The sequence below is a fragment of the Phaseolus vulgaris genome, chromosome 1 (assembly GCF_000499845.2).
Source record: "Phaseolus vulgaris cultivar G19833 chromosome 1, P. vulgaris v2.0, whole genome shotgun sequence".
NCBI lineage: Eukaryota > Viridiplantae > Streptophyta > Magnoliopsida > Fabales > Fabaceae > Phaseolus > Phaseolus vulgaris.
Window position 1 is genome coordinate 15,311,951 of NC_023759.2, and position 72,089 is coordinate 15,384,039.

General features: G+C 37.3%; 3 protein-coding genes, 1 long non-coding RNA gene and 1 pseudogene across 5 annotated transcripts; 3 read left to right on the forward strand and 2 right to left on the reverse strand.

The window, feature by feature from the left end:
* The first annotated feature begins 10,595 nt into the window (after nucleotides 1–10,595).
* Nucleotides 10,596–12,242, forward strand: LOC137813667 (NAC domain-containing protein 83-like). Its single transcript, XM_068616043.1, has 3 exons — nucleotides 10,596–10,954; nucleotides 11,334–11,590; nucleotides 11,866–12,242. The coding sequence occupies exons 1-3, from the start codon at nucleotides 10,771–10,773 to the stop codon at nucleotides 12,046–12,048; spliced, it is 624 nt and encodes a 207-aa protein (XP_068472144.1). The 5' UTR covers nucleotides 10,596–10,770; the 3' UTR covers nucleotides 12,049–12,242.
* Nucleotides 12,243–17,320: 5,078 nt separating this feature from the next.
* On the reverse strand, nucleotides 17,321–22,471 carry LOC137813668 (uncharacterized). 2 transcript variants are annotated; one of them, XR_011081474.1, is made up of 3 exons: nucleotides 22,166–22,470; nucleotides 19,673–19,765; nucleotides 17,321–17,941 (listed from the first exon to the last, which is right to left on the reverse strand). It is a non-coding gene; the product is annotated as an uncharacterized lncRNA (long non-coding RNA). The 2 variants fall into 2 exon arrangements; XR_011081475.1 differs by lacking the exon at nucleotides 19,673–19,765 and having other exon boundaries at nucleotides 22,244–22,471.
* A 12,511-nt stretch (nucleotides 22,472–34,982) lies between these two features.
* LOC137815581 (uncharacterized) lies at nucleotides 34,983–35,621 on the forward strand. Its single transcript, XM_068618696.1, has 2 exons — nucleotides 34,983–35,180; nucleotides 35,250–35,621. Exons 1-2 carry the CDS (start codon nucleotides 34,983–34,985, stop codon nucleotides 35,619–35,621), a joined length of 570 nt encoding a protein of 189 aa, XP_068474797.1.
* A 7,068-nt stretch (nucleotides 35,622–42,689) lies between these two features.
* LOC137816796 (small nucleolar RNA R71) lies at nucleotides 42,690–42,795 on the reverse strand (annotated as a pseudogene).
* A 362-nt stretch (nucleotides 42,796–43,157) lies between these two features.
* Nucleotides 43,158–44,391, forward strand: LOC137815582 (uncharacterized). The gene is made up of 2 exons (XM_068618697.1): nucleotides 43,158–43,455; nucleotides 43,610–44,391. Exons 1-2 carry the CDS (start codon nucleotides 43,158–43,160, stop codon nucleotides 44,389–44,391), a joined length of 1,080 nt encoding a protein of 359 aa, XP_068474798.1.
* Nucleotides 44,392–72,089: the final 27,698 nt, after the last annotated feature.

Consider the following 72,089-nt stretch of genomic DNA (forward strand, 5'->3'; position numbering starts at 1 on the left):
TCATAGGAAGGAACACTTGTTGAAGCTCTAACGACTTCATCAAGGACCTAGGATGGTAAAGGAATATTTTGAGGATTTAGAAACAACTTTTACTAAAATTAATATGCCTAATAGTGATGAGTCAAAGATAACTATGTTTGTGAGTGGTTTGAGGCGAGAAATTTGAGATGTTGTATAAGTATATGAGTACTCTTCTTTAAAGAAATTGGTTCACCTAGCCATCAAGGTCATAGTGATGACTTCTACAAATCTTCAAGGAAGGATGCAAACAAAATTTATACAAAAACTTCTCTTTCTCATTCTTCAAAAGAAATCACTACACACCAAAAAGTTTCTAAAGACCACCTTTTCACCTCTACCACTCAGTCACCAACCAAAACCTCAAATATGAAATGTTTTAAGTGTTTAGATTTTGGGCACATCGCTGCCAACTGTCCAACTAAAAGCACCAAGTTGGCAACTAACGAACAAATACAAATAAAAACAAAAGGAGAAAATGAAAAAGCCGAGGAAGTAAAAAGGGTTTCATCTTGTTAGACCTCCCAAAAATAACTGCGCCTTCATGGTATACTTTTTCCTTCTCTTTTTTATTCCCAAAGGTTTCTACTTATTTACCATATTTCTTAAAGAATTTTAGGGATGATTTTCAAACACCTTCTAAAGGTTTTCACCTTTTAAGAGGATTTTCATAACAAAGATTTGTCATTCCCAGACATTCTTTCAAAACTTGGTCTGTAAATAGAACCACGCCTTATGCACTCCCAACACTTAAAGAACATAAGTTGAGTTCACATCCCAATCATTGCACTATCTTATATGTGAACAAACTAACTATGTTATCTGCAGGAGTTCTGAATTCGAGGTCGAATTCTCTTGAACTTGGAGATGACTAGGAAGCGAAAGACAAAGCACATGGTGAACTGTCATCTCAGCGACCAACTCATAAACCCACCAAGGATCACATGGACCTCACCAGAGGAGCTAAGCATAAACCATCACACCAACTATTCTTCCTTTTGGTCTTCTTATAAGATACAAATATGTTGTAAATAATTGGGCTCACTTTAGGGGTCCAAATAGCAAATATACGCTAGAATAAGGTACCTTTAGCATAATATGGGGTGTGGGTAGTATTTTAGCTTGTTCCTAGCCCTTTTGGAAAACATTTTGACCTAGTTTCTAGAAGGACAAGCCTAGGATGCGGGTTTGACTTAGTCAAACCCTAAGGCTACCCATTTTTTTCCCTTTTCCATCCTACCCCTTTAGCTTGTTCTCCAAGGCTCCTTCACCTATAAATAGGAGGCCTACCTAGTGTATTTTACAAGTTGAAACTAATAGAAGAAGAGTTACTCTGCACAAATTGTGAGAGGTTTTAGTGAGATTTGAATTCTTCTTAGCATTTAGGTCTTATCTTGTGAGTATTGAGAGCTTTCAAGTGGCAGCTATCTTCACTTATCTTGGAGGCCAATCACACTCCAAGTGGCATGTACCACTTCTCAAATCTATCACATAAGCTTTCTCCTTCATCTATTCTTTCATTGTCATTCCATTTTCACTCTTTGTATCACGTTCTTGTTTGGTTTTCCTTGTTTCCATTCGGAAATTTTATTTTGGTTTCTTTTCCTTGTTCTTTAATTTCGCACCTTCTAGCATCATTTTCATCTTATAATTGTCTTTTCCTTTTGCCTTTGTGAAATGAACCTTCATATCTACTTAACCACTTGGTTAAGTTAATGTTCAGTGGGGATTTTCCTAAGGTCTTTACTCTTAAATTCCTAAAATCTCAATCTAAATAAAGTGTCACACCATAAAATGAACAATCCTAAAATCAACTCACATCATAGGCGCACTGCATTTGTAAACAATAAGGCTTGGTAAGACATCCTAGCCTGGAGTGAATAGAGTCATTCGAGCATAGACGCTTTGTGGAGGTAAGGTTATTGGAATTCTTACATGGTAAGTCGACTTAGCTCGATGTCAGTACAACTACCCGAATATAGGTGCCCTATGCGTGAAATGCTTATCTAGTGTCATGGTAAGACGGCTTAGCTCGACATCAGAACAACCACTCGAGTATAGGCGCCTTGTGGATAAACCTGTGGTAGATAAGGTACTTGGCATGGTAAGACGACCTAGCTCGGTGTCAGTATGACTACATGAGTACAGGCGCTCTATAGTTTAATTTGTTATGGTTAAGTTTTTTGATTTGAGGCAAGGTAAGACGACCTAACTTGGCGTAAGAACGAGTTATAGGCTCTTTGCAAGCAGATGTCATGGTTCAGTTGTTTCGATGCATGGTAAGTCGGGCTATCTCTGTGAGTGAATGGTCAGATGATCAATCGAGTAGGCGCTCTACGAAACAAAGCTTGGTGAGATCAAGATATATGGCCCCGTGCCAAGTTTGCGAGATACACCTCTGCAAGTCAAGAGTGAGCATAGGCTTGTTGTAGTTATGGGTGTATAGTTCATCAAAAGGTTAATCCTTTGTTAGTTAAGGACTCCACGTTTTTTCATGCTTAGATTTTGCCTTAGTTGCATTCTTGTTATCTTTATTACTTTATGCTTAAGAGGCAAATATGGGTTAGTATAAGTAATAGAGTGTTTGCATGTGTGTGATAGTAGTTATTATCTTGAGCTAGTTGAAGTTTGCTATATGATAAGTTAAGTAGCGACCACCCGTGAGTAAAGGTGCACGAGACTTTCTTCTGTTGTTGGCACTGTGAATAAAGGTGCCCGTAGGCATAATATTTTTTTATTATATATGTTTTCAATTGAGATTATATTCTCGTAAGCCTTTTCATCCAGTCAAATTCGGCTCGAGCTTGGGGGGCTTGTGTACTGGACAGGAATGCTCGGGACCTCGGTCCAAGCATTTGGTTGTGGTTAACTCAGTGTTTGGGCCCAAGAGGTGGGTCGTGAGCTCGGCCTAGATGTTGGTCAGCCTAGAAAAGGTAATTAAGATAAAAGATTAAGAGATATTTTATATGTTGTAATATTATTTTGAAGATGAAAGATATCATTTTTATTGTTTAAATCTATTATCATATTATTCTGAAGATAAAGAGAAATTTTATCTCTTGTGATAATATGCAAGTTAGTTACATATTAATTAATAGTTGTTGAGAATAAAAGAGAAACACCTGAGAATAATGGTGCACATGTTAAACAAAATGTTTTTTGCTGTTAGCACATGAAGATAATTGGTGTCTGTTAGCAGGTGGTTTTTCTGTTATGATTAAATGCTCTTCTGTTGAGATTATATTATTGATAGAAAAAGTTGTTGGCGGGAAATCTATAAAAGGGGCTTGAGACCCCCGATAGAGATACGTTGTTTCTGAATACTAAGACTGAAACTGAGTTGATATCTCTAGTGTTCTCACTAACTTGATTGTCGGAGTGTAATTAACAGGTAGAGCCCCCTTTGTCCAATGGAGTCAAGTGCCAGACTTGCCAGAAAAGACAAATCATAAGCGAAGCCCTATATCCAGTCCACCCGAGATCAACCGACAAGAACAATATTATTAATATAAATATTTTTATTATCATTATTAATAATATTAATATTTATATTTATATTATTATTATTATTATAATGTTAAAAATATTAATAATATTAATAATATTAACAATACTAATAATATTGACAATATTAATAATATTAAAAATATAAATAAAGTTAATAATATGAATAATAAAATCATAATAATTATATGCGTAATATCAATAATATTATTATAATATGAATAATTATAAATAATAATAATAACTAATATTCACAAATAATAATTATAAATAATAAGCATAAATAATAAGAAAAAATAAAAAATAATAATAAAATATTTAAAGAAAGAAATGCAAGATTACATTCGGATTTATCCACTGAAGTGGGTTGGTATTATCTACGAACTCAAGTTAGTGAATATTACCTACAGACTCAAGTTAGTGGTTATCTACAAATCCCAATTGGTAGGTAATACCTACACACTGAAGTTGGTGGTATTACTTACGAACTAGATTTAATAATTATTACCTATGAACTAGAGTAGGTAGGTATGCATACTAATAACATTATAAAATTAATAATATTAATAAGAAAGATATGCAAGATTACTTTCAAATTTACCCACGGATTGAAGTTGGTGGATATTACCTACGGACTAGAGTTTGTAGGTATGCATACTATTAACATTATAAAATTAATAATATTAATAGTATGAATAATACTGATAATATTTATAATAATAATATTATTATTAATGGTATTAATAGCATTAATATTAATAATATAAATAATAATATTATAATTAATGGTATTAATAATATTAATTTTAAGATTTAATTACTTTATTCGTCCCTACATTTTGGGTCAATATTCAATTTAGTACCGTGGTTTTTAAAAAAATCAATTTAGTCCTTATATTTTTTAAAACGTATCCAAATTGATCAGTTCCACCTAACGGCGTCATATGTCTCTTATGTGGCAGAGAGAATGTTTGTGTGACAGTGAAAGTGTGTTTATGTGGAAGAGAGTGTATTTATGTGGAGAGAGAGAGAGAGGTGAGATTGAGAGTTATTATTATTATTATTTATATTATTATTGTTATTATTATTATTTCTACTACGGTTACTATTATTATTATTACTATTATTATTGTTATTATTTTTATTATTATTATTATTAATATTATTTTTATTAATATTCATATTATTATTACTATTATTATTATTATTAATATTATTTTCTTAATATTAATATTATTATTATTATTCTTAATATTAATATTATTTTTCTTAATACTAATATTATTATCATTACTATTTTTAATAAAAATAAAATAATAATAACATAGTAATAATAATAATAATAATAATAATAATAATAATAATAATAATAATAATAAAAGCAGTAATAATAATTATTATTATTATAATAATAGTAATAAAAGTAATAATAACAGTAATAATAGTAATAATAGTTCTCAATCTGATCTCTTTGTCTCCCCATAAACACACTCTCTCCCACATAAACCCTCTATCTGCCACATAGACATTCTCTCTGTCACATAGACATTCTCTCTCTGCCACATAGACATCTGCCACGTAAGCAATATCTGACGCTATTGGAGGGACTTAACGAAAAGGACCAATTTGGATAAATTTTAAAAAACATATGGACCAAATTGATTTTTTAAAAAACCACGGTACTAAATTGAATATTGACATCAAATATAGGGACGGATAAGGTAATTAAATCTAATTTTAATAATATTAATAGTATTAATAATATTAATATTAATAATATTAATGATATTAATTATATTAATGATATTAATGGTGTTAATTATATTAATGATATTAATGGTATTAATAATATTAATGATATTAATAATATTGTTAGTATTAATGGTATTGATAATATTAATAGTATTAATAATATTAGTAATAATAATATTTAAAATATTAATAATATTGGTAATATTAATGATATTAATACTTTTATTAATATTAATAATAATATTAATAATATTATTAATAGTATTTATAAAGTTAATAATATTAATAATAAAATTTATCTGAAGTAATGGTTAAAGTTTATTAGATCACTTAACTTTCGAGTCTCTCCGTGCAATTTATTTTTTACATTAATAATAATTGTAAGTAATAATAAAAAATTAAAAAATTAAAAATAAAATTTATAGGATTACCTACAAATTTATCCATGTGATATTCCCTACGATTTTTCTTATATATGAATTCTTACTAATATCACAAAGTTAAAAAAAAAATATTACAAATTATTATCTTCTCATTTTTATAATAATATTTACATAATTATTATTTGCACTTTTATTAAGTAATAACAACGTTTTATTAAATAATTATTAAACTGATATATAATCTCGGTTTACAAATAATATAAAATAACTATTTATTGAAATAAAAGTTAAAATTATTTAAAAATTGAATTTAAATTATTGAAAGTATTATTAAAAAGGAAAATTTAATAAAAGATTATTAATATATCTTTTAACTTGTTGATATTTGTAAGAAATAAAAAAGTATTATTATTATTATTATTATTATTATTATTATTATTATTATTATTATTAATATTACTACTAGCAATATTATTATATTCTATTGAATACATTTTTATAACAAATAATAAAACTGAGATAATAATTAAGAAGAGAAAAGTTAATACAATTTTTTTAATATATTAATTTTAACTTTTGTACTTGTTGAAATTTGTTAGAAATAAAATTTTATTATTTTTTATTAGAAATCACGTGTACAGATTTTAATTTTATATATATATATATATATATATATATATATATATATATATATATATATATATTAATGTGTGTTTATTACTTCATAAATTTAAAATCATATGTTAAATGGTCAATAATACAATGTTAATACTATTGTATTTATTATTTATTTCAAACAAGGAAAGGTGAAAAGAAAATATTAATGAACTCATAATTTACATTATTAGGATTAACAGTTTTTTAAGGAAAAAATTTAAAATTTAAAATTTATTAAATAAAAAAGTGATGAATAATAATAAAATAAAATGATACTTTATAAATGAGAAAACTAATTTTTTATTAATAAATATTTTTAACAAATAATAAAAAGTTTAACTTCAACTAAACAAAGAAAACAATTTTTTAATATTATATTTAATATTTTACTTCAAATGTCGTTATACTTTTAATACTATTACTACAATGCATACATAAATACTTAATTAAATTAAAATAATAATAAAAATAAAAATAATAAATCAATGTACTTGATCCATAAAAATTGAGTTAGGGCAAAATGATACTAATAAAACAGTGTTAATATATTTGATCCACCCGGCATAACTATAGGTTTCCAGGCCTACACGTTGGCCTTCCAATTTTTTAAAAGAAATAAAAAATAATTAACAAAATTATTGGTAATTTTTAATCCAAAATTTGACTATATTGTAGAAATTAGAATTCTTTGACTGTATAACAATTATAAGAAAAAATAAATATTATTTATTTATTATTTATTACAAGTAAACAATAACTATTAGAAAAAAAATTTATTAAAAGTGGATGGTGAATTGAAATTTAAATTTGTAATTATAAATAATATATATATATATATATATATATATGAAATAATGAATGAAACTATTTAGTTATATTTAACATTATTATTTTTCAAATTATAATAATAATTATTATAATTATCGTTAATATGAATAAAATATTTATGTGTAAGAAATTATGTGTTCATGGATAGAAGATTAACAGATGATTTAGAATTGTCTGATGAAGATGAAGATAAGAGATTGACCATAGTTTTATAGGATGAACCCACAAATTTTAAATATTTTCATAAATAAGAATATTTTTATAAATTATGTTTGTTTTAATATTTTCATGTTTATTTTAAATAAAAATATATTAATTTTTATAATTTCAAGACAATGATATTTCAACAAATGAATTAATTATAAAATTAATTTTTTTATATTTTAATTATATCATCTACAAACTTTTCACTTAAATTCAACTTATTTTCTTTGCATCTAAAAGAACAACTTTCCACTTTAATTCTCATCTTTTTTCTACATTTTCCATTTTTACCCTCAACCATATATTTGAATTGAAAAGAAGATTTGTGTAGAGGGGAAGAAGTGGATTTGTGAAGAGGGGAAGAAGTAGATTTGTGAGGATTAGAGAAAACCTGTAAAGATGTGTGGGGTTTTTTGGATTGAGGGATGATATACTATATTTGTGTTGTGAGGATGAATTATTGAAATTTGTGAGTGATATAGTTGGAGGGAATTTAGAAATTATTTTAAAGGTGTAAAATGTAAGTTTACAAATTTATCCTTGTTATTAAAAAATATTTGAATAATGAATTATTATATATTTTTTTATAGGTTTGATTTAATTAAATTGTTCTAATATATAATATCCATAATTACTTGTATTTTTAATAAAAAATTAAAAAATAATTTTGTGTTAAATTGAAATAAATTTATTAATTCCAAACACAAATGAAGAGATTTGTGTTAATTGCATGTAGGATTATCAAAATTTATCCAAATACCCTTATACATGCATTTATTATTATAATATACAATATACAAAATTAAATATTAAATAAATTTATTTAATAATTCAAAAATATTTAATTATACTACTAATAAAAAAATAATTATAAATAAAAAAATAAAAAAAATAAAATTATAATATCAACAACAAATTATATAAAATAACAAACATATAATAATAAATATTATTCTTATAGTTTTTAATATATTTAATACATTTATTTCAATTTAACACAAAATATTTTTTATTTTATTTTTCATTTTTTATTGACAAATACAAGTAATTGTGAATATTATATATTATAAAAATTTAATTAATTCAAATCTAAAAAAAAATATATCATAATTCATTATTCAAATATTTTTTAATAACAATGATGAATTTGTAAACTTACATTTTACATCTTTAAAATAATTTCCAAATTCTCTTCTAATTATCACATTACTCACAAATTTCAATAAATCATCCTTGCAAATCTACTCTATTATCTCTCAATCAAAAACAATCTCACATATCTTCACACATCCTCCCTAATCCTCACAAATCCTCTCTCTCGCCCCCACAAATCCCTTCTTTGGTTCAAACGCAACCTTAAACCATAAGAAACACTAACCACTATTTCTTTCTTATTATAAATATGTGAAAAGAAACACAATATAAATCCGAATTAATCCTCATCATTGGAGAGTCTAATTATATATAAAGAAAAATGAATTTTTAATTTAGGCTCTGTTTGGATTAAAGAGGGAATGTGTGAGGATTTGAGGGAGTGGATGTGTGAAGAAAATGAAAGTGTTTGGATTGGGGTATGTTAGGGTGGATGTGTGAGGAAAGTTTATGGGAGTTTATGAGTGATGTGATGGTTGTGAGAGAATTTTAATTTGTTTTAAATGTGTGAAATGTTACTTTACAGATTTACCATTGCCTATTACAAAAATTAATAATAAAATGAGTTGTTTTTGTTTAAAAATGAACAACTTTCACATATTTCGTAGATTTAAAAATTATAAATAGAAAAAGTATGTTAAATATAAATATGTATAACATAAACATTATAATTAGAAAAAAAATATGTATTCAATAAATTAAATAAAAACAGAACTTCAAGTAATTTCTTTAAAATATTAAACATGTGATATAAAATTGAAAAATAAATCAAATCTTATATAAATAAAAAATATTACTTTTTAATATTAAAAATTCTGTAGTAATAAAAAATACTAAAAAAATATAACGTAATTAACAATAGAAAAAAAATCATAAAAAAATATAATAAATAAATTATAACTCATAAACATAATAATTATACATAAAAATATATTAATATAAACACAACAACAAATTAAATAAAAACATAACTTCAAATAATTTCTTTAAATATTAAACATATATTATAAAATTAGAAAATAAATCACATTTTATATAAATAGAAAATTACTATTTTTTAATATTTAAAAACCTCACAATAAAGCAATCTAAAAAATACTACATCAACAAAAATATAACTTAATTAACTATAGAAAAAAATTTCATAACAAATTATAATAAAAAATAAGGATAAAATAAAATAAAATAAAAAATGTTTAAGTATTGGTGATGCCCATGATTCAATGTTAATTAGATATAGTATATTCTTTTCTTTAAACAAAACTAAAGTCAACCATATTTAATAAAATATCTTATTAGAACTTGAAAAATAGGTATAACTTGATTTACTCTAATAACTAATATAAAAATAGAAGATTTTATTTAACTATATTTTTTTTTACACTGGTTTATCATTATTTATATAATTTATATTTTATAAAATAATAAAAAAACTTAAAACTTCCTTAAAATTTATGATGACTTGTTTCTTCATTTTAAATATTACATATATATATTTTAAACATTGTACAATAAAAAATTTTAAATACTAATACATTCAAATGAAGCACTGTGACACATTTAAATGAGGGTAAATTTGGAAATAAAGGATGCTGACATGACTTTTCCTCTACATCTCTTTATTTTGAAAAGAGAGAATATTTATTATTCACAGGTATATTCTCTCTCTTCCTCCACACAACCTTATATCCAAATAGCTGATATCCTTTCATTTCTTTATCTACATACGGGGATTAGGATGACGAGACTTGAGTTTGATCTCTAGTCTAGTCATAGCCAATTAGAGTAATTCATAAATTGCCATTGATTAAAAGAAACTGCCCTTGTCAAAGGTGTCACACATTTTGAGCAGTGTAACGGGTCCATGGTCAAATGACTGAAAGCAAAAGAAAGTTATTCATTCACGTCACCTACAGTCCAGTACTACATTAGTTGTAATTTGTACAGAGTCTATCTTTCTAAAAAATAATTAATACTAAATCCAAACTAATTTAATTTCCTCTACTGGTTTAATACTTACTAAGTGCATCATAATTCATCTTGAAAAAAAAGTACATAGGAAAATGGTCCATTTCTCCCAAAGTCAAATAGAAGCCAAAGATTTGTAACCATGAATGTGGTTTCATATGTTTTTCTCTCTCCACATCTTGTGTCTCTCTCTTAGTCAAACACATCCACCGCACTGCATGTCTTCACATCTATAAATTGATTTCTTTCAAGACAAGTCCCTTCATCTCTCCAAAGGCAAAAGGTCTTTGGTGTGGCGACACTCATGGAAGTGTTAAACCCAGTTGAAGGCAAGACCTATAGGCTCCCAGTTGGGTACAGGTTCGACCCCACTGATGAAATTCTTGCAGGCTACTACCTCAGGAAGAGGATCATGGCACAGCCACTCCCTAATGACCTCATCCAAGACTGTGATGTTCACCAGACTGAGCCTTGGGCTCTCCCAGGAGGTTGGTCTGAAACACATAAACACAACTCCTCCCTTTCCATCCTCCGTTCTTTGTTTGGTGTTTTAATCTACGTTTTCTTGGCTTTCTGATGGACCCCAAAGATATACCTATTAATTTCAGTCTGAATTTTTTTTTCAATTCTCTTTTTAGATTTGCTTTGCAGAAATTAAATTCAGGTTTTTTCAGAAGGTTAGCGTGTGTTGTTAACCGAGTGACAGGTTTGGAATTTTCTGATTCTTTTGTGAGTGGACAATGTGTCTGAAAATGATCCAATTTTTCCAAGCCCGGACTGAACTAACAATGGGATCAAAATGGTGTTTTGGGTATTCTGAGTTTATTTGTTTCCAAAATGTGTGCTTGTTTTTGTTGTTTTTTGTAGGTGGGAAGTATATGAATTGGCATAGGTTTTTCTTCTATGATGTGAGGACCCATGTCTTTGAAAACCCTGAAAAGAGAGATGCTGGGAAAGGCCAATGGGAAGTAGTGGAGAAAGATCAAGAGGTTGAGTTTCCTGACGAACTAGTCATTGCAAAAAAGAGCGTTCTGGTTTACTGGAAAGCCAAGGGCAACTCTCTTGCCAAAACAAATTGGGTGATGCATGAGTTTCGTCTTGCCCTAAAGTCACATCCATCCAAGGTAAACAATACAATAGTGTCCATTCACCACCTTTGTTACATACACTCAATTTCTTTTTCATATAGCTTTTAATCGTTTTTATTTTTTAATCGGTTATTCATTTATTATTTTCTCTCTCTATATGTTTTTTTCCTGACTTTGTTTCATCTTTTTACCCCCAAAATAAGGTGAACATTTATGAACACTAAAAAAAGTTGTTTTCTTCCTATCTCACGTTCAAATGCTTATATCTTTGGTTTGGTGGTTTTGTTATTGAATTTTGAAGTCTAATGTAGATGACAGGTATGGCTGTGTGCCGCATATTCGAAACAAAGCGGGGAAAGAAGGCAAAAGGGTCTGAAGGGGTGACCTCTAACAGGAGCAATGTTGAAGAGGCTATGGATGTGACACCCACTGTCATTGATTTCACAGTGGAGTGTGGCACTGAGACTGGTCCTCCCCCTCCTGGGACCCCCTGAGGCAGTCAAACTGCCTAGTTAGTTAGATTTTAAGTTGCTCAAAATCTTTTGTAAGATGTCAATTGTGAAGCCCCATAGGCATCAAAACAACTTTTATCAAATCTTTTCTGGTGTGCATGATCTGTGTATATGGGAGTTTGTTTTGTGTATGGGCTCATAAATTAACTTAATAAGATGCAACTGTTTATTATTCATTGGTACTAGCTAGCTACTCTTCGCTAACGTGCCTTATTTTATTTCATTTTGTCAAATTGAGAATACTTATCATGCTCCATCCCGAATAACGTTGACTGTTGCTTAGGATTATCAAAAGGGAAATGATTTTTAAGACAAAAACACGATCCAAAGTATGATAACAATAATCCAAGAATACATACAAAAGGGGCATCCAATCAAAGTAGGAAAGAGGTTCTCTATTATCTAATCACAATCTTTATGAAAAAATAAGCGATTCCCTATGTATGGGTAAGCATATATACAAGCCTCACAACAAGGATGGTAGTGCCTAAGTTTTTGAAGCATCAGCACATGGATTTGATTCGCATCCTTCTTTCTATAGAACTCAATGCTCCATTTATGAAATTCTTCCTTTCACGTTAAGGAGGACAAAATTATTCTTCTTGGTGAAAGTGATAAGGAAAATCGATATTTGAACATCTTGGAGTATATATGGTTCAAGGAATAAAAGTAGATTTTAATTATTGTACCAAAAGTAAAATTTATACCAATTGCATCTTATTGTTGTCTTAATAGTTTACTTAAAATGCATGTTAGTTATAATGATTGATAGCCCCTTTAGTCCTCGAAAAATTAATTAAAATCTGTCCATGTCTGTTTATAGCTTGCCTATATAGTTTGTCCTTGATGCATATGATAAGTATTCTACAGGATGAGAATATTTGAATCATAAACTTGGCGTTGGTGAGTTAGTGAAGCGAACAAGGCACTAAAGGGAAAACTTGGTGTTGGTCAATTAGGTGAAGGGGTGAAGGCACAAAATATTCTTATATGATTCTCCCGCAAGCTCAGATAACGCAACCCCTGCATTGAGAATAAGATTCTTCCCAATAATGCCCACTGTTGACGATTTTTAAATATTGTTTTTGCGTACATGAAACTTGAAACCATCTACTATGAAAATCGTATTCGTACCGATATAAATATGTAAACTTACTAAGAAAATATTTATTATAAGATACATTATTAGATATCGGAATATTATAGGCCAAAAAAACTGGAAATCCCATAAACTTCTTTCACATTGAATCCCATTCCCCCTGCAAGTAGTTCTGGACCACATTCATTTTCTTAGATAGTTGTCCCAAATTATTTCTTATCTTTTATGAAAATTTAATAACCCTCTCATAGGTATTTGATAAATGAGGTGCATAATACTACAACTTATTGATCGTACTAGAGTATCTTGAGATTCTATGATCCAATTAAGTTAAAACATTGACACTTTTAACAAATATTTTTTTCATGTATACTATTTAGGAATTAAACTCCTGGTCACATCATTAAAAGATATTGATATCCATGAACCATATCCCACTGTATATATTGATTACAAAATGCTCAAATATTATGTTATAAGAAAAACACTAATAATAATAATAATAATAAATTTTATGAGTCTCGGATTTTCTTTACATTTTTCGATCTACTTTTACTAATATTCAAAAGTAAGTTAAAATATGAAATACTTGAAGAGAAAACTTTAACGCGCATATATAGTATAATTTGTTGAGTTAAAGTAGGATCCTTTATAATATAGATGATCCAAAAAACAGGTTTTGCTAACACTCCTCTTTTGTTATGAGGAGTATACATGATAGACACATTTCATTAGAAATAGTAAAGTAGGGATACTTTGGACATGGTGTTAAGACATTGGATTCAACAAGCGTGTGTGGTATCTCTCAAATTGTGTAAAGAAAAGAGCCATGTTGAAAAGTAACTGAGTGAGAACTGCCGACCAAAGTTTCTTGCCGCTACGGTAGTAGAATCTTTTGATATAGGGATTTTTGTGCATCACTTGTAAAATTCCTCACGTCACTGACATCATGCACAGTAATGTGAGGTTGCGTAGTATTTGCTGACTTTCCGGGACAAAATTGTCAAATGAAACAGACCTACATACTGGACCATATCTACAAAAGTTTCTTTACTATCGTAGTCAAGATTTTATGAACAGCGAAAAAATTGGGAGGTGCTGATAACGACGCCTTTCTTCATCTTTTTTCCTCATTTCTCCTTCTAAATTTTGTATAATCATGCACACAAATTCACACTACAGTTTGTCTAAATTGAAGTTTCTCAAGTTTTTTTGTAAAGGGTCATCACAGATTCACTCTCTCCCGCCAAAGTTTTTGTATATTCAATAATGAAGATAGCATTCAATCCAAGCTATTATTACCATATAGAATCAAATCCACGTACTATAAGGTGTTCTGTGCTTGTGCAGCTTTAACATTTAATGGAGCTGCCAAACATGAAGTTATTGTAATGTGAATTATGGATGTGTTTGTTTAACTGAAAAATGTATTTTTGATTTCTATCATCAAATTTTTCCCAAAATCAGGGCAGAGAGAGAATATCACAAGCAAAAGAGAAATACTGATCGTCATATTTTTTTTCAACAAGAACAAGCATCGTGACATTCAATATAGGAAATGTAACATCATTCACAATATGATACTTAACAATTGCACCAATCAAGCTAGACAAGAACAGGGCATGCTGCTCATTTGCACTAACATGCTATATGGCAACATAAAAAATCTTGAGCAAGAAAAAACATAGTTATAATAATAAATGAAGTATGGAACTGAATGCATGCTTTCTTTTCGAGTGGCGAAGTAAATGAATATACAAGCAGGTTAATTTCTGACATTGTACCCCAATACGTAAAGCATTACATTTCGAAACTTAGCCAAATTTTCAATTTCAACAACCTCCATAAATTTTGAACATAAGCTTTAAAAACAGCTTCATTCACTAAACCCATACATGGAAGATTTTGATTAGAATAATGAAGTAGGAAGAGTAAATAGAGAGAAAATTTTTCTTTGTTGTCTTTACCTAATTATAACACACTTTCCTCGTGATATACTAACATTCATCAATTATACATTGGCTTATTAATGATAATCTACCATCCAATTTTAGTATGCCATCAGTTCCAGATTTACTTGAGATGCTGATTTCTCCACCCAGTTAGTTAGTTGATCTTAGGACACCCAGATAATAACTCCAGGTCATCCATTAAGAATAACCTAACTCTTTGCTTGTTTGATTCGGTGGAAAAAAACAGAATATAAATAAGTTGATTGAAGAGAAATAGGCAAGAAATAAATTAAATGCTTAGTTGTTTGGTAAATAGAAATGAGTGAAAATAGAATAAGAGATGTTTTAAAAGTTGTGAATTGATTGATTTATTAATAGATAATAACGTACAAAATTACCATTTTACCCTCATATAGTGATTGTTGAATATGCAGTGACATGAAGTACAGCATTGTCATTTTAAATTTAAAACATATACACTAAAATACTTCTCAAATGTTCTTCAGTCTCACATCCAATATAGTTTCTTTGAAATTATATTCGTTATCTTCCAAACCAATAAGAGTGTTTGTGTACACACAAACAGGTCCATCATTTGTATTTGTATTCCCCATATTTTAAATGTTTTTTTTTAATATTTTATGCAGATTGTAGACTGTGAGGATACAGAAAGTGGTAAATTTATGTTATGGAAATGAGTGGGACTAATGCAGAACTTAACGAGGTAATGTTTCACCTACTTTGGTACTCTTACTGAACTTGGTTAATTTCCAACCATGCGGGAGTAAAGATGAATGCTCTTACTGCAACCAGCATAAGGGCAACAGTACCAATTACACCAATCTTTGTTATCTACGGAGAAAACTAGTCAATACTTTCAAAGGACAACATTAATGCATGAAGGAACATTTCTTACTTGTTTATATTTAATGGATTTTAAAACATTATGACAATTATTAGGGATGCACAGTGTAAACAAAAAGTATGATTATCAAGAATCAAAATGTTGCATCTATTCAATCCAATCTTATAGTTGAGCAAACTATCACTTGCGTTAGTCATATTAATAATTAAACAAGTACAAGAAGAAACACAAAATTAAGGATAGAGAATAAATATAAAGTAACAATACAGGTGAATTTATGCCCTCACCGTTTTTCTCAAAATGAAGAACATAACAAATCTAGAAAGGAAGTAATTTCTATATTTTAATTACCAAGAAAAAATGAAATGGAGGATAGACAAAATTAAACTCGTAAGTTACTATTCTTACACTCACTCTCTTTGAATTTGAGCATGGCCAACATACATTTTGGGGGTGGGGGTAGTGGTGTTCTGTCATTGATCACCACCAAGATCTGTACCATTCCCATCATTATCACCACTACCCTACCACCATCACTCAACACACTTTGTTAACACCCTCATCACTACTGTAAAGGTCCTTACCACATCCTACCAGCATTTTGGTAGAATGCTTAATATCTTTGAATTCAGAATGCAATCAGACTTTCATTGTACAAAGTTGAGAATAAGTAGCATCAATAATAAGCATCACCAAAATAAAATAATACAAATTTATTTCCAAATTAATAGCTTTCGGTTCAACTTCCTGGATCATTGCCCCAAAGCAATGGGGGATTAAGACTTCTCTTAATATGATATGATAATTGATATATTAGAATAGTGATGGTAATCTATCTACTTTCACTGAATTGTGTCCTTCCCTTTTAGAAAAGCTTAATTATCAAGACAAAGAATGCCATCAATCATTGAAGGGGCTAAGGAGATTGTTTTCCTAATTAATACAACATATTTTAATTCGGAAAAGAGTAAAGGAACAAGCACAAGTAGGATATATAACTTCAAAATATAAAAAATAAAGAATATAGCATAAGTTAATGTTATTTTTCCCTGAAATGGAAGGGAGACAAAGATAAGAAAACAGTTACAATAGTTACTTTTATTACGAAAACGATATTAAGCAGTCCAATGCAACATGGCAAACTAGCAAATGTACATTATCACTGCGAGTTATCAAATTGAAATTTAAAGTATTTCTTCCTTCAGCCAGCTACATCATTTAGTTTACTCTTATTACCATATGTAGTACTATAAATTCAGTTGAATGTCTTAAGTTCACGTTTATATTAGTTCATTTTGGTTAAACAACCAATTTTTGTCACTTTTCTGAGAGAGACACTGACCAATAAGCGATTACATTTAAAAAATAAGTGGTAGCTTAACATACCATAATTACATGACCAACCAAGCTAACATACAATTCTATGATTGAAGCTGCAAATTTTCTTTCACGATTGAGCAAACTCACAACTACTATAATGTACACGACATTAAGCAACTACACTAGAAATACTGAATCAAAATACGTGTGCCATTCAGAACTAGCTGTCACATTGCGTGGGAGAATTGTCATATGGCCTCATGCAGTAGCTGCATACTTCCGCAAAAGATCAAGCAGCTGATTTTTTCACTAAGATTCTTGTACTTACTCCGTTCACTAAGGCTCTCTTACTCACTCCTTTCAGCAAACTCCATACCAGGCTCGGTGTGGTTGATATTCACCAACCACCCGCTTGAGGGCAAGTAAGATGTGTATTTATTCACATTTCACAGCTAGCTGTGCGTGTGTTTTTTCACAGCCATGTGGTCTCATGGAGTTGATACAGCAGCACTGCTATTTCCCTTTTGCAGCTTTATTCTTGTATGTAAATACTCTTGAGTTCACATCAATAAAAATTAATGAGAATGGTTTGTTCATATTCACTTAATTTCTTATGAAGCACTTCCACAGTGTTCCATGCTGCCACAAGAAAGGGGAAACACTCTGTTCAGACTTCCAAACTATTTAAATTTTAGGCACCAAATAAAGATCATCAAGATATTGCCATTTCTTTTATAAATCATGCATTAACCATCATAATTGCAACATCAAAGTCTTTCTTTGAAGCCAAAACCAGAAATCTAAGTTGTTTGGAGAACAAGATATTCAATTTTTGGTCTCTCATGTACTAAATTCATAGTTGACAGCATCAAGAATTTGAGGAAAGTTATAGTTTTTTTTACTTAATTAAGTTTCAAATCTTTCATAAATTTGGGTATTTTTAATTGAGTCTCTATTAAAAAATTTTGGACTATTGAGTACTAAAAAAATTTATAACTTGTTTAATTTTTTTGTTGACAATGACATGGTTGTTATTTTGTCGTGTTATCTTGCTAACTTGTCTCCATGTGTTAAAAAATTGAAGGTTTTGTACTTATTATAAAACAATATTGCAGCTAAAGAAAAAATGACAGGTAACTTTCATTGTTTTCATTGAAAACATGTTCAAGGGACTTCGTAGTCACCACAGTCCCTTGGTCGCTCTAGGTGTGACGTGGAAGCCATTGAGGAGCATGATAATCTTGTTATCCAATACATTTTCAATAAAAGCAATCAAAGTCACTTGTCATTAACGACAATATCATTTTAAATTAACTTCTAAACCTCATATTTCTTAACATATGGAGACAAGTAATGATGGACAAAATAACAGTAATGTCACCCAATTAATGGAAAAATTAAAAGGCACGGACTCAATTCAAAAATATAAAAAAGATTGTACTCAATTAAATAAAAAAGTTTAATAGGGACTCAATTGAAAATACCCAAATTTATGAGGAACTTAAAACTTAATTAAACATTTTTTCTTTAAAAGTTTTACCCTAGAAAACATCATAATGAAACCTTGACATCCCAACTAGACTGACACATCACAACTCCATCAATAATGTCTGTGAAAAATCAAGTCAAAACACACAAGGTAGAGTTGAATTCACAAATATCTCTGATGATATGCAATAATACGATAGTTTTAAACATGAAAGACGATTTGTCAAAAACTTTCAAAACTAAGTTCAGAAACTTCTTAGGGTAGTGCAATTTAGTAACATGCAATTTTAACATGATAAGGAATGAAGAAATTAATCAGAGATTTTTGTATTGTTTCGTCTAATAGTTTAGACTACATTTAATTCTTAATCAACAAATTAAGTTGCACTATGCAAACTAACGTTGCAAGTTACAACACCAATATTTTTTTGGCTCGCAACCACTCCTAGATAACCCGTTAAGTATTGTTTCAAAATGTAACCATTCCTAGCTAACTTGTTATGTATTGTTTAAACACTTAGCCACTTATGACTAAAAACCCGAGTTTTGTTTTGGATTGTATAACAAATAGTCACTCCTGGCTACGACAATATTTGTGTAAGATGTGATAAAAAAATATCACAAAGGGTTCGCTCATTGGAGAGGGTGACATCTTTCAATGTATACAAAGTTCAAGCTCTCTTTTCTAGTTTGCTAATGAACAGAAAAGTGTTCACCTAAAGCTTTTAAGGCATATACATTTTAACAACATTTTGGCACTCTGCAAATCATAACTCTTATGCTTTTCTTCTTGAAGGATAACTTTATATAGGCATTGAAGAAAAGAGTTGTTGCAAATCTTTTTCTAACCATTGAGCAGCTTCAGCTTTTATGAATGTTTACCTTATGTCTGGGAAGCTTGAACATAGAGGATGCATTGAATGCACTCCATGCATGCATTAAATCTCTTCTCATCTTGAAGCAACATCCCAATAGCTGGAAGAATTTATCATTCTTTGGTCAAAGTGCCTTAACTCGAAATTGTGTAAAGCACTAACAATAGCTGACTCGAAACTGGACAGGCTAGATAGTCTTTTTAGTGTTAACAAAGCAAGCATTAGGGAGTTATTAAAGCACAACAACTTTAGCTCATGTTTCAAGAAATTGTTGATATAACATAAGCTTTTATGAATCTTCTTGATAGACAAATGAAGCGAACATTCTCTGCAAAATAAAATAAGCATAAACAAAATGTTACTAGATTAACTTATAATATTTTAATTGGGCCGGTATGACATTGCCCAATTTAATTGAGGGTTTTCTACAGTTATTAGGTTTAGTCACAACAATTGGTTGTTGTTATTGGATTAGATTGTAGCATTTTATTTGGACCAGGTATGATATGGCCCAATTCTTCTTAGATTTTTGTTGTTGCAATTTTTGGTTTTTAGCCGACCATAAGCCATGTTGCCAGTTGTATGGATTATTGTTAATATTTTAATTGGGTCAGGTATTATGTGGCCAATTCATTTTAGGTCAGCTATGTTATTGTTAGTGTTCCTCACTCACACACAACATCACTGTCGTCGCCGCACACACCGGTACTACGCACCACTGCCGCAAATTGTCATCGAAACTGTGTCGTCGTTGTTCACTCTCATCAGACCTTGCGCCGCCGCAACAAGCCTCATTCTTTCCGCCTTTTTCGCTATCTCCGTTCACCGTTAGCATCTGGTGATGCAAAAAGCGGCCATCATGGGCCGCCATGAAAAACCCACATCGCCACCGCCACGTTGTGACAATGACTAGAAAGTCCTCCACCGCTTTCCACCATGGCGATGCCATAACCAATTATTGATAACACTGATTGTAAAGCAAAACATTTCGTCTTACAAACGAAGTCTAGTCATGTTTTATACTTTGTTGTTTAATAGCACTTAATCAAAATCTGGATTGTTGGATTTTTCTTTAACAATGTGACACCAAAGTAAAAAATGCATTGGAAAACAAAAGAGAGAAAACATAATACATGAAATCATGGGGGGTCAAACCAAACTCATATATGGGACAAACAAGCCTAATCAAACAAATATATATTTCTGAAACCCAAACCGATCTCTAGAAAAAATAATGTCTAATACAATCGGGCATCCTATATCATACCTAATAAAATCACTTTTGGAGTCTATCCCTAAACTAGAAAGTCTATCAACACATTTATCTCCTTCTCTAAAGATGTGTGACACCTTAAAGTTAATAACTTTGTTCATAGCAGCGCAGCAAGTCCATCTAACTCTAAAGGACCACAACACAATAGAGGTGTTCTTCAAAGCAGCAACCACAAGAGTGGAATCATATTCCAACTATAAAGAAGTCCAACCTCTAGCAACCACAATCTTATTAGCAATAATAGCACCCATCAATTTGGCTTCCTAAACCATAACTATACCAATTAAGGAAGCAAAAACATCAATGTATTTCACTTGCATGTCACAAAAAATATCACTACAAGCAGCAAGACCAAGAGCCCCTTTAGCTACATCATCAATGTTGCATTTAACGTAACCCACAACAGACCTTTCCAGAACATTGCTATAATTTTTGGAACTTTCGTGGTATGACCACCAATATTAAAGTATCTCAATATAGTAAGATCGTCCACACAATTGTGCATGACATATTTTGATATACAACCAACTAAACCACAACAAGCAATATTCATACTTGTGGGGAAAGTTATATTTACACCTACTTGCATCTTGGTACCAATTTTCTGAAGAAGACAAATGAATGAGAGATAATAACTTCAAATCTATCTTTAGAAACTAGGATTAGGTACGTTAAAAACCAAGGTAGATAAGCATTTATTCTTAGAAATTATGGTTCCTCTGGATACAAGGATTAAAAGAAAGGTTGGGAGAAAACAATAGATTTCGCAATCATCATGATTACATATTTTTTATATTCTTTATCATGACAAAGGTATAAGTAATTTAAATAAACCAACAAAACTTTGGCTCTTCCATTCAGATTTTAACTTCCCAGATATTTCAAGGCTACTTTTTAAAATATTTCCTATTTCTTGGTAGGACGGCAGCAGAATAGAGCAATCCCCTCATTCCAACATGTGCTAAAATCCCACATCTTTCTTCCTCTCATTTTCAATCCCTATCTAACAAGTAGTGCAAAATCAAGACACAATTATCAAAGAGTGAAGAAAAGTGAGCACACTACAAAATCAACATCAATTAGACTCAAAACAACTAGCTCAAGTTGTTCACCACAAAATACTACGTTCTAGAGTGCAACGCTTCAACAGCACAAAGACTCTAAGAACACAGCTACCAAAAATTGAAAATGACAACCCCAATTTTTAACTAATAACAAAATCAAAACCTTTTTGGTGGGTCATGTTTATTTTGACCCAAAGTTGTCGTCTTTGGCAATCACTGAGACGGAGAAGAGAAGGGTTACCAAACAAAGATGAAGAAGCCATTTGTCGGCATTGACTGAGAAAATTGGTTGTGCTTCAAATTGCAATGTTGAAGAGTACAAAGCTTTGAGCTTAAACGTGCCAGTGCACCATCAACATCGTCACTGTTTGTCTCCCAAAGGCGTTTGCTCAATCACCATCACGCCCTACCCACCTCAAGGAACCTCGCCACGTCCCTTCCGTGTCATTGAAAAAAGAAATTGAAGTCTAACGCAAACTACTCAATTTTTACTTATATTCGACCTACCATTTTATAAACTATTATTTTATTATAATATTTATTTTTATTATGAAAAACAATTGAAGTAAATATAAATAAAGACAATAGCGTCAATGATTTTTTTTTCCATATTTTTAAATGAATATAGAGTGATTTGCTGGCTGTGCAATAAACAGTGAAAAAATACACTAATAAACCATTAATTTTTCTATAATGAACCAAAACTTAAATAAAAATACCTAGATGACACCCTATTCGCCTTATTAACAAAAATGAAATTTTATGCTGTTTATTAAAGAAAATCTTGCTGTAGGACGAGTTCTTAACTACAAAAACGGATACGTGAGTTGATTTTCTTCTGGCTTTGTATTTTTCTTATATTTAATTAGTTTAATATAATGTATAAATAAAATTTTAAAAATTAAATATATTTAATTAATCAACTTTTAGAATTATTATTTTGTATATAATGTAATAATATATAAATATATAAATACTATTCAAAATTATATTTGATATTTTTTTAAAATTTAGAAAACATGTATAAGTTTAAGAATATTAAAAATCACTTTTACTTTGAAAATATTTTGAATTTATAAATAATATTAAAAAATATAAAATGTCTATTAAGACGAAGCTCCAACTTGCACCTCTAAGGTGTCCTTCTTCCTTATCTTTTTCATTACCAAAGGTTCCTAGTTACACACCATCTTGGTTAAAGAATGTTAGGAATGATTTTTACACACCTCCTAAAGGTTTTCATCTTCTAAGAGGACTTTCTCCAAAAAGCATTATCATTCTCAAACAATCTTTCAGAACATGGTCTCTCTATAGGACCCCATCTTTTGAACTCCCCAAGCTTCAGGAACCTAAGTCACGTTTGCATCTCTATTCTTGCTCTCTCTTATATCTCAGCAAACTGATTGTGTTATCTGCAGGAGTTCTAAATCCGAGCTCGAATTCTCTCCAACCTGGGGGGCATGATGCAAACCAAGCCCACAAGAAGATGACCAAGGATGCGAAAGTACACAAAGGGAAGTCATTTCAAAGTAAAGACCTCATTAGAGGGAGAATTGGACAAGGACCAGAGCACCTAAAGTTCTTTCTGCTAGTCTTTTTAATGTTTAGAATATTTTGTAAATAAGTTGGGCTCACATGATGGGTCCAAATAGTAGAATAAACAAAAGTAGGCCTATATAGCATAAATAGGAGGTGAAGATATAATAATGGCCCATGAGAAGTCCATTAGGGTAGGAAGGAAACCCTAGCTTCTAGAATGATGCATAAGGTGCGGTTTTGACTAAAGTTCACCCTAGGAGCCGCACCATATTTGCTTCTTCCTCTTCTACCCTCATTCCTTGTTTTCCAAGGCTCCTCACTCTATAAATAGGAGGCCTCCCCCTTTGTAAACACAAGTTGAAATTATAATAAAGAAATTCTGCTCAATTTTTTGTGTGAGTTGTGAGTGAGTGTTCTCCTCCTAAATTGGTCTTATCTTGTGAGATATGAAGCTCTCAAGTGGCAACCTCCTTTCACTCCTCTTGGTGATTCCACCCCATCAAATGGCCTGATTCCTCCTAGCTTCACCATTCCTAAGTTCTTCTTTCATCATCTCCTCCATTATTCCATTCCAATTATGTTTGTGTCAATTCGGTTTTCCTATTCTTGTTCTTATATTTGTTTCTTTGTTTTACAATTCGGTCCATCCTTTTGTTCTTGTATTGCTTGTTCATGTTCTGCCCATATTTGTCATCATAATCACCTTTCAATTGTGTTTTTATCTTTGCCTTATGGAAATGAACTTTCACATCTACTTAACCACTTGGTTAAGTTAATGTCCAGTGAGAATTTTCCTTAGGTTATCACCTATACTTGTCTAAATTTCAAATCTAACTAAAGTGTCAACATAAAAATGATCAATCCTAAAATCAAGTCACATAAGAGTGTGTGGTAGGCTTTGCAACAAAAGATGAAGAGGAGAAAAATGCACCGAATGGATTTGTGAATTGGTGAAGGATTTGTGGAGGTGCTCTATGTTTTCAAGGAGATGTTTGGCCAACTTCTTAAGGTGCTCTAAGTCTAGGTTCTCTAGGAACTTTAGCAAAGAAGAGATTGGGATTTAAGAGAGAATTAATTCTGAAATGCAGAAGATTCATTGAATATTTTCCAAATTTGAATTACATTGGTCGTAGATGCTTATTTATAAGCTAGATGGGGAAAGGGTAGTGTCTGGAGTAAGCTACAACAAGTTAAGGTTATGGTTAGGAGACCCTAGGTAAGTCATGCATTACTTCTAGGAACCCTTGCTTGAGTTCTCAAGTGAAATTTTCTAGAAGGTGGTCATACTTTCTCTAGCTTGTATCTTATTCTATTATAAATGTTGCCCAAAATTACAAGGCATGAGTTGAACTTATTCTAGTTTATACAAATTTATTTAGATTTCTACAAACTAAGAAATAATGTCTTGTGTAGATCTTCATGGGTGTCTTTGATCTTAGTTGTAGATGTCGTGGCTGGAATGTGAGGATGGTCCTCCATCAGAACATAACTCTTTCTACTTATGTGCATAATAGTCCAAGCGCCACAATTTGATTGTGATTTGGCCCACTTAACCTACGCCATAGGACAATTGATGCCACAACAACATAGTTTTTCCTCCTTTGTCTCTTTTTCATATTCTATGTTATTACCATCCAAACTAACTCAAGAAGGATAGCTAATGGATAGAACTTAGTACAATGTTTTATTAAATATTTTTAAGCTAAAAATATGATATGCACCTGCATCGATTAGTCTAACGCTAAAACTATGATATAATCACTTGTTAAAGTAAACATAAATACATATTAACTAAAGTGATTTAGCTAAGCTAAAAAAATTGTGTCTAGCATGACCCTACTGAGCTAGAAAAGATAAGCTCAAAATAAGTTTTTTTTGACTATTTCATTTTGATTATATTTGTTATGTTTTATTCTTAAAAAAAACATTTACCTTCATCATACGAAAACTATTGAAATGTGTTTGTAAAAGTATCTCGCTTTAAGTTTGGCCTTCTTAATGAAACCTTCACTAGTCAAATAGCATAAGTACTATTTGTTAGACAAAAAATTACAGTCATATTTAGTCTAAAGGAATAAAAAATATCTACACGAATGATTATGAGAAGTCGGTCAATACAAGAAAATCATGAAATAGAAACCAATTTTAGAGACAAAAAATAATTAGTTGCTATAGTGACTAAATTATATAACATTTTATGGATTAAATAAATTTTTGGTTTCTAAATTAGTTTCTATTATTGTTAAATAGTTTCTAAATTGGTATCTAATTAGCAACCAAAGTTTTTGCTACCAAATTTATAATCTAAATAATTGGTAGTTAAAACATTGGTAGCTAATTAGATACCAATTTAGAAACTATTTAACAATAATAAAAACTAATTGAGAAACCATTTTTTTTTAGTTTCTAAAATATCTCTAATCTAGTTACTATTGCAAATAATTATTTTGGTCTTTACAAATTGGTTTCTATTTGATGATTTTCTTGTAGTGGATGAAGTGTGTCTAACATGAGACATGAGACATAAGAAAAGTAGTATTTTAGTCTATGTAGTTCACAAATCAAATCTAATGAATATGACACATATAACGAAAGTAGTATTTTAGTAACAAACCAAATCATCTTCTTTACCAAATAATAATTTTAAAAAGTGTTTTAAGATAATTAAATCACAATTCAACATCCGTTACAATAAAAATATTAAACATTGTGAATATAAAATTAATAAAAGTATTTAAAATATTAAACGTTATTATTAGTAATATTTAAATTTAACTTTTTATAGTTATTAAAAATGTTATGAAATATAATTATAATTAACAATAATTAATAATTATTTTACTGCTAACATAAAAGTCATAATAATAATTAATGTGAATATAAACCAAATAATATTTGAATTATTTTCTTAGTATTATTAAAATTGTTATAAAATATAATTATAAATAATAATAATTAATAATTATTTTAATGCTAACTTAAAATGAAAAAATAATATTTATAATTAATGTGAATAAAAAATTAGTTTAATGTAAAATATTAAACGTTATAATTAATGATAATTAATATTTAAATTAAAAAAGTTCATAGTATTAAAAATGTTATAAAATATAACTATTAGAATAAAATTAATTAATAATTATTTTATTATTAAAAAATAGCACGGATAATTAATTTGAATATGAAATTATTTTGAATATAAAATATTAATATTAAGATAAATTTAATAACTTTTATTATAAAAAAAATATTTTAAAAACAATAATTTAATTATGATTAATTGAAAAAATGTAATTGAATATTATTATCTATTATCGCCGGTTGACCTCGGTCGGACTAGATGGTTAACTCCGCTTGATTTGTCTTCAATGAACATCTCGAGATGCTATTGCTTTGTGACAGAAGAGGGCTTTACTTGTTAATCACACTCCGACGATCATGACCGTGAGAACATTCAAACTATAAAATATGTTTTAGTACAAAGTATTTAGAAAAGAGTGTACCTTTACCCGGGGTCTTAAACCCCTTTTATAGATATTCCTTCAACAATTTTCATCAATCAGAATATTATTTCAATAACAAGAATATAATATTAACAATATAAGTCAACAACAAGAGCATTTTGTTACGTGCACCTTTATTTTCAGGTGCAATGCCACATCATTCCCAACAACTTTTATTTATATTAAAATATATGCAGACTTTAACTAATTCAATTATTCCTTCTATTGTTTTCTCTATAATTATCTTTCTCGTATACACTACCAAATATCTAGGCCGACCTCGTAACATATCATTGGGCCTATACCTGCCCAAGGCCGAGTTGAGTATAACTTGTCTAACCGAGCTTACTACACTTAAGTGCTTGGGTCGAGGACACGATAACATCCAGCTAGTACACAAGCCCCCAGCCTCGAGCCGAGCTTGACAAGGCAAATAGGCTTTCCAGTACTGGCGGCTGACATGATGTTTTCTCAGGGGTTAGTTGAGGCGCGATTACTGAAGCACCTTGTGAAAAGATGTCTCACCTTACTAAACATGGAGCGTACACGTGGCCGCCTTCTGCTAGACTTTTATGGTAATTACCTCTCCCTCATCAGAAGGAAATCTCATCCTCATATGGGTTGTCGAGGCTACTACTCTCAACCTGTTCAAGGATGCTAAACCTAAAAGCAAGTTGTAAGTAGAACACACGTTAACAACAATATAATTGATGGCAATGACCCTGGTCGCATTTTCATCAGCGAAGGTCGTCCTCAGTTCAACGTACCCTCATACTTCTATTTGATCTCCCACAAAGCCGACCAAACATCCATCGTATGGCCTCAACTGGTCAACCTTGGCTTTTTCGTTTGCTTCTTGGAGGGCTCTCATGGTCTCTATGTGATGTGAGTTGATTTTTAGATGTTTTCATTTATGGTGACACTTTTACTTAAGATTGGGATTTTAACAATTAATAGTGAGGACCTAAGGAAGATTCCACTGGACACGAACTTAACCAAGTGTTAAGTAAGTGTGAAGGTTCACTTCACAGAGGCAAAGATGAAAAACAAGATATGGTGAGAATGAGATGCAATTGCAAAATTGAAAATGGGCACAAGGTAACATCAATGGTGGTCATGGCCTCCCAAATGATGAACCATACTCATTTATGAGTGAAATCCAAGAGCAACAAAGAAGATAAACTAAGAGACAAACACATAAAATGGAATGGAGAAAATGGAAGGAAAATGGAATGAGAAAACTTATGATTGTGGGTGAGAAATTTCATGCCACTTGGAGGGTGATGTGCTCCAAGATGAGTGTGTTGGCCACCACTGGAGAGCTTCCCAATCACTCAAGATAAGACCTCAAACCTAAGAGGACATAAGCCTCACTAAGAGCTAACACAATTTGTGCAGAGTTTCTTTACTTCATTCAAATTCAACTTGTAAAATTCAATGGGTAGGCCTCCTATTTATAGGTGAAGGAGCCTTGGAACACAAGCAAGAGGGTAGGATGGGAAAAGGGAAAAATGGGAAGCCTTAGGGTTTGACTAAGTCAAACCCACACCTTAGGCTTGTCATTCTAGAAACTAGGTCAAATTACCTTCCTAAAGGGCTAGGAACAAGCTAAAATAATACCTACACCCCTATTATGCTAAAGGCACCTTCTTCTAGCCTATCTTTTCTATTTGGACCCCTAAAGTGAGCCCAAATTATTTATAACATATTCTATTCTATTGAAATTAACAATAATGAAACCCACTGATGCTCAACACCCAAAGCCTGTGCTCTGCTCCTCGTGATCCTCTAGGGCAAACTAGGTGTTGAGGTAGTGATTGGAGAATCTTGGCTTGAGACATGCTTCTAGTCTTCCTCCTTAGAGGTTGGGCCTGGTCCATAGGCACACTCCCTCCTGGGTCCTCATCATGATCTCCGGGTGGGAGGGAATTCGTCCACGCATTTTGAAGACTGGCAAAGAAAGGAGTCAGATCATTGATATTGAAAGAATTACTACCTAAATATGTATCAGGTAAATACAACTCATATGCATTGTCATTGATCCTCTTAATGACCTGAAAAGGGCCATCACCACGAGGTAGAAGTTTGGTCTTCCTTTGAGTAGGGAAGCGATCCTTCCTCAAGTGAAGCCAAACCCAATCTCCATGTTCAAAGATTAATGCCTTACACCCCTTTTTGGCATGCTCGACATACTTGCTTACCTTCCTTTCAATTTGAGGCTTGATTTAGTGGTGCAAGTCTTTAATAAAGGAAGCTTTTTCAAAATCATCTTTGCACAACACCTCATCAAGTATGGGAATAGGAAGGAGGTCAAGGGGTGTGAGGGGATTGAAACCATACACAACCTCAAAAGGAGTGTGGGAAGTAGTAGAATTTACTACTCTATTATAAGCAAACTCAATATGAGGTATCAAGTTTTCCCACACCCATGGGTTCTCGGAAATAAGGCACCTCAACATTTGACCCAAAGTCCTATTAACAACTGCTGTCTGACCATCAGTTTGGGGATGGCAAGTAGTAGAAAACAAGAGTTTAGTTCCAAGTTTTCCCCAAAAGGTCCTCCAGAAGTGATTTAAGAACTTAGAATCTTTTTCTAATACAATACTTTTAGGAAGCCCATGCAATCTAACTACTTCCTTGAAAAAGAGATTTGCAATAAAACAAGCATCATCTACTTTGTGGCATGGAATGAAGTGAGCCATTCTAGAAAACCGGTCCACTACCACAAAGATAGAGTCCATACCCTTTAATGTCTTGGGAAGACCTAGAATGAAATCCATGGAAATGTCTACCCAAGGCATGTTCGGGATGGGGAAATGGGTATATAAACCATGGGGTTGTACTTTAGACTTAGCCTTCCTACATGTTATGCACTTATCACAAAAGCTATGTACGAATTTGCGCATGTGAAGCCAAAAGAAATGCTCATGCAATGTGTCTAATGTCTTAGCTACCCCAAAGTGTCCCATAAGACCACCCTCATGTGCCTCTCTAACAAGAGATTGCCTCAAAGACTCTTGGGGAACACAAAGTATTTTCTCTTTAAAGAGAAAACCATCATGTATAAAAAAAGTCTTTTTGTCCTCCCTTTCAACACTCTTGATAGATGTGAGAGAAATTAAGGTCATCCTTATAGATTTCCTTTATGTGATCAAATCCTAAAAGTTGAGTATCCAAAACATTTAACAAGGTTTGTCTTCTTGAAAGAGCATCGACAACCACATTAGCTTTACCTTGCTTATGTTTGATCACATAAGGAAATTGCTCAATGAACTCTACCCATTTGGCACGTCTCTTGTTGAGCTTGATTTGGCCTTTCAAATACTTAAGGGACTCATGATCACTATGGATCACAAATCCCTTTGGAAAAAGGTAGTGTTGCCAATTTTACAAGGCTCTCACAAGAGCATAAAGCTTCTTGTCATAGGTAGAGTAATTGAGATGACTCCCCTTGAGTTTCTCACTAAAATAAGCTGTGGGGTGACCCTCTTGAAGGAGGACAACCCCAATGCCTATGTTGGAGGCATCACATTCTCTTTCAAATGTCTTAGTAAAGTTAGGGAGTGCTAAAATGGGTGCCTCAGTCAATTTATCTTTCAAAGTTTCAAAAGCTTTCACATGTTTTTGGCCCCATTAAACACCACATCCTTCTTTACTATGGCATTTAGAGGTGCGACAATGGTATTAAAGTCTTTCACAAACCACCTATAGAAACTAGCAAGGCCATGAAAACTTCGTACCTCACTAACATTGGTGGGTGTGGGCCAATGTCTAATTGCTGCAACCTTTTCCTCATCCACATGCACCCCTTTATAACTCACAACAAACCCTAGAAAGACTATATGGTCTATTGGAACATTTGGCTGGATTAGCATACAATCTTTCTTCCTAAGGGTTTCCAACACTTGCCTAACATGCTCCTTATGGTCCTCTAAAGACAAGTGTCCCGACTAGTCCTCGGTCATTGACTCTAGTGACTGACCTCAAACATCGCACACCGGTGCCTGATAGTGGAGGTGGGCCACGCAAGGTGGGCCCCAAACACACCTATCAAGGGATTGGTCAATCTTCGGACATCGGTACCATAAACCTCGCCGTCAGAAGGAGTGATCAAACCTCGCCAACAGAGGGAGAGAATAGACATCAACGGTCTGAACGTTTGTATTGGGCCACATAAGGTGGGCCCCAGAATTATACTAAGTTATCAGTTAAAACATCATATATGAGAAAAGCCCAAGTCACGAGGGATCCATGCATGTGGTGTGTATAGCGCATTCAGGTGCGACACGAGTAAGTCATCTTTGGAGGCGCTAAGGCCCATTAGGGTTAGGGTTTCCAAGGGAAGTTGCATGCATGACATGTGAATACTTAAGGCACCCGCAAAACAGATGGCGCTAGAGATTAGATGTACAGGTTGGTACCCAAGCGACCACTCTGTTAGTCGTTGCACTCCAGTTAACGGAAGTCCCATGTGCTAGATTACGCTGATATTATGTAATAGCTGCGCATGGGCATTCTCCAAGGAACCCTAGACACGGGAAAGGAAACAAAGGTAAATCCTAGTTTCAACCTATATAAAGGGTGCTAAGAACCTTAACAAGGTACACAGTTTTTAAAACTGAAACTACTTATACACTTGGTGTTTCTTTGCCCTTATACTGACTTGAGCGTCGGAGTGCAAAAGGCCGTCAAGACGCCCTTTGTCTTTGCAGGTGAGCGATTCTTTGATTAAGGAGGTACGATTCTCAGACGGAGATAGGAGGGCCAAAGGCTACCGTTCGAGTCAACCGACGAAGCGAGTCAATCGGCGAGAACATTTGGCGCCCACCGTGGGGCCCGATAAAACAAGGTCCCACTCATAATCATTTTAAAAGTTTTTACCAACGATATGAGGAGTACGAGGCAAGGATCTGTTGTAGCCGCAGGTGTTGCGCCGCCTGGAGGAGACAACGTTACCACGCAACAACTCTTGGAGACCATGCGCGCCCTCCAAGAGGCGGTGGCAGCATCTAGGGTTGAGATTGCCGCATCACGTGCGGACAATGAAGAGCTGCACATAACCAATGAGGAACTGTACAGAGATTTGCAACAAGCGGGTGAGCGCACGGTGGATGAACGTGCCCCACCCGTACCACTTAGGGCACGTCCCATGCCGTTCTCTCAGGCGATCATGGATACAGCGTTGCCAACCACATCTTTGGGCCCGAAGGTCACCTTCACAGATGTAGAGGACCCAAAGGCTCATCTCACGATGTTCCTCACCCAGATGATGCTCACAGGGGGATCTGACCCTGTGTACTACAAGCTGTTAATGAGCACGTTGGCAGGCGCGACGTTGGAGTGGTTCGTCAGATGGACACATCACTACCTTCAACCAGTTCGCGATGCTGTTCAAAGAACAATACCTTGTTAACAGGGCCCGCACTTGAATCTCTTATGATGTCTTTAACATTAAGCAGTACTAGGGAGAGTCCTTAAAGGAGTTCTTGAAAAGGTTTGGGGTCCAGGTAGTAAGGTTGAAACCCACAAATAAGGCCATGATGGTGCACGCCTTCGTTAAGAGAATGCTGTCAGGACCCTTCAGTGAATCACTCCTAAGATTCTACCCAAAGACGTTCAACGATATCAGACGTTGGGCTTTGGCGCACATCGTTGCGGACGATCAAGTCACAGAGAAACGTGGTCTCGTCGGTCCTGTCCGACCTCGAGCAGTAGGTTGACCTCAGCCCATGAGGTGCACGAGGTGAACATAGAGAAGAAGGGCGCGGGGAAACCCTACGAACAGTCCCAGGCGAGGACGCGCACGCGAAGGGACCCGCCCACGAAACATAATTTTCGTGTAGAGCTCAAGGAGCTGATCGTTATTCCTAACATAGCGACAAGATTGAAGATACCCCTCAGACAGAAAGAAAGATGGGCCCAACAAGAACGCTTGGTGTGAATTCCACCAAGCATATGACCACGCCATACACAATTGCTTAGCCCTGCGCACCAACTGGATGAGCTCGTGAAAAGCCGCTTCTTGAAGGACTACCTCCAAGAGCCGCAGTGGTAACCACAGGGGCAGATCAGGGGCATGAAGTGCCCATTTATGGTGAGATCAACACCATCTCTGGACGATTTTCTGGAGGGGGATGCATTGCCTCCCAGCGGAAGAAGTACGCACGAAAGGTAATGGCAGTTGAGGTACAAGAGACAGATCAAACTCTCAATGTCGACCTCGTCTTCACCAAGGCCGAAGACCAGGATGTCATACCACATGACAATGACCAGGTGGTAATTTCGGTAGTTACAACAGGGAGAAGGGTGCATCGCGTCCTCATAGACCCAGGAAGTTCAACTGATGTGATGTTCTGGCCGACCTTCAACAAGTTGCAGCTGTCTCCAGACCAGTTGAGACCTTATACCGATTGCTTGTACGGTTTCGCTAGAGACCAGGTGGAGGTACGTAGGCATATAGAGCTGAGGACGACCTTCACAGATGGCACAACTTCATGCACTGCCACATCAGGTATCTTGTTGTTAACGCCCCATCAGCCTACCATATGTTGTTAAGTAGACCTGCTTTGAATAGGATTGGAGCGATTGCCTCTACGAGGCATATGAAGATGAAGCTACCTTCCCTCGAGGGTATGGTGATCACCACCAAGTCTGATCAAAAAGAGGCTAAGAAGTGTTACGAAAATAGCCTCAAGACGAAGAGAGGGGTGTTCGCTGTTACCACTCAGCCTCCAAGGGAAGAAGGGGTCACCTGCGCACAGATCGCTCAGGAGAGACGGCCCGAACCCGCCAGAGACATGCTAGGGCGAGAGATAGGTGGGAAGGTGTTGAAACTTGGCAAATCTTTGGGCCAAGAGACACGGGATCAGATTGTCGAGGTCATAGCACAACACCTTGATGCTTTTGCGTGGTCTGCCTCTGACATGCCTGGCATAGATCCTGACTTCCTGTGTCATCGTCTCACCATGGACCCCCAGGTCTGACCTATTCGCCAAAGAAACCGAAAGTTCAATGAGGAGAGGCGTCATGTCATTCGCGAAGAGAGAGAAACTGCTGAAGGTTGGCCACATTAGGGAGATACAATACCCTGAATGGCTGGCTTATGTGGTGCTAGTGAAGAAGGCCAGCGGGAAATGGAGGATGTGCATTGACTTCACAGACCTCAACAAGGCATGTCCGAAGGACTCCTACCCGCTGCCCAGTATCGATGCTTTGGTAGACAGTGCGTCTGGCTGCAGACTGCTCAGCTTCTTGGATGCCTTTTCTGGTTACAACCAGATCATGATGCACCCCAAGGACGAGTGCAAGACAGCGTTCATGACAGAGTTGTCTTGTTATTGTTATAAGGTGATGCCCTTTGGGCTTAAAAATGTAGGGGTTACATACCAAAGGCTGATGGACAGAGTGTTAACGCCCATGCTAGGATGGAATGTCCAAGCGTATGTAGATGACATGGTGGTCACCTCCCAACAGAGGGAGCAACACGTAGCAGACCTGGAGGACCTATTCACCACAATAGATAAGTACAGGCTAAAGCTGAACCCGAAGAAATGTGTGTTCGGGGTGGAGGCAAGCAAGTTCTTGGGGTTCCTACTCACTGAACGTGGGATAGAGGTAATTCCTGAGAAGTGCGCTGCGATAATAGCAATGAGGAGCCCGATCTCAGTTAAGGAGGTACAACAATTGACAGGGCACATGGCCGCTCTGTCCAGATTCGTATCAGTAGGAGGAGATAAGGGGCATCCTTACTTCCAGTGCTTGAAGAGAAACATCAGGTTCATATGGACTAGAGAGTGCGAAGAGGAGTTCTTAAAATTGAAGGAGTACTTGGGCAGTCCACCAGTGTTGTGCAAGCCAGAACTAGGCACTCCCCTCCGCCTATACTTCGTAGTTACAGAGAAGCCGATTAGTTCGGTTCTGCTATAAGAGCAGGACCAGATGCAAAAGCTGATCTACTTTGTTAGCAAAGTGCTGCAGGGGCCAGAGGTGAGATACCAGGCCTTAGAGAAAGCAGCCATGACAGTAGTGTTCTCAGCGCGAAGACTTCGCCACTACTTCCAGAGCTTTACCGTGATAGTGATGACAGACCTTCTAATTCACAAGGTCTTACAGAAGCTAGATGTGGCAGGAAGGATGGTGCGATGGACGGTAGAGCTATCAGAGTTCGATGTGCAGTATGAACCTAGTGGCCCCATTAAAGGCTAGGTTTACACTGACTTTGTAGTAGAGCTCTCCTCGACAGCCATACACCAAGAAGGAGTAGGTTTCAGATGGGTAGTCTCTATAGATGGTTCCTCCAACCAACAAGGTAGTGGGGCTGGTGTCATCTTGGAAGGACTAGATGGGTTGCTAATTGAGCAAGCCCTACGGTTCGCTTTCAAGGCCAATAACAACCAGACAGAGTATGAGGCCCTGATCGCCGAAATGCTGTTGGCTAAGGAGATGGGAACAAAAGGTTTGCTGGCGAAGAGTGACTCCTTGTTAGTCACAAGTCAGGTCACGGGGGAGTACCAAGCTAAGGACCCTCAAATGGCCGCATACCTAGAGTACGTCCTGGTTCTGAAGGAAACGTTTTAGGTGTTTGAGTTAGTCCACGTTCCCAGAGAATAAAATGCCCTAGCAGACTTGCTTGCAAAGCTCGCTAGTTCGGGTAAGGGGGGCAGGCAGAGGATAGTAATTCAGGAGACCTTGAGGACACCTCGAACTACCGCAAACAATATGGCAGAAGTCCAGAAGATCAACACATCGGAGGGAGTGAGGAGGAGTCATCGGTCGTTAACGCATGAGACGTTGGAAACGCCCACAATAAGCGTGTACCCGGTTGCTGGGGAGATGTTGTCGCAGGTTTACCAAGTTGAAACAGGAGAAACTTGGATGACACCCTACCAACGCTATTTGGCTGATGAGATACTTCTGCTAGAGCCCACAGAGGCTAGAAAAATAAAGGAAAATTCGAGCAAGTAGACCTTCATCGATGGAAAGTTATTCAGGCATGGGTTCACCCACCCTATCCTGGTGTGTGTAAGTGTAGAGCAGTGCACGCGCATTATGGCAGAACTGCATGAGGGAATATGCCGTAGCCACATCGGCGAAGGCCATTCGCGCGAGATATTATTGGCCAACCATGAGGGAAGATTGCAAGAGGTATGCACAGCGGTGCAAACAGTGCCAACAACATACCGACTGACATAAGGTGCCTCCAGAAGAGCTTAGGTCGATCTACAGCCCATGGCCATTTCATACGTGGGGGATCGACATTCTGGGGCCCTTCCCTTTGGTAGTGCGGAAGATGAAGTACCTCGTGGTTGCCATAGAGTACTTCACAAAGTGGATAGAGGTTGAGCCAGTAGGGCAGATCACAACCCATAAGATCCAACACTTTGTGTGGAAGAATATAGTGTGCCGCTTTGGAATCCCAAAGAGGTTGGTTTCTGATAATGGTACCTAGTTTGCAAGCCAACAATTGGGCAAGTTATGTACAGAGCTGGGAGTAAAGCAAGTGTTCACATCAGTTGAACACCCCCAGACGAACGGGCAGGTCGAGTCTGCCAACCGAGTTCTGCTCAGAGGTCTGAAGAGAAGGCTAGAAAAAGCCAAAGGGACCTGGAAAGAAGAAGTTCCTAGAATTGTGTGGGCTTACCACACTACTCCCCAGTCCACAACCAGAGAAACACCCTTTAACTTGGTGTACGATTCAGACACAATGATTCCAGTAGAAATCCAGGAGAACTCACCACGTTTCCAGAACTTCGTGGTCGAAGAGTCCAATGAAGAGAGAAAGGTGAACCTGGACCTGCTGGACAAAGTAAGGGAGGAAGCGAGGATTAAGGCTGAAGCCTTGAAGAGGAGGGTGAAGTACAAGTACAACTCCAAGCTGAGACCTCGGCAGTTCCAGGTCGCCGACTTGGTGATGCGAAAGGCCCACCCGTACTAACTAGAAAACAAGTTGCCCCCCAAATGGACTGGTCCTTTCAGAGTGACAGAGGCCCTTGGGAATTACAGGCTCGAGACGTTAGAAGGTGGTGCGGTCCCTCGTACTTGGAACGCGACCAACCTTAAGTTTAGTTTAGTTAAGATGTTTTGCATTGTACACGATTTAGTGGGACACTCTTTTTCCCTTATAAGGGTTTTTTAACGAGGTCACTGAATAAAATTTCAGTTATTTAGTTAAGAAATATGTGTACAGTGCAGTTAATGAACCTCTCCCTTAAAGTGATACACCAAGAGCGAAGGTAGTATGGTTCCCCAGTGAGCCCCCTCTTGAGTGAGTTCACCATGGCGAAGAATAGTATGGTTCGCCAGTTAATGAACCTCTCCCTTGAAGTGATACACCAAGAGCGGAGGTAGTATGGTTCCCCAGTGAGCCCCCTCTTGAGTGAGTTCACCAAGGCGAAGAATAGTATGGTTCGCCAGTTAATGAACCTCTTCCTCGAAGTGATACACCAAGATCAGAGGTAGTGTGGTTCCCCAGTAAGCCCCCTCTTATGTGAGTTCACCAAGGCGAAGAATAGTATGGTTCGCCAGTTGAAACCTGTTCCTTGACTTTTTTACAGCAAGGTTGCGGTTAGTTATTTAAACTTGTCCCTTGACTTTTTACAGCAAGGTAGCGGGTCAGACATTAAAAACCTATCCCTTGACTTTTTATAGCGAGGTTGCGGTCAGTGATTAAGATATGTCCCTTGACTTTTTATAGCAAGGTTGCGGTCAGTGATTCGGACCCGTCCCTTCACTTCATATAGCAAGGTAGCGGTCAGTTATTAAGAACCTGTCCCTTGACTTCGTACAACAAGGACGAGGTCAGACAAGAACCGTTCACTTGGGTTAGAAACACCAAGGTTGGGAATAGTATGGTTCCTTAGTGAGCCTCCCTATTGCGTGGGAACGCCAAGGTCGGACAATATGGTTTGATAGTTACATCCTCTCCTACCCCATGGGCAAGGACAAGGTCAGTTACGGACCATTCACCTGGGTTAGAAATGCCAAGGCTAGGAATAGTATGGTTCCTGAGTGAGCCTCCCTCTTATGCGGGAACGCCAGGGTCGAAAAGTATGGTTCACCAGTTAAATTCACCCTTACCCTCGTAACGTAGGGTCGAGATAGGAAGGATACACTTCTCCCTTGTTTGTAAGTCAAGGTCGAGAGCGGTGTGGTTCACCAGTGTTACCAGCAGGGCATTCTCGTTGACCTGAAGAGGGTAGGGATGAGATCGACAGGGAGACCTTTCCCGTATCTTGCAAGAGGAAAATCAAAGCAGCATGAGGAGTTTTCCTTATCCTCGTAGGACAAATATTAGGCTGAGGGTTTACGCAGGTATCACCAGGGCATTGAAGACAATAAGGGTCAAGAGAAGCCAAAGTAAGTGAGTGAAGCGCGCTACCTAAGAGGTAAATCTATGTCGAAGACGTTGTTAGTCAAAGTTAATACGAGATAAACCTATGCCGAAGACGCTGTTAGTCGAAGTTAATACAAAGAAAAGCAACTCAGGCAAAGAGATTAAAGAAAGAGCAGATGCTCATAAATATATATACACATACAAGGTACGAGTCGTCAAGAAGATTAAAATTTCAAAGAAGGCTACTCTCTGGGTACGAGTTGCCCATCAACAACCCACTTCGACTCTGCGAAAGGGGAAAGATCCACCTCAGGATGCACGCAGGCAAATTGAGCCATGGCATCTTGGAACCCCTTGCCATAAGCATCGGCAGTGTTATTGTTGAGTTCCTTTTCTGTCTTCTTGAAGAGCTCGACCTTCTCATCCAGCTCCCCCTCCACCTGCCCCAACTGAACTTCGCGTTGGGTGGCCCTCTCCTCCAGCTTGGCCATTTGGGCCTGCATCCCCTTGATCTTCTCCTCCAGTTTGACCACCTTATTGCGGATGTTAGAATTATAGGGTTAAAACAAGAAGGGGGTGAATTGTTTTTGAAAGATTTTCGCAAGTATTGAAGGTAGAGTGAAAGGCTATAAAGAATTAATCAATGGAAAAACTGTTTTACACTTGATGCATATATTCAACCTATTGTTTTTATTTGCAATTTTATCAAAACAGATTTAAAGCAATTTAAAGAGTGTAAGATAGAGAGATTCACACAGAATGCTTATACTGGTTCACTCAACACCTAAGCTACATCCAGTCCTTAGAAACCACTGAGAATTCACTATGTAATCAATCACAGATTACAAATTACACAACCACAAAGAGGTGACTTTGAATCCCACAAAGCCCACTCACCCTCTTTATAACACCACACACCCCAAGCCAGAATCCCACTGACTTTACAGGATTTCACACTCCAAGAATGTTGATCTTGATCCCCTCAAGAACACACAACACTTCTTGGAAACACCAGTACAAAAATACAATTATTGATAAGGAAGGGAATAGAAAACACCTGGGTAAATCACAAGATCAAAGATCAGAATACAAGACCCAATCCTATTCAACACACTTGAGATGATCCAAAGCTCTTTTCAAAACTGTTTTTGATTGATCTCTTTCTTAGTTGTTACATAGGAGCTTAAAAAACACCTTTTTATCTTTCAATCAAATGGTTAAAATAGTTTACAACAAAAACCCAAAAGCAGTTGGAATCATTCAAAACAGAAAAACCACCTAACAACATTTTGTTAAGGTTTTCAACAAAATAATCAGTTGATTTTTCGAAATAACCGATTGAATGTTTTTTGACAACATTCAAAATCACTAAGTGTCAAATAACTTGTTGTTTCGAAATTTTAACCTGTTAAAATTTCTTTGACAGCAAAGACAAAGACAAAGCTTTTTCGAATCAGTTTGAAATCTACTAAGTGTCAAACAACTTGTTAAAACGAAATTTCAACCTATTGAAATTTGTTTGATAGCAAAGGCAAAGACAAAGCTTAAAATCCACTGAGTGTCAAACAACCTTTTTAAACGAAATTTCAATCTGTTGAAATTTCACTTCCGTTTAGAATATCCATCTTTTCAAAATGTTAAAGATTCAATTGAGCTTGGATCAACTTAAGGAGTGAATTAACAAGTTTCAAACAACTAGACACACACACACACAACAACAACAAGGTCTTCAAGCTTTCCACTAGGATTTAGAGACATCAAAACATCTTGTTCAACAACAGAGAGGAAAGATCTTCGATTCCAATTGGAGGGCTTCCTGGGACTTCTCGAAGATAAGCCTCTTGACCTCTTTCTCAAATTGACGAAGACTCGCCAGCTCCTGGTACATGGCCGTTTCGCGGTTGGAGAAGGCCTTGGCTTGGAGGGCTAGCTCTTCCCTCAGCTTTGCCGTCTCAGCCCGCGAGTCTTGTGCGTCTTGCACCTTACTCAGAGCAAGGTTGAACACAATGAGGAAATCCTCGAGGCCTTGAGCCGCGCGGTCTTGGAGGAGGTTCCCGCCAAGGCTCTCCACCACCTTCGCGTCTGAGGGCTTGTTGGATGATGGTGGGAAGCTCAACAACAAAAGGAGCCTGACGATCTTGATAAGTGCCTAATTTCAGTAATATTTCATATTAAAATATAGGCACTTATTAGGATTTATTGCTAATTTACATATAAAATAATCCTTAATTTATGAATTTATACATTTTTACATTTTTTATGAGCTTTATTTGAATAAGAGCATTTTATTCCCAAATTTGGTGTTAATTGCAGATTTCTAGGGCGGATTGAAGAGTTGGAGTAAAAGAGAATAAATTGAGCTAAAAAGAGAAAGCTGGAAGGTCCCATAATGCAAAGAAAGATTGGGCCTTTTTTATGTTTTATCACTTAGCCCATTAGCGCGACACATGAAGCAACCTAACCCTAGAAAATTAGGATAAATAGGGGGGGCTAGAGGCTCAACCCTAGTGTGCCAGTTTGAAAGGAAAACACCATAGAGTGAATTGTAACCCAATTGGGAGAATGGAAGGTGATAAAAGTAAGCGTGGTTAATTCTACCCTTTGGGATTGGGAGTAATCTACTCAAGCTATTATGTATTGAGGTTATATCTTATATCTAAATATTCAGCTATTGGTTGATAATTGGTATTGGTGTTTTACTTTTAACTTTCCGTGACAAATTGAGAATCTTAAATATGACCGAGAGGTATTTTTAGGGTTCGGACATAAACATCAATACTTAACATATTTGAGTGCTAGAGATAGACTTGAAATGTTAATTGTCATTAACGTCTGATTGTGATTTCTAAGTTGTTTTTATAAGTATGTGAGAGATCAATATTTAGGAAACATTCTTAAGAATTTTATATGCGAGAGATCGATATAAATGAATTTTCTACGGGCATCAATTTCAATCAAAGAACTTAATATTGACATGCTAATCAAAATACATGAGAGTGAGAGAGATGAAACCTAATCCCTATTTTTCCAACTGAAGCAACTAATTCTTTGTTTGTTTTCTTATTGATCATTGCCAACACACTCAATTCAATACTCTTTTTATTGTTATATTTAGCGAATATTGTACTTGATAATCCACTCTTCTTGCCGTAGAAAGTCATCAAGTTTTTGGCGCCGTTGCCGGGGAACAAGTTTGATTTGTTGAGTATAGTTTACTAAATATTGTGAATATTTTAATTGTTTTGATTTATTTTAATTTTGTGTTTTAATTTTGTTTTAAATAGATTTATTTTTATTTTATCTGATTTTATTTAATTTGCTGATTTGCTGTTATTATTTTAATTCTTATTTTGATTTTATTTGTTTCTATTTATTTTCAGATTTATTTTGATTTTTCTTTTGATTTAGTTTTTATTTTATTATATTTTATTTTAGTTCCTTTTAGGTTTAGTTACGTAGTTTTATTTAGGTTTAGGTAGTTTTTATTTTTTGTTTTAATTATTTATTATTACTAGTTTTAGTTTTTATTTTTACGTAAACTTAGTTTACGTAGTATCTTTAAAATAAGTTAGTTAGTTGTTTACGAGATTATAATTTTCTGTTTTAGTTTTATTTTGTTTTTTATTCCTAGTATTTATTTGTTATTTTTAAGTATGTTATTTCTTGTTTTTATTGTTTTCTTTTATTCTGTTTTTAGTTTTTATTTTATTTTATTTTATTTTTTCTTTTCTGAATATTTTTGTTTTATTTTTTTAGTGTCATTTTAGTGTTTTGTTTTTGTTTTATTTTATTTTTAAGTTTTAATTTGTAGTTTAGACAGTTATTGATTTTATTTTAGTTAGAAATATAAATTCCTGTTTATTTTTTTTTTAAATAATAATAAAAAAATATACTATAATATTATTTTTTACTAATATTTTAGGAAAGCAACATGGCAGAAGAACAAGCAAGGAAGACACTTGGAGATTATGTCATGTACCAAGGGTTAGGGCATTTTTTTAGTATTGCAATACCTGCTACCGCCAAGGCCTTGGAAATAGATCCCGATTTTCTCACTCTTATTAGTGCCCATCAATTCACATCAATGGAACATGAGGATCCATATTCACATTTGAATACATTTTATGAATTGGTGGGAGTAATGGACTTTGAATCAGATGATGTTGATAATGTTTGTATGCGCTTGTTTCCTTTTTCATTGGCAGGAAAGGCTAAGGATTGACTTAGATCACTTCCAATTCAAAGCCTCGCTAACTGGAAGGATGCAGAGGAAAAATTTCTGCAAAGATTTTTTCCAATCTCTCGCTACATTAAAGCTAACTCTGAAATCTCTATGTTCAGACAAGGAGCAGATGAGTCTTTTTGTGAGACATGGGAAAGATTCAAGATGATATTGAGAAAATGCCCAAATCATGGGTTTGAAGACATTGCTCAACTGAGCATATTCATTAATGATCTCAAATATGATATGTAGATGCTCTTAAATGCCGGAGCTGGCGGCACAATAATGACTCTTGATGCAGAACAAGCAACAAGGATTATTAATGCATTGGCATTAGCGGATTCTGAAGACCAGTATGATGGACAAAGTACTCATAAGAAAGGATGGAAGGAAGATAAACTATTGGCTCAAAATCAAATTTTGACATAGCAGATTGAGCAGTTAACCACACAAATGGCAAAATTGCCTCAACAATTACATGCTATTCAAAGTCAGAATCAAGAATTAAGGTGCGAGCTGTGCTTACCAAAATATTTCTTCTGAAGAAAAAGTAATTTACATGGAAGATCAAGGAAAGCAAGACACTTTTCAACAACTCCAACTATTAGATCCTGTGTCCCAAGAGAGAATGAGCAAAATGGAAGATTTTACAGAAAAATCTACACACACCATGTTGGCCGTGCAAAAGAACGTTGAGAATCTGGAGACACAAATTAAGCAACTTACACAAGAGTTGAGGGAACTTAGGGAGAAATGTAATTCAATCACTACTAGAAGTGGAGTAGTTGTAGGAAAGGGGATTGGTGATAATATACAAAGTAAGGAAAGAGACATAGAGAGTGAGGAAGATAGGAAAAGTAAGGAAAGAAAAAATGAGAGGGGAGAGAAAAAAGAAGAGGAAGAAAAACACAAGAGTGAAGAGGGAGAAGAGAAAGAAAAAAAATGAGAGGGTACAAGAAGAAAAGAAAAAACTGGAAAAAGATAATGAAAAAAGAAGTGTTCCAATTGTAGATTTACCTTATCCACATGCTCCCTCCAAAAAGAATATAGAAGGACAGTTTATCAGATTCTGTGAAATTCTAAAACAACTAGAGATAAGTATTTCGTTCACTGAAGCTTTGGAACTAATGCCTACTTATGCCAGATTTATGAAGGATTTGTTGACCAAGAAGAGAAGATTAAAAGAACAAGGAATTGTGGAGCTAGAAGCAGGATGTAGTGCCATTATTAAAAAATCATTGCCACAAAAATCTAAAGATCCTGGGAGTTTTACTTTGTCAGTCATAATAGAAAATTTTACAGTGGCCAAAGCATTACTAGATCTTGGGGCAAGCATAAATCTGATGCTACTATCTATATTGAAGAAAATCGGGGATGTTGAAATTCTGCCTACAAGGATGACATTGCAATTAGCTGACAAATCAATAAAATATCCATATGGGATAGTAGAAGATCTTTTGGTGAAGGTAGACAAATTTTACTTCCCAGTTGATTTTGTGATCATGGACATAGAGGAAGATGTTGAAGTACCTCTCATTCTTGGACGCCCATTTATGAAGACTGCAAAATTTATGATTGATGTGGATGAAGGAAAGTTGAAGATTCGAGTGCAGGATGAAGAAGTTAGCTTTGATGTATTTGAAACAATGAAACATCCGATTGATCAGAAGGATTGTTTTAGAATGGATGCACTGGATGAACTGTATTTGGAAAATCACAGAGAAATGATAATGAAAATTGCGAGGACTGGGAGGAGAAGGAAGTCAAGGAATGTTTGTGATCCTGCCTGTTGACCAGAACGTTGGAACTTGCCTCGTCAAACTTGGATCGACGTGTGCACCGCTTCTACCTCCGTCCTTCGTCGCGATCCACCTCAAGAACCTGCAAAAGAACAGAGCGGCGCCGCTGCGGCCGATCGCACTCCAACGCCCAAGTCAGTGACCGAACCACCAAATACTAAGAGCAAGAACACTCAAGAACTCTCAAGGAACCGTGCAATGTTCTCTCTCACAGTATGCTCAAGAACTCGCAAGTGTAAAGAGTAAAATCTGAACGTGCGTACCTCAGAAGTTCGTTGAGAACTCTTATATACCTGGTCACTTTCTCTCTCCTGGCAGTTACAGACCTGGACACGTGGCTCGCATCCAGTCGTACACATGCCATCATTTGGAGCCTCCTTGACTTGGGCGCTGCTTCTGACTCTCTTTTGGCTAAGTTACTTATGCATGGTACTGCCCAGTGCATAGCTAACTTGGGAGTGCGATCTCTATTGGAACTGGCGAGTTAGGGTGCCTTCGTACACCTTCCCTGTGGTCTCGCCGGCCGCCTTCATAATCTGCGCCACCTTCATCTCTGGCGATGTGCTTGCTCTGGCGATCTCCAATCACTTGGTCGCCTGGTTTACATCTGGCGACTCTATCTTTAACCCGGTGATCGCCGGTTCTGGTATGCTGGAGATCGGAACACGCCAACTTAATAACTGGCGTCTTCACGAGCCCCCCGACTTCCTCCCCTTCTGCCAACCTGGCGCCTTGTCAACACGCCTATACTGTAGCTGGATGCCACGTCATCACTTCCGACTACCAGGGCGGTACACAAGCCCCCCAGTCTTAAGCGAAGACTTGTCCAGCGAAAAGACTAAAAGAGTCACGTCATCTACGTGGCACTGGCGCAGAATTCCAAGCGGTTGCACTTTCTGCTCCTCTGACGCTCCACCAAACATTCCCCATCGTTCGACACGTGGCTTCATCAACGGTTGCCTCCAGTTAACGTTTGCGCTTCCCAAACCCATTTCGAAAAACCCTTAAACCCATTTTCGCTCCACTGTTCCATCACTTTTCTTCGTATTCTCAAACGCTCCAACTTTCCTCTGCAAAAAAGCTCTCAACGTTCTTCAAGTTCCCGAATCACCAACATTCTTCATCGCCTTCCTGATCATAAAAAGGTACTTCCTTTCCTTCTTCTGCTGGTTTTTCCTGCATTTTAACCGATTCGCATCATCCTGTAACTGTCTGGTGCATACGTTGTGGGTTGTCTTTTCCATTTCTCCTTTCTCGTAACTTAGGGCTTCGTCAATCGTTGCAACGAACCTACGTTTGTTCGTTTTTCACCCTTCTCCCATGATCGAGTCAGCCTCTGCGAACCCTGATCATTTTTCCTTTTCTTTTTCCTTTGCAGCTTCAACAATGACTCGCTCTAAGATCACCCCAAATCCTACTCCTTCATCACGAAACCCCTCCTCACAAGCACACGACCCACCGCGAGCACGCGGCGCTTCCTCTTCTCAGGCTGAGAGGCCTGCACCTTCCCGCCCCAACCTGGCCCAGGCGACTCCGCCTGTCACCGGAGGAGCCTCCGTCCCCCCACCAGACTTCAAAAAACTCTATCCCTGGGCCAACTCGACCCTGTTGAGGGAAACGTCTTCTGTGAACACTGCTGGGGCAGTTTTGCGATTGACGAAGGGGGATGAGCCTTACCAATCATTCCACAAGGAGCACGACGAAAAAATGACGGTGCTACCTTGCCCCTCCGACCTGCCAGTTTGCGCTGACGACAAGGCAAACAATGATGGACCCTTTTGTTTCGTCTACACAACTTTGTTCAAGAAGGTGAAACTCAGGTTTCCCTTCACTCGCTTTGAGAGGGAGCTTCTCACCGAGCTCAACATCGCCGCCGTCCAGCTTCATCCAAACACTTGGGCGTTTGTGCGGGCCTTCCAAGTCATGTGCGACCACCTGGGGTTGCCAGCATCTGTAGATGTCTTCTTGTTTCTCTTTGAAGCCAAGCACCCAGGAGACCGCCTGTGGGTAAGCTTGAATGGGATTGCTGGGAGGTCAATCCTCTCCATCTTCCAGCAATCCTATAAAGACTGGAAGGGCAAATTTGTCCAGATACGCCCCAACGAGAAAGACGCGTCGTTGCTCGACGGTTTCCCCTTGTACTGGGTAAACAAGGGGAACAAAGAGTCCAAAAGCTGCTTCAGGAGACCCAGAAGTCCTGATAGCATGGGCGCTTTGGACAGAGATCTCTGTTTCTTCTGGAAGAGTGTGGCGGACGCCAACATCACCTTCCTCACCACCACACTCATCTGCTTCGAGTTCTTCGAGGACCAACTCGAAATTCGAATAGGTTAGAACGCTTAAGTTCTTGTTCTAATACTACTTCTGTTAACTGTTTCTGGGCGTCTTGTGCGTTGTGCGCAAGACTTTGGTTTTATTTTTCTGCACCCTTTATCTGCTTTGCTGCATATTGCCTTATGCATTTATTTTCTCTCTGAACTAACCCATGCATTTTTGCTCTATGCAGATAATATGTTGGGCCAGGGCAAGCTCGCTGAACTGAGGGCGCTCGCCCGAACCCACGGGTTGGCATCGGGTTCCCAAACCGTGCCAAACTCTGTGGTGGAGATCGCTGCTGCTCAAGGCAGATCGCCACCCAGGGGCCCAACATCCTCTGAGGCCCAACCCGCCAATCAACGGAAAAAGCTTGTCCTCAGGAAACCCAAGAGGAAAGCTCCCCAAGTGGTCCATGAGGAGGAAGAGGAAGACGACGAGGTAACCGAAGATGGCCTTATCACGAAGAGGAAGAGGGTGGCACCTTCTTCTCCACCTGCTCCACCCCCTCTTCCAACATCAACACCGCCGTCTACGCCTGCTCCTCCTCCATCATTGCCACCTCCACCAGCTCCTGCTTCACCAGTCCAAGCCATTCCATTGGCATCTGCGCCACCGGCGGTTGAGGCTCCCGAGCCAAACTTCATGGAGGACCCCCCGAGCGCCTCCACGCCTTGTGCAACAGCTGGAGGGGGTCCTCCTTCAAATGCCTCAGCCGCAGACGCTGCTCCAATCGGGGATGAAGTTGCTCATAACTCTCCAATTCTAATTACTGAATCCCCGACGTCGCCACCTCGCCAAGAAGCACCTGCTGATCAACCAACTAAAGAAGGTGGCGGCGAGAGCCAACAACAGGCCCAACCGGCGCCTCCACAGGCAGGTCTCTCCACCGAGGTTAAGAGGATGTGGGAGCCTTTCTCTGCTAAACTGAAGATGATGGTAGAAGACTTTCCCACCATTATCTATAGAGCTGTGGAGAGCTCCACCAGGAAGCTCCAGGACGACCTCTTCAACCTCCGAACTGAGAATAGCACTATGAGGGTTGAGGTGGAGAAGTTGTCCTTCAATCTGACACTCGCGGAGGTTGAACACTCCCGAGTAGAAGATGCGATGAGCACTGAGCTCCGGTTGGCGCGCAAGGAAGCTACTGACCTCCGCCATAAGGTACAACTCTTGGCTCAAGAAAAAATCGAGCTGGAGAGCAAGATCGTGCCTTATCGCGTCAAGGTGGCTGACCTGGAGGCTCTCATAAAAACTGACACCGCCAAGGTGAAGAAACTGGAGCAAAGGTCAGCCGACCGGGAGGTCTTCCTTGGAAAGGTGGAGAAAGCGAGGGATGACGCCATGGCTGAGCTTGCCGAAGCCAACAAAGAAAAGGGGAAGATCGCTGCTGAATTGGGCCAAGTGCAAGCAGAATCCAAGAAGGTTGCTGAAGACCTTCTCCAGGCTCAAGAAGCCAACGAAAAACTCAAGAAACAAGTTGAAGAGCTGGAGCAGCAGAACAAGGGGCTGGAGGAACGAACTGAAGAACTCAAGAAACAAATTGAAGAGCTTAATCTGAGTTCTGCCCAAGTTCTGGCTGCTGGATTCGAAGCTGCACGGGAACAGTTCGTCTGCTTATTCCCTGATCTGGATCTTAGCGTGGTGTCCCTCAACAATGAGGTGGTGGATGGAAAGGTGGTTCCCGCTGAAGACTGATCAATTTCCTCCATCCACTACCTTTATGCTTTCTCTTTGTATTTTGTAATGAACTTTCTTCTTTTCCTGTTTTTGTACCCCGAACTGATATTTACTTAATGAAATTGCCGTTGTATTTCTTCCTGTAACTTCTTTGCCTGCTTTAACTTTCCTTGCGTGATTTACTTCAGAGAAATGACTTAGTAATTTCATAAGCGCAATCATACACTTAACTGCTTCGAGCCACTTCAACTTCAAACAATAATCACTTTAATAGCTTGTAATCTTAAGGCAATTAACCTTAGTGTAAAATTACTCTTCAAGCAACGAACTTTAACTCAACTACTGGCTTAAAACATTGCTTCACCCGATCTGCTTCATCAAAACGGGTCTTTAACTTTCTCGCCACTGTTTGGACTTTTCCTGGTCGTTAAAGACTCTTGGCGATATCAGCTTCTTTCTGGCTTCATACCTTGGCCATTGTTCTTTTATCTGGGGGTAGAGGAGCCTTTCGGATCCTTCTCTACCTTCCTGAACTTCAGAACAAAAGACCGGGTGGCTAGGCGCTCTCTTCGAACCTACCTTAGCCACCTTCCAAACTTCGTCCACCCTCAACACCATACCTGAACTCGTTCGAGACGAGAAGGATTTTATCTTGCCTGAACTCGCTCATCGGCGAGAAGGTCTTTAATTCGCCTGAACTCGCTCATAGGCGAGAAGGTCTTTTACTTGCCTCTACATTGCCCCGGGGGTTACATCTTCTCGCCCCCAGAAACACTGAGGGCTTTTCACTGGTGCCTCTACATTGCCCCAGGGGTTACATCTTCTCGCCCCCAAAAACACTGAGGACTTTTTACTGGTGCCTCTACATTGCCCCAGGGGTTACATCTTCTCGCCCCCAGAAACACTGAGGACTTTTTACTCTTCCTCGCCTGCACTCGCTCGACGGCGAGGAGGTCTTTAACTCGCCTCAGGACGCGCGAGGGCGTTGAGGTCTTTTATCTTTAACTTGTGCCTCCGATCGCCGAAAGACGATGAGGACTTAAAACTTTAACTGATGCCTCCGATCGCCGAAAAACGATGAGGACTTAAAACTTTAACTGATGCCTCCGATCGCCGAAAAACGATGAGGACTTAAAACTTTTTAGAAAGCATGCAATATATCTTAAACTTGCCTTAAGTCACATATAAATGAAAAGGTCTTTCTCCAAAACTTTCTGAAAACAACAGGCACGCAATCTAAAACAACTTGTACTTTGAAAACTTCTCTTTATTGGGTGGCCTCATTAAAAAACCTCCTTAGGGAAAAAAGAGTGCCCCCTTCAAACTGTTTTAACAGAGACATTGTAATGTAACTTCGTGTTTATCTTTACTTACAAAGTTCTCAACTGTAATATAACTTGAGGTGCGTGGCGTTCCAGGTGCGAGGAATCGCCCCTCCTTCCAATGTCTCTAAGCGGTAGGCGCCGTTCCCGAGCGCCTCGGTTATTCTGAACGGTCCAGTCCACTTGGGCGACAGTTTATTCTCCATCTCGTACTGGTGGGCCTTCCTCATCACCAGGTCGCCTTCTCTAAACTGTCTCGGCATCACCCTCGAGTTATATCTTCGTTCAATCCTCCTCTTCACCGCTTCAGCCTTCAATCTCGCCTCTTCCCTGACCTCATCCAGTAGATCCAGGTTCAGCCTTCTCTCTTCATTCGAGTCTTCCTCTACGAAGTTCTGGAATCTCGGCGAGCTCTCCTGGATCTCCACTGGAATCATTGCGTCGCATCCATAGACCAAGCTGAACGGGGTCTCATGGGTTCCTGACTGCTCAGTGGTGTGGTACGCCCAGACTATACGGGGTACCTCCTCAGCCCAGCTTCCTTTGGCTTTCTCTAGCCTTCTCTTCAAACCTCTCAGCAACACCCGATTAGCACGACCTCTCAGTCATGAAGGCGGTCTTCTCTTCATCCATGGGATGCAATCTTGATCTGATTATACCCCGAGAAGGCATCCAGGAAGCTCAACAACTTACACCCTGCAGCACTGTCCACCAGGGCATCAATGCTTGGCAAAGGATATGAGTCCTTCGGACAAGCTTTATTCAGATCGGTGAAATCAACGCACATGCGCCATTTCCCATTACTCTTCTTCACCAGCACGACATTTGCCAGCCATTCAGGGTACTGGACTTCCCTGATGTGGCCTGCAGCGAGGAGTTTCTGTGTTTCTTCCCTGATCGCCTGCCTCCTCTCCTCGTTGAACTTCCTTCTTCTTTGTCGCACTGGTCTCACCAAGTTGTCCATCGCCAGATGATGGCACAAGAAGTCGGGATCGATCCCGGGCATGTCCGAAGCGGACCATGCAAACGCGTCCAGATGCCGCTCAATCACCTTGGCGATCTGGTCCTGGAGCTCAACCTCCAGGGATCTCCCCAGCTTGAAGATCTTTCCCCCGATTTCTCTCTCGAGCCACTGCTCGACGGGTTTTGGTCTGGTTTCTCTGGCGATCACCGCCCTGGCGATTCCTAGCTCTCTCGCTTCCTCAGGGCGATTCCTTGCCTCTTCTTCCTCCAGACCAGCGTTCCCCTCCCCCAGATCAGCATCCACCATCTCCACGTCTCTTCCGGCAGTCTCTTCTATCACCGTCGATCTGGGCTTCACACCGGGAGGCGGGGTGGTTGTTACGTAACTCACCGATCTTTTGTTTTTCAGGCTATTCTCATAGCACTTCTTTGCTTCTTTCTGATCGGATTTGATGGTGATCACCACCCCCTCCATAGACGGCAACTTCACCTTCATGTGTCGAGTCGACGGTATAGCGCCTATCCGATTGAGCGTGGGCCTTCCCAACAGGATGTTGTAGGCTGAAGGAGCGTTTACAACAAGGTATTTGATTTTCTCCGTTCTCGAACTCTCCTCATCTGTAAACGTAGTCCTTAACTCTATGTACCCCCTGACCTCCACCTGATCGCCAGCGAAACCATACAAACACCCTCCATAGGGCCTCAGCTGGTCAAGGGGCAGCTCCAACTGCGTGAAAGTCGGCTAGAACATCACGTCTGCCGAGCTTCCTTGGTCCACCAGTACCCTGTGGACCTTTCTTCCTGCTGTTATCAACGAAATTACTATGGGATCGTTGTCATGAGGCACAACATCCCTGAGATCCTGCTTGGTGAATGTAATATCCACTTCCGGCGAGTGGTCTTCAAACATATCCACCGTCATCACAGACCTCGCGTACCTCTTTCTCTGTGATGCGGTGCATCCACCTCCTGAGAAACCCCCTGCAATGGTGTGGATTTCTCCGTGCGTAGGCATCTCGTGCTGCTGAGCCTCAGCACCTGCTGGTTGGGAGCTCGACGCGCCCCCCGTCCTTCTATCCAGCAAATAGTCATTCAGGAACCCGCTCTTTACCAGATCGTCGAGCTGGTATCCTAAAGCTAAACACGAATCCACGGTGTGACCAAAGCCTTGGTGAAACTCACACCAGGCATCTGGCTTTGGTCCCAGCACCTTGTCGCCCACCTTTTCTGGCGCCTTCAACCTAGCAGATATATTGGGAATGGCGATCAGGTCCGCCAATCCCATGACAAACTTGTGCTTAGGCGGGCGATTGTATTCCCGGCGTGCTGGTTGCTGGCGCCCTTGGCTTCTGCCCTTGTTCTTCCTTGGATCATAAGGATGGCGAGTCCTTTGATCCCTTCTGGCCGCCGCTGTCTCCAGCACCCTCTGTGGCTGGATTCTGGTCTGGGCGCGTGGCCTGGCGGGAGCCACGCTTCCTCTCTTCTCGACGACTTCACTCTCATCGGCGATGTGGGCCACCGCAAGTCGCCTAACCTCAGCAAACGTGGCGGGGTGAGCCCTGATCAGCGCCTCGCAGAATGGTCCCGGCAGCACACCCTTCTTAAATGCATATACCAGCATTTCCTCATCTTTAGCCGGCGATCTGACCATCTGCGCCCCAAAGCGATTCAAGTAGTCCCTGAGGGACTCTCCCTGGTACTGCCTTATATCAAACAGGTCGTAAGACACCCTGGGCGGTGCCTTATTCACGATGTACTGCTCGACGAAAATCTTCGAGAACTGTTGGAAATTGGTAATGTGACCGTTAGGCAGGCTCACAAACCATTCCAGCGCCGTTCCCTGGAGCGTGCTCACGAACATCTTGCAATACACGGCGTCTGATCCCTCTGACAGCATCATCTGCGTATGGAACGTGGTGAGATGAGCCTCTGGATCCTCCACGCCGGTAAAAACGGCCTTAACAGGTACCACACTCGTAGGAGTAGGCGTGTCAGTAATCGCCTGAACGAAAGGCATAGGGAACACACGAGGCGGCGTCGACGGCGCGACCTCTTCAGCTACAGGACGCCCTTGCTGCTCCTGAAGAGCTTGACGCAGCTCCTCAGTCACCTTGCTAAGCTCATCATTCCTGGCCCGAGAGGCGGCCAGGTCCTCATGCATTCTCGCCTGTTCTATGCGCGAGGCTTCCACAGTCGCTTGCAACGAGCGCATAATCTCTGCCATCTGCGCCATGGTCATGGCGGCGGCGCCTTCAGCAGCGACGGGCGCAACTGGACTTGAACAGGTTTTACACGGCCCCACGGTGGGCGCCTGATGATCCTGCATGTTGACCAGAACGTTGGAACTTGCCTCGTCAAACTTGGATCGACGTGTGCACCGCTTCTACCTCCGTCCTTCGTCGCGATCCACCTCAAGAACCTGTAAAAGAACAGAGCGGCGCCGCTGCGGCCGATCGCACTCCAACGCCCAAGTCAGTGACCGAACCACCAAATACTAAGAGCAAGAACACTCAAGAACTCTCAAGGAACCGTGCAATGTTCTCTCTCACAGTATGCTCAAGAACTCGCAAGTGTAAAGAGTATAATCTGAACGTGCGTACCTCAGAAGTTCGTTGAGAACTCTTATATACCTGGTCACTTTCTCTCTCCTGGCAGTTACAAACCTGGACACGTGGCTCGCATCCAGTCGTACACGTGCTATCATCTGGAGCCTCCTTGACTTGGGCGCTGCTTCTGACTCTCTTTTGGCTAAGTTACTCATGCATGGTACTGCCCAGTGCATAGCTAACTTGGGAGTGCGATCTCTACTGGAACTGGCGAGTTAGGGTGCCTTCGTACACCTTCCCTGTGGTCTCGCCGGCCGCCTTCATAATCTGCACCACCTTCATCTCTGGCGATGTGCTTGCTCTGGCGATCTCCAATCACTTGGTCGCCTGAGTTTACATCTGGCGACTCTATCTTTAACCCGGTGATCACCGGTTCTGGTATGCTGGAGATCGGAACACGCCAACTTAATAACTGGCGACTTCACGAGCCCCCCGACTTCCTCCCCTTCTGCCAACCTGGCGCCTTGTCAACACGCCTATACTGTAGCTGGATGCCACGTCATCACTTTCGACTACCAGGGCGGTACAGTTTGTTAGAGCTAGGAAAGGCAAAAGAAGTTCAACAAGGGATTTTTGATGAATTAGAATTGAACAAAGCTAACACCCCTCAGAAAATAGAGTTGAAACAGTTGCCAACTCATTTGAAATATGTTTTTCTTGAAGAAAATTGGGAGAAGCCAGTTATCATAAGCAACCATTTATCCAAAGGGGAAGAACAAAAGGTGATAAAAGTGCTGAAGGAAAATAAAGAAGCTATAGGATGGACATTTGCTGACTTGAAAGGTATAAGCCCATCATATTGCATGCATAAAATTCACATGGAGCAAGATTTCAAACCTGTGGCTCAACCACCAAGGCGCTTAAATCCTTCCATGAAGGAGGTTGTTAGAAAGGAGGTACAAAAGCTTTTACAAGCAGGAATGATTTATCCCATTTCAAACAGTGCGTGGGTTAGTCCGGTACAGGTGGTACCTAAGAAAGAAGGTATGACAATTATTTATAACAAAAAAATGAATTAATTCCTACAAGAACTGTTACAAGATGGAGGATGTGCATTGATTATAGGAAACTAAATCAAGCTACTGATAAGTGTCTAATTTCAGTAATATTTCATATTAAAATATAGGCACTTATGAAGATTTATTGCTAATTTACATATAAAATAATCCCTAATTTATGAATTTATACCTTCTTACATTTTTTATGATCTTTATTTGAATAAGAGTATTTTATTCCCAAATTTGGTGTTAATTGCAAATTTCTAAGGAAGATTGGAGATTTGGATTAAAGATGAATGATTTGAGCTAAAAAAATAAAGATAGAAGGTCCCAAAATGGAAAAAGATGCAAAGAAAGATTGGGCCTTTTTTTATGTTTTATCATTTAGCCCATTAGCGCGACACAATAAACAACCTAACCCAAGAAAACTAGGATAAATAGAGGGCTAGAGGTTCAACCTTAGGGTGCCAGATTGAGAGGAAAACACCATAGAATGAATTGTAACCCAATTGGGAGAATGGAAGGTGATAGAAGTATGCGTGGCTAATTCTACCCTTTGGGATTGGGAGTAATCTGCTCAAACTCTTATGTATTGAGGTGATATTTTATATATTAATATTCAGTTCTTGATTGATTATTGGTATTGTTGTTTTACTTTTAATTTTCCGTGACAAATTGAGAATCTTAAATCTGACCGGGAGGTATTTTTAGGGTTCGGACCTAAACAACAATACTTAACATATTTGAGTGCTAGGAATAGACTTGAAATGTTAATTGCTATTAAACGTCTGAGCTTCGTTCTAAGTTGTTCTTATAATTATGCGAGGGATCGATAGTTAGGGAACATTCTTAAGGATTTTATATGCGAGGAATCGATATAAATGATTTTTATACGGGCATCAATTTCAATAATATTGACATGCTAATCAAAATACATGAGAGTGAGAGAGATGAAACATAATCCCTATTTTTCCAATTGAAACAATTAATTCTTTGTCTGTTTTCTTATTGATCATCGCCAACACAACCACTTTCAATACACTTTTAATTGGTTTGTTCTATATTTAGCGATTATTGTACTTGATAATTCACTGTTCCTTGTGGGATCGATATCCGTCCTTAGGGACAATTATTACTTCTGACAAACGCGGTGCACTTGCCGTAAAAAGTCAACAGCTACGCGGAAAGATCATTATCCATTACCTTTTATGGATCAAATGTTGGAAAGATTGGCAGGTAAAATATATTATTGTTTTTTGGATGGTTATTCAGGATATAATCAAATTGTGGTTAATCCAGAGCATTTACTTGCCCATTTGGCGTTTTTGCTTATCGGAAAATGCCATTTGGTTTATGTAATGCGCCAACAACTTTCCAAAGGTGTATGTTTGCTATTTTTGCAAATATGATTGAGAAATGCATTTTAGTTTTTATGAATGACTTTTCTGTGTTTGGATCTTCTTTTGATCATTGTTTAGCTAATCTTGATCTCGTACTGAAGCGATGTGTGGAGACAAATCTTGTGCTAAATTGGGAGAAATGTCATTTCATGGTCACTTAAGGAATTGTCTTAGGCCATAAAATTTCTCATAAAGGGCTGGAGGTAGATAAAGCAAAAGTTGAAGTCATTGAGAAGTTACCTCCACCAGTCAACACAAAGGAATCATAAGTTTTCTAGGGCATGTTGGAGTTTACAGAAGATTTATTAAAGATTTCTCCAAGATTTCAAAGCCCCTATGCACCCTTCTCAATAAGGATACTCCTTTTAAATTTGATGATAATTGTTTAACTACTTTTGATATCTTGAAAGAAAAACTCATTTATGCACCTATCATAAATGTTCTTGATTGGAAACTAAATTTTGAGATAATGTGTGATGCTAGTGATTATGCAATAGGAGCAGTTTTAGGACAAAGGAAAGAAAGAATTTTTCAAGTAATACACTATGCGAGTAAAGTTTTGAATGAAACTCAAAGTAATTACACCACAACAGAAAAAGAATTACTAGTTATAGTGTATGCACTTGAGAAATTTTGATCTTATTTGATAGGTTCTAAAGTCATTGTTTTCACTGATCATGCTGTAATAAAATATTTATTGAATAAAGCAGATTCTAAGCCAAGACTTATACGATGGATACTTTTGTTGCAGGAATTTGATTTGGAGATCAAAGATAAGAAATGATGTGAGAACAATGTAGCAGATCATTTATCAAGACTAGCAAATGATGAGGTAACCACATTGGAGCCGAAGGTTATTGCTGAATTTCCAGATGAGAAGCTACTGATAATCAAAGAGAGGCCATGGTTTGCAGACATGGCCAATTTTAAAGCTACTGGAACAATCTCGGAGAATTTGGACTGACATCAAAAAAGAATTTTTTTTTAAGGATGCCAATCGTTATGTGTGGGATGATCCTCATTTGTTTAAAATTGGTGCAGATAATTTGCTGAGAAGATGTGTTTCTTCAGATGAAGCCAAGAAAATTATATGGCAATGCCATAATTCAGCATTGAAGGACATTTTAATGGGGAAAAGATAACTGCAAAAATTCTTCAATCAGGTTTTTTCTGGCCTTCGTTGTTTAAAGATACACATGCATTAGTACAAAGATGTGACAGGTGCCAAAGGACAAGAAGCATTTCTAGAAGACATGAGATGCCATTACAAAATATTCAAGAAATTGAGGTTTTTGATTGTTGGGGCATTGATTTTATAGGGCCTTTGCCATCTTCTTTTTCAAATGAATATATACTAGTGGCAATTGAGTATGTTTCTAGATGGGTGGAAGCAATTCCAGCACAACATACAGATTCCAAGACAGTCATTAAATTTCTTAAAAGGAATATTTTTTGCAGATTTGGCACTCCAAGAGTATTGATAAGTGATGGTGGATCTCATTTTTGTAATACCCAGTTGAAGAAAGTGTTAGAGCATTATGGGGTTAGTCATAAAGTAGCATCAGCCTACCACCCACAAACGAATGGGCAGGCAGCAATTTCTAACAGAGAAATCAAGAAAATATTAGAAAAAACAGTGGCTGCATCAAGGAAAGATTGGTCAATCAAACTTGATGAAGCTTATTTACGGGAAAGCTTGTCATCTTCCGGTGGAATTGGAGCATAAAGCATATTGGACATTAAAAACATTAAATTTAGATGCTAAAGCAGTAGGGGAAAAGAGAAAACTTCAAATCCAGGAACTTGAAGAGATGAGGTTAAATGCATACAGTTCTTCAAAGCTTTATAAAGAAGACACACAAAAATATCATGACAAGAGGATTGTGGAAAGAAATTTTCATCCTGGTCAATATGTGTTGTTATTTAATTCTAGATTAAGACTTTGTCCTGGGAAGTTAAAATCTAAATGGTGAGAACCTTATGTGGTGAAAGAAGTGAAGCCTTATGGAGCAATAGAATTAGAAGATCCATAATCACATGAACGATGGATAGTAAATGGTCAAAGGGTAAAACCTTATTTGGGTAATGAACAGGAAAACCTTGCTACGATAATCCTTTTAGATGATCCTTAAATAAATAGGCGTCAAGCTATATGACGTTAAACGAGCGCTTACTGGGAGGCAACCCAATCCATATTTTTGTTTTATATTGTTACCTTTGTTTATTTAATTTTTCAAAAAAAAAATAAAAAAAATCATGTATGCCTCCTAATCATTTTGCAGGTTCTATATTTTGACTTGGGGACAAGTTCTATTATTCAAGGGGGCAAATCCAGCAAATGAAGCAAGTTTTATCTTTCTAATTATCTTTTCTTTTAAGTTATATGACTTTTATTTTCTGTTTAGTTTTTTATTTATTTTATTTTTTGATTATTTTGTTTTTTGTCTATTTGCTTATTTTTTTAGTTTGTTTTAATTGCTTATTTTGTATTTTGAATAAATTTGTTGTTTTTGTTAGTTTGTTAGTTTTAGGTTTTGAATTATCTTTCTTGAATAAATTTCATTTTTAATTTGTTTATTTTCTATTTTATTTTATTTTTAAAATAAAAAAGAACTAGAATATTAATTTTGAATTGTGGAAAAAAGAATTTGTGTTTCAATATTAAATAGTGAGATGAATTAGACACAGGTTAGAAAATAAAATATGATTGAATCCCTATTCAAATGTAGTTAAAATTATGATACATGAAAATTTAACCAGTTTTGAGAGTTTTATTGATGAATTGACAGTTGTGGTTGCTTAATTTTTATTTTTGTTACATCATAAAAGAACATGAAGATGATTGAGGAAAAGTGTGATCTTGAAAGAAAATGGTGATTAGATAACATATATGTTCTCTATAAATTGGATTGTAGATATGTTCTTCTTCTTTAAGATGTGCATTTTGTTATCTAAGAAAAACCAATATTTTTTGGAAGCCCAACCTCATTACAACCCTGGAAAAGACCTCAAGATTGATGTTTCTAATATGTTTGTGATTTGAAGGTGAAATGAAAAACAACTATGATTTGTTATGATTCAGTGAAAATAGAGAGAAACACTTACCCGTGAGCATATGAGATGATATTCCTTGGTGAATTGTCTTTTATTTGTTTTGATTTGATCTTGGAAGTTGACTGTGTCTATATTTTTCTACATTTGAATTTGGAAGCATCATAAGTTTTTAATTTGATCTGTTGTTTAATGAATTAAGTTGTTTGATATTTAAATTCAAATATATTCATTTACTTTGCTTGAGGACAAGCAAGATTCTAAGTTGGGAAGAGTGATAAGTGTCTAATTTCAGTAATATTTCATATTAAAATATAGGCATTTATGAGGATTTATTGCTAATTTACATATAAAATAATCATTAATTTATGAATTTATATCTTTTTACATTTTTTATGAGCTTTATTTGAATATGAGCATTTTATTCCCAAATTTGGTGTTAATTGCAGATTTCTAAAGAGGATTGAAGATTTGGAGTAAAAGAGAATAAATTGAGATAAAAAGAGAAAGCTGGAAGGTCCCATAATTCAAAAAAAGATTGGGTCTTTTTTATGTTTTATCACTTAACCCATTAGCGCGACACATGAAGCAACCTAACCCTAGAAAATTAGGATAGATAGGGGGCTAAAGGTTCAACCGTAGTGTGCCAGATTGAAAGGAAAACACCATAGATTTTATTGTAACCCATTTGGGAGAATGGAAGGTGCTAGAAGTATGCGTGGCTAATTCTACCCTTTGGGATTGGGAGTAATCTACTCAAACTCTTATGTATTGAGGTGATATCTTATATCTTAATATTCAGTTATTGATTGATTATTGGTATTGTTTTTTTACTTTTAACTTTTCGTGACAAATTGAGAATCTTAAATCAGACCGAGAGGTATTTTTAGGGTTCGGACATAAACATCAATACTTAACATATTTGAGTGCTAGAGATAGACTTGAAATGTTAATTGGCATTAACGTTTGATTGTGATTTCTATGTTGTTTTTATAAGTATGCGAGAGATCGATATTTAGGAAACATTTTTAAGAATTTTATATGCGAGAGATCGATATAAATGAATTTTCTACGGGCATCAATTTCAATCAAAGAACATAATATTGACATGCTAATCAAAATACATGAGAGTGAGAGAGATAAAACCTAATCCCTATTTTTCCAACTGAAGCAACTAATTCTTTGTTTGTTTTCTTATTGATCATTGTCAACACACTCAATTCAACACTTTTTTTTATTGTTTTATTGTTATATTTAGCGAATATTGTACTTGATAATTCACTATTCCTTGTGGGATCGATATCCGTCCATATGGACAGTTATTACTTTTGAAAAACGCGGTGCACTTGCCGTAGAAAGTTATCAGGAGCGCTCTCCCCCTGCCTTCATGCACTATAAGGTTGCGAGGGGAAGAAACGCTTGGAGGGTTGTCACGGAAGGATGGCGCATGACCATCGAAAGCAGAGTGTGCTGCCACCTGAACGTCGCCCACCCTTGGCCTCTTGAAGACGAGGCCCGTGCAGGTGTCCTCATCCTCCGAGTCAGCGGCCACCACCACCACCCCTTTCTGCCTGTTGTCAACAGGGGCTGGTTCTGATGTGTTGGGTGCAGAGGTGGTAGAAGGAGGAGGATTTGTAGGAGTTGTAGTGCCCAAACCAACAACGACAGTCCTGCGTTGGACGAGAAGATCTGCCAATTTCTTCTTACTCTCTGCATTAAGAGTCATGTCTGCATAGAAACAACAAAGCATAAGAAGTTGACTCCACACCACATGCAATTGACAATAATGTACAAGTAAAGACAAAGATGAAGCATAAATAAGAACAATACCAATATAACTCTTGAGAGCTTTGGCGAAGAATTCAAGCTTGATCATCTTGGCAGTGTCAAACATTGCACCCAAACCTGAAAGGAGTTGACACATCTCACGATCGGGTGGGGTCAGATCCTCGAGACTCCTAGGCTTTTTGAGTCCAGGCTTCTCCACCCAATAGAGGGGAAACCCGTCTAGAAGGGCGGGGTCGTGGACACTGCAACTCACCTTGAAGAACTTCTTTTTGAAGCCCTTGTAGGATTGATGAAAAAAGTGAAGAGAACTCTCCCCGCCACTCCATTGAAGCTCAGCCATAGCCTTTTTCCAGGATTCTTTTCCTCGAAGAAGTATAGGAAGACATCCACGGAGGGTGTGTGGTCGAGATGATTGCATAGAATGCTGAAGGTCCTTATGAAGGCCCAACTATTGGGATGCAACTGAGAAGGGGCCATGTTGACCTTTGTGAGGAACGCGCGGTCGAACCCCGTTAGCGACAGGCGAATCTTGACCCGCTTGAAGACAGTAGAATACATGAAGAAGAAATGGCCTCCAACTGGGTTTGCGCGATCATCAGCGCACACAGGTTCGCCTTTCTCACAAGGCAGAACCGATACGTACGTATCGTGCTCCCTCCCAAAGACACGACACTTCTCGTCAGCTTCACCCTCCTTGTACGTTATGACGTCTTGGTTGGAGGTCTATTTGGAGGATTCCGCTAAGAGGTCATTGGGGGCCAATGGTAAAGGGCTTTGTAGTTAATAGGGGGTGGAGGGTTCAGTGTTGTTTTGGTTTTGGCCATCTCGAGAAAAGCTAAAATGGAAAGAGAAGAAGGGAGAAAACAATGGTTTAGAAGAGGTGCGACCTAGCAAACCCAGAAAAACAGAGATGCAAAGCGAAAAACAGGGGAACGTAAAATGCAGAAAACCTAAAGTGCAGAAAACATAAACAGTCTCAGAACAGTTATAAGCATGTTATGAGCAACGGAATCATAAGGCAAGAGCAAGAAACAAATAAAGTTCACACCTTTGATCAAGTAGGGTTTGAAGTTCTGAGTTTTGGAAGGAGAAGAGAGAGTGTTTCGAAGAAATGCTTGAGAAATGATTTGCTTAAGTGAAAGTAATGAAACAGTGAAGAGAGCGTAAGGGTTTAAAGGTTTGAATAGTATACGAAGAAGCGCAAGCGCCAACAAGTAATAGTCGTTGATCTTGCCACGTGTACGCTGATTTAAAAAGTGTGGTGAGACGTCACTTCGGTGTACTGTTCACATCCCGTTACCTAGTGCCACGTAGGTCGCCTAGGGCAATCACTTAGTCTCTTTGCTGAAACAAGTTACAACTCGAGACTGGGGGGCTTGTGTCTCGACCAGTCCTCGGTCATTGACTCCAGTGACTAACCTCAGACATCAGGCACCGGTGCCTGATAGTGGAGGTGGGCCCCAGACGCACCTATCAGGGGATTGGTCAATCTTCGGACATCGGTACCATATACCTCGACGTCAGAAGGAGAGATCGGACCTCGCCAACAGAGGGAGAGATCGGACATCGACGGTCTGAACGTTTGTATTGGGCCACGTAAGGTGGGTCCCATAATTATACTAAGTTATCAGTTAAAACATCAGATATGAGAAAAGCCTAAGTCACAAGGGATCCATGCATGTGGTGTGTATAACGCATTCAGGCGCGGTACGAGTAAGTCATCTTTGGAGGCGCTAAGGCCCATTAGGGTTAGGGTTTCCAAGGGAAGCTGCATGCATGGCACGTGAATACATTGGGCACTCGCAGAACAGATGGCGCCAGAGATTATGTGCACAGGTTGGTACCCAGGCGACCACTCTGTTAGTTGTTGCACTCAAGTTAAGGGAAGTCTCATGTGCCAGATTACGCTGATATTATGTAATAGTGACGCAGGGGCTTTCTCCAAGGAACCCTAGACACCGGAAAGGAAACAAAGGTAAACCCTAGTTTCAACCTATATAAAGGGTGCTAAGAACCCTAGTAAGGTACACAATTTGTAAGACTGAAACTACTTTATACACTTGGTGTTTCTTTGCCCTTATACTGACTTGAGCGTCGGAGTGCAAACGGTCGTCAAGGAGCCCTTTGTCTTTGTAGGTGAGAGATTCTTTGATCAAGGAAGTATGATTCTCAGGTGGAGATAGGAGGGCCAAAGGCTGCCGTTCGAGTCAATCGGCGGGAACAGCAGGCTATAGATAAGAATGTCATCAAAATAGACCACTACAAACATGCTAATGAAAGGCCTTAAAACATGGTGCATAAGTCGCATGAAGGTGCTTGGAGCATTGGTCAAGCCAAAGGGCATGACTAACCACTCATATAAACCAAACTTGGTCTTAAAGGCGGTTTTCCATCCATCTCCCGATTTAATCCGTATTTGGTTATAGCCACTCTTAAGATCAATTTTGGTAAATATTTGAGACCCATGTAACTCATCCAACAAGTCATCTAATCTAGAAATGGGATGCCTATACTTAATGGTTATGTTGTTTATAGCACAACAATCTGTACACATCCTCCAACTCCCATCCTTTTTAGGGACAAGAATCACAAGCATAGCACAAGAACTCAAGCTATCTTGCACCCACCCTTTAGCTATTAAATCCTCCACTTGTTGTTGAATTTCTTTGGCCTCGGTTGGATTGGTCCTATATGCTGACCTAGTTGGTAAAGAAGCCCCGGGTCTGAAGTCTATTTGGTGCTCAATTCCCCTTAGAGGAGGTAGTCTTTTAGAGGGATCTTGAAACACATCTTCAACCTCTTTTACCAAATTTTCCAAGCACTTAGGACTATCTACCGCCGACTCACTCCTAAAGGTTTTCGTTCGAAAAGCTATGGAAATAGACTTTTGTGAAAGCATTACCTTTTTAATCTCTTGTGATGAAATGAGAAGGCTTCTCTTAGAATTCTTTTTATATTTTTCTTTTTCTCTCTTTTCTTTCATTTTAAGTTGGTCCTCATGGACTTCTTTTGGTGAGAGAGATTTTAGTGTGACCTAATGCCCATGGAAGGTAAAAGAGATTTTGTTGGTAAGGCCATCATGAAGGGTTTTCCTATCATATTGCTATGGCTTACCTAAAAGAATATGAGTAGCTTCCATAGGGACAACATCACACCTCATCCTTGTACTTACCAATAGAAAAGGCTATGAAGACTTATTTATTTACTATGATCTCCCCCTCTTCACTTAACCATTAAAGTTTATAGGGCTTTGCATGAGAGATGGTAGGTAACCCAAGTTTGTCTACCACTCTTGTGCTTGCCACATTTGCACAACTCCCCCCATCCACAATTAAGGAGCACAACTTATCCTTAATGAGGCACCTAGTGTGAAAAATGTTTTCCCTTTGACTTTCATCAAAAGGTTTTAAAACTTGACCTAGCATACGCCTCACTACTAATAAGTCTCCTTCACATGGACTCTCACTTTCACATCCACACATTTGAAGCAAATAATTTATGTGTAATTACATTATAAACTTAATTGTGTATCTTACTTAAACGTCAAATAACAAGGTTTTTTGTATTAATCAGGGCATGGTGTGGATATAGCATACTCAGAGGTCGACCTAGTGCAAATTATAAAAAGCTGACATGGTTGAACCTAAAGGTTTGTAATTTTTGTCTTCCTCTTTTCATTGTTTATCAAAATATCAATATTAACTTTTAATCTATATCAAATTATAGTGTAATAAATAACTGAGAGGCTATAAGTGTGACTACTATGTTATGTAATGGATGGTTACCATTGTAAGACTAGGCATTCGAAAAGATTGAGAGCATGTAATAATATTTAAATTATTCTTTATAATTCTTTAAAGTATATGTATCTTAACACTAATGTGAACCTTATTTTGTAATGCAGTTTTTTATGGATCAGCAACCATTGCCTTTGGCCGCCCTAAATTATGTTAGAAATCCTTGGGCCACATATTTCCTTAATTAATATAACTCTAATATATTTCCTTAATTATACATTTTATCAAAATATATAATTTTCTACTTAGTAGCCACATAATTTACTTAATTTATGTATCTGGCGGCTGAGTTTAAATGAACAGGTTATTTAAGATTGGAAAACGCATAAAATAGAATGAACTAAAAACAATGTCCACAATAGATGGCAGTTATGGTCATAACCACCGTTTATACCTCCCGGGGAAGGGGTATAATTTGTCTTTATGGTCATGACCGCCGCCTATACCTCCACCATGTGCATTTTTTTAGTAGTGTCAGGGAAGAGTATAAACGACATCATCTATACTTCAACAATGTGCACTTTCTGAGCAGTGTCAGGAAAGGGTATAAATGACGGCTATGACCATAACCGCCTTCTGTGTGTGACTTATAAACGACAATTCTAGAGCCATCGCCTATACTGCAATACAACAGACTACATACTAATAGACAAAGTACTCGAAACCGCTGTGTAATTGCAAAAAAAAAAAACAATAGTTTTTGACATTGTTTTGCACTAGTGCTTCATTCTTGCATTTCAGTTCGGCCATCTCCCTTTGAAGGGCAAGGAGGATGGCCATCTTATCAGTCTCGGTCCCTCTGGTGTCATTGGTCATGTTTCTCGTGGTTACTGATGGATTTCCTATGAGCTCTTCTTGGATGTTGTTGATGATGGTGCAGAAGCTTAATGGAGGAGATGGACAAGGTCCTCCTAAGAGGTGTGGTGACCTTGAAGGTGCATGAAGAGTGTGGAAATAGGGAGGTTCGGCCAGCCCCTTTGAAGGTGGTGAAATGAAGATTAAAACCTAGAAGCTAGGCAAGGAGTAATGTATGGCACTAAATTGGCAGCATAACAATACTCTATTCAATCTTGAAAATACAAGGTGTAGGCTCCTCCTTTTATAGGCTAAGGAGGACCATAATGCAACCCTAATGCTAATCAAAATGAAATGCAAATTTACATCACATGGAGCACATGGCCATGTGGAGAATCCTTGATGGAAGAGGCCCAAGCTCACCACACTATGAAAGCCAAGCTCCAAGTCTAGACTGTCTAGAACCATGTGGAGAGCGTCTAGCCCATGATGAGGAGCGTCTAGACTCAAAAGGAGAGCGTCTAGCCATGATGAGGAGCGGCTACATAAGGAGCGTCTAGGAGGAAGCCTAGACCGTCTAGGACCAAGCACTTCACGCACACAAGGGTCAAAGCTACGGTTTAGAAGGAGAAGACCTTGTACATGTTACATGGAGGCCCATTAGGGGAGGCTTAGTAATTAGGGTAGTGTTAGAAAGCACAAATTTGTCTTATATATGTTTTACCCTAGATTTGTGCACTTTCTAGAACCTTAGCACACATGACCGGCCATGTGCCATGTGCCTTGTCATTTTCCATTTCATTTGAGATGCATTTCATGTGTAATTAGCTTAGCTTTCACGGCCCATTAGCCTATAAAAGGGAAGGCCATCTCGTATTTTTCAAGATTATTGTGAGTAAAGTTATGCTGCCAACATTGTGCCATGCTTTGCTTCTACCTAGTTTCTAGGCTCTAATCTTCATCTTCCTCACTTACCATAGGGCTGTCCGAACCTCCCTACTTCCATACATATCATGCACTTTCAAGATCACCATAACTCCTAGGAGGATCTTGCACATACACATCCATGGCTTCTGCACCATCTTTCACATGATTCTAAGAAGAGCTTCATGAATTTGCCATCAATCCTTCTAGAAAGTGACCAAATCTTTAGCAAATCTAGGTCAAGTCTCATGGAATCAAGTTTATGCTATTTACACCACAACTAATACTAAGCTATCCTTAACGGGCCTTTATGTAGCATATACAAGTTGCTTCTTCTCCCATCCATAGCTTGGCCCAAGTATCACATCCGTAGCTTGGTCATGGACCTAGTAATAGGTCCTAGACGGTCTACCCTTCCTTTTAGACGCTCTCCACCTTGTGCTAGATGCTCTCCACTTTGGCCTAGATGCTCCTTCCTTTGGCCTAGACGCTCTTGGTTTGGCTTTGGATGCTCACTTCTTGGCTCTTGTCTTTTTATATGAGGTTGTGCTTGGCCCTCTTCCATCATCCCCTCCCTCTTGAAAAGGATTTGTCCTCAAATCCAACACTTTTTCTTCAACTAGGGGGATGGATGTGGCTGGATGGTGTCCATCACCTCCTCCTTCTTGAGAAGATCTATCCTCAAATCTACAGACTTGATCTCGAATAGCAGCCTCTTGTTTCGCCAAAGCTTGTCCTCCTGGATCAAACGTCCACCTATAGAAATCATCAAATAAAGCATAGGTGTTAGTTTGAAAATCAATTTTACTATGTTGCCATTTTTGTTTTTCTTTTGGTTTTGGCAACTTTGGACAATGTTTCTCTTTTGATTGTTGTACGTGTTCTCTAATCATCTTATGCATTTTGAAATGTTCATTTGTGGTTACTTTCTCTTTAGGCATAAATCCTATAGGAGATGGTAACAACTTAAAAGGAGAAAGATGATTTAGCCCACATATAACCTCAAAAGTAGAAATACAAGTAGTTTTGTGAACTACTTTATGGTATGTATGCTCATCTCTAGAGTTGTGTTTGTCCTTTATGATTATTCTAGGCATAGTAGAAAGAGCTAGATTTTCAAATGTATTTTGACCATGCCTTTGAGGATGATAAGAATTTAAAGTGTACAACTTAGTTGCAAGTTTTCCAAAGAGAATCCTCAAATCATGGTTTGCGAAATTTGGAGCTCTGTCCAACACTATGCTTGAGGATAAACCATGAAGATGTAGCACTTCTCTAGAGAAGAGTTTATCCATGAAAATCGAATCAAAACCTTTTGTTGTCTTAGGAAGCTCTAATATGAAGTTTGTGTCTTTCCAAGGATCATTTACAAAAGGTGAAGGAGTATAGAGTTCTTGAGACATTGCCTTAGGTGTAGTTTGAAAACAAGAATTGTACCTAAGGTAATGTCTTTGAACCTCTTTTCTCATGGGTGACAAAAGTTTTCCTTTTAAAAGCTCTAGAGTTTTATCAACTCTAATTTGGCCTATGAGTTCTCCTTCATGAAGACTTTTTCTCTTATGTGTAAAGATAGTCTCGCTGTTACAACCATTCTTTATGAGAATTTGTACACTTTGCAATGGTTGTCTCAATAAGACATGACAAGTTTCTTTAGGCACTACTGTTAGAAAAGATGGCTTTAAACTAGAGGGGGGGTGAATTGTTTAAAGGGGTTTTCGCAAACTTTTCAAAACTAGAATGAATTTATTTCAGAAACCAATTGATTCAGCACTTCAGTTAGCCAAACCAGCAAGCAAAAGCTGTAGTACCAGAAAAACAATCGGTTGTTTCGTAGAAACAATCGGTTGTTTATACCAGCAAACAACAAATAAATTGAATTTAAAGAGTTCGAGATAGAGAGATTGTACACAATTGTTTATACTGGTTCACTCCAAACTAGAGCTACATCCAGTCTTCTCAGAAACCCTGAGGATATCCACTAAGCAATCACCACTTGATCACTTACACCACAACCAAGAGAATGACCTTGAACACCTCAAGAAACACACTCTCCTTGGCCAACACTAAGATTGCTGATCTTGAACACCTCAAGAACACACAGCCAATCTCAGCAAACAGAGAAACAAATTGTTCAAAAATTACAAAGATTACACTTGTTACAGATGAATATCTGAAATCAATACAAGTAGAATCCTATTCCAGCACCTTGATCAATCACACAACTCTTAAGCAATCTCAGCACTTTGAAAACTCTTAGAAAAACTTTGTCAAAAGATCCTTAATTCTTAAAACTGTTTTTCTTAATATATTCAAAGATATAGTTTGTTATCAAATCTTAACAAACTCTTAAATTGCATTAAAAGATTGGTCAAAGCATTTAATGACTGGAGCGTATACAGTTAAAGGATTTAAAGCTCAGTCAAAGAAAACAGTTTTTCTGTTATGGTTCCAAAACAAACAATCGGTTGTTTCCTCGAATCAATCGGTTGTTTTGGTACTTAACAGTTTCAACCATTCAAAAACAGTTTTCAATCTTTCTCAAAACACCTAAGTATAAACAATCGGTTGTTTCGACAAAACAATCGGTTGTTTCGACAAAACAATCGGTTGTTTCAACTTAGTTTGAAAAACATTTTACTTTCATAAAGATTGAGATGCTAATTGCATGAGATTTAATACAAGGGTGGATTAAACAATATAAACTACCCCAGAACAAAGCTTAAACCAGCACAGCAACAACAAGCAAAGCAGAGGCTTCAACATCCTTCAAAGGATTTGGATTCTTCAAAACATTGAACACCACTTGGTTCAACAATCTCCCCCTATTTGATGAAGACAAATCCCTGATGCTTGTGTTGTACCTGATTAAATCTGAAGCAATTCCTGCAATAGTACTTTGAGCAATACATTGAACTTCTAATATTCTGTTAGCATAAAAGCTTAAAACATATCTAATATAAGAAACATATTACATATTCCAAACAGTTTTATCAACTTTAAAACAGAAACTTAAAACAAACTCGAAACACAGCATATATCTCTCGCTATTTGTCTTCACAAATAGACAAAGATAAGAGATAAAACAAAATATTGTTTTCATTACATCAGAATAAAACAGCAACAGCAGAAGGAAAGAAATTTTAAAACCAGAAAAGAACAGCCAAAAACAATCGATTGTTTCGATGACCAATCAGTTGTTTTTCCTTCATTCTTCTTCATCAGCAAACTGAAGATCAAAGATTTGATTCTGGACAGCTTCAATCTGTTCATCCAAAGTCATAAACCTTGCATCCATGTTGTCAAACCTGGTGTCAATCCTTTGGAAATTACTCACACAGAGATCATGGAGGCTCATTTGATTTTCAGCAAAGCTATCAAGCCTATCCATCATTTGTCTTTCAAAAGATGACATGGTTGGCATTCTTTCTCCTTGATGTCTATCAGCAGCACTAGGTCCTGTGATGAGAATCCAATAAAGGAGGCTTTTATTAATGAAGGAAGAGGGCATTCACCCTCACATTTGAAGTTCTTCCTTCTAGTCTTCTCAAAATTAAAAGAAGACATAAGATAAAGAGAGGATCGAGCCTAAAGCCAAAGAAGTCTACAAGCTTTCAAGAATGGACTTCAATTAAATATCTCTCTTTATAGTTTCTTTTAAATTGTAAATAATATAGAATAGTGTTTAGAAAGATGCTTAGAGGGAAACATTAGACACCTCTTTTGTAAAAACATCTCTAGGCTTTAGTTTAGAAAATTCTAGAAGCTTGGGGAGTGAGCTTAGTAAGGGGGCGTAAGCTTAGGAGCATTTTGGGTAGCTTAGGGAATAAGCTATGTAAATGACCAGCCCTAATGCAGATTTGGAATTTGTAGTAAAGAAACTCTCCCAATTTGGTGATTGAGTGAGTGAGATTTGATTTCTCCTCTTCGTAGTCTCATCTTGAGAGCCTTGGTTCCCTCAAGTGGCGGCAATTCACACTTATCTTGGAGCAATCACACTTCAAGTGGCGTGTTCATCAATCAAGTTCTTCATCCACATAAGTTTCCTCTCTTCTCCATTTAGTTCTTCCATTTCCATGTCCATATGAACTTTAAAACAAGTGTAGTTTCTTTTATTCGGTTCATCTTCCTTTTCTTGCACTTTTGTTCGGTTCTTTTCAATTTCTTACTGTTTTAATTCAGTTCAGTAGATCCTTTTCATGTTTTGTTCGGTTCAATTGCTTTCTTTAGAGTTTCAATCGGTTCATTTACTTTCTTGTTCAATTTAATCGGTTCAATTGGCAAGAAATGGGTCTTCCATGTGAGTTTGGTGTTTGGTGCAAGTTTTGGTGAGTTCTTGAAACATAGAACATTGATCCATTTCTATTAAAAGTGCCTATTCATTGTCCAACTCAAGTTGATTCCATAAAATGTCAAAGAATCATCTATATCTTGCTATTGGAATCACATCATGTGGTATCATGAGTCTTAGGTTTGTTCTTGTTTAATTTTGAGTTGTGTTGCACTTTTATTTCAAGAGCTCTATCTTCTTGTTGTTTCTTTTCTGTTTTTAGGATTATAATTGAGTATTCTTGCTGTTTTCTTAATTGTGCCTACCAAGTGTTTGTGTTTTTTCCTTTTTGAATCCATACAAGTTTTGTCATAGTCATGTTTTTCCATAATTGTCATCACTTCTTGTAGTACTTTTATTGTGATTTTTTGTTTCTTGCTTTGGTGTCATATAATTTTTCTGAGTTTGCTTCTTGATCCTTTGTGCATTTTCTGTTTTAGAATTGAGTTCATACTTGTATTCATTTTCCATTATGTCTTTGCTAGTTCATAATGCTGTTTTTCATTCCTGTTAGGATTTCTCTGTTTTCTGAAAACGTGCTTACTGTTTCGATTTACTGCAATTGATTTACTCACTGGAAAATTCTGAAATTCTGGATTTGTGTTCTTCAAAGTGTTAGAAAATAGTAGAAAAAAAGAAGTACTCAAAAATTCCAAGTACACAAAAAATGATAAATAAAATACAAAAAGTGTACAATTCTGCCGAAAAAAATACGGTAATCTGGCAGCGATTTTGAAAAATTTATCTCAATTAATTGGCTTACTGTTTTTATGTAATTCCAGTTCCATTTTTGAGCTAAGATCTTGAAGTTTCTGTGGTTAAAATTTCATAATCCAGTTCGCTTTATATCGTTCCAGTTAAATCAGTGAACATCAAGCACAGTTTGTATAAAAATATTTTCCAGTAGCTTGTTTTTGTTTTCTTCATCTACTCTAGTGCTTTTCTTTAGGTATTCTTTTGTGTGCCTACTTTTTCATTGAGTTCCTTATTTTCTTGCTTGTCTTTTGTTCATTAATCTTTGAGTTTGTCATACATCTAGTATTCCTTTTGTTATAGCCTTTTATTGCTTATACCTTTTCTTGTTTGTCTTCATTGCTTCATTGGTTTTGTTGTGGTTGGCTTTGAGATTAGTGTGCCTTGCTTTGACATCTTTCATTTGAGGATTCCTAGACCTCAAGATCAGATTGGTGCAGGGACATTATTTCTTTGAAGAGTGACTTCTTGTCAAGCCAAATTCACTTCGGAAGTTTGCTACCAAATTACTTTTTGCTAACTTTGTTTTCTTAACTTTGTTTGCTGTTTTGTTGTTTGCTGTTTTCTTTTATAAATGGCTTCATATTACAACAGTGGTTCTTCCAAACAACATTCTTCTAGCAAATCTGCTGCTCTTGATGAATTAAAAAAGGCAAAACGAACCATTAATCTCAATGATGAAGCTATAAGAAAGTTGGAGGAAAGATTACAAAGACTTGAAATGAAGCAAGCTAGGTCCTCATATTCTATTCATGGACAGCATCATTCACATAGCCCTTCAACAAGAGGCTCTTCCAATGATCATGGACGTGAAGAAGAACATAGAAGAAGGAGACCTCAACCCAACTTTCATGGATTTAGACCACCTCATGCTCATGAAGATAAACGTGAAGATGGCTACTACCGAAATGCAAAGGCTAGGCTACCTTCGGTCCAGCTTCCTTGTTTCAATGGCTCTAGTGATCCTAATGTATA

What these genes read in the sequence shown, in the direction of transcription:
- LOC137813667 (XM_068616043.1), top strand. Translation starts at nt 10,771, where the DNA reads ATGGAAGTGTTAAACCCAGTTGAAGGCAAGACCTATAGGCTCCCAGTT. An exon ending in GCCTTGGGCTCTCCCAGGAG is followed by an intron (nt 10,955 to 11,333) that starts GTTGGTCTGAAA and finishes TGTTTTTTGTAG; the next exon opens with GTGGGAAGTATATGAATTGG. An exon ending in TAAAGTCACATCCATCCAAG is followed by an intron (nt 11,591 to 11,865) that starts GTAAACAATACA and finishes AGTCTAATGTAG; the next exon opens with ATGACAGGTATGGCTGTGTG.
- LOC137815581 (XM_068618696.1), top strand. Translation starts at nt 34,983, where the DNA reads ATGCAAAAGCTGATCTACTTTGTTAGCAAAGTGCTGCAGGGGCCAGAG. An exon ending in TAGATGTGGCAGGAAGGATG is followed by an intron (nt 35,181 to 35,249) that starts GTGCGATGGACG and finishes ATTAAAGGCTAG; the next exon opens with GTTTACACTGACTTTGTAGT.
- LOC137815582 (XM_068618697.1), top strand. Translation starts at nt 43,158, where the DNA reads ATGGAAGATCAAGGAAAGCAAGACACTTTTCAACAACTCCAACTATTA. An exon ending in GAGTGAGGAAGATAGGAAAA is followed by an intron (nt 43,456 to 43,609) that starts GTAAGGAAAGAA and finishes TTCCAATTGTAG; the next exon opens with ATTTACCTTATCCACATGCT.